The sequence below is a fragment of the Canis lupus genome, chromosome 27 (assembly GCF_003254725.2).
Source record: "Canis lupus dingo isolate Sandy chromosome 27, ASM325472v2, whole genome shotgun sequence".
Classification (NCBI taxonomy): Eukaryota; Metazoa; Chordata; class Mammalia; order Carnivora; family Canidae; genus Canis; species Canis lupus.
Window position 1 is genome coordinate 36,222,178 of NC_064269.1, and position 60,948 is coordinate 36,283,125.

At 37.1% G+C, this 60,948-nt stretch overlaps 2 protein-coding genes across 4 annotated transcripts; one reads left to right on the top strand and one right to left on the bottom strand.

Annotated features, from left to right (window-relative positions):
- Positions 1–29,458: 29,458 nt before the first annotated feature.
- Positions 29,459–40,173, bottom strand: CLEC12A (C-type lectin domain family 12 member A). Its single transcript, XM_025455043.3, has 6 exons — positions 39,913–40,173; positions 34,968–35,060; positions 34,496–34,684; positions 33,412–33,563; positions 31,776–31,879; positions 29,459–29,726 (listed from the first exon to the last, which is right to left on the bottom strand). Exons 1-6 carry the CDS (start codon positions 40,001–40,003, stop codon positions 29,549–29,551), a joined length of 807 nt encoding a protein of 268 aa, XP_025310828.3. The 5' UTR covers positions 40,004–40,173; the 3' UTR covers positions 29,459–29,548.
- Positions 40,174–48,678: 8,505 nt separating this feature from the next.
- LOC112665372 (C-type lectin domain family 2 member F-like) lies at positions 48,679–57,044 on the top strand. Of its 3 annotated transcripts, none has more exons than XM_025455039.3 (5): positions 48,679–48,839; positions 49,351–49,443; positions 53,647–53,834; positions 54,658–54,764; positions 56,890–57,044. In XM_025455039.3, exons 1-5 carry the CDS (start codon positions 48,773–48,775, stop codon positions 57,002–57,004), a joined length of 570 nt encoding a protein of 189 aa, XP_025310824.1. In that variant the 5' UTR covers positions 48,679–48,772; the 3' UTR covers positions 57,005–57,044. The 3 variants fall into 3 exon arrangements, with proteins under 3 accessions (XP_025310824.1, XP_025310826.1, XP_025310825.1); XM_025455040.3 differs by lacking the exon at positions 48,679–48,839 and adding an exon at positions 49,137–49,271; XM_025455041.3 differs by lacking the exon at positions 49,351–49,443 and having other exon boundaries at positions 48,681–48,839.
- The last annotated feature ends 3,904 nt before the right edge of the window (positions 57,045–60,948 follow it).

Consider the following 60,948-nt stretch of genomic DNA (forward strand, 5'->3'; position numbering starts at 1 on the left):
TTTAATAGAAATTGCATTAAATATGTAGATTACTTTGGGTAATATAGGTATTTTGATGATATTAATTTTTCAAGTCCATGAACATGGAATATTCTTCCGTTTATGTAATCTTCAATTTCTTTCAATATTCTATAGTTTTCAGAGTACAGTCTTTCCCCTATTTGGTTAAGTTTATTCCTAGGTATTTTATTCTTTTTAGTGTGATTATAAATAGAGTTGCTTTCTTTTTAAAATTTCTCCTTCTGTAATTTTCTTGTTAACATATAGAAATGCTACCAATTTCTGGGTATTAATGTTGTATCCTGCCACTTCCCTGAATTCATTTATTATGTATATTAATTTTTTGTGGAATCTTTAGGATTTTCTATGTATAGTATCATGTCATTTGCAAATAGTGATAGTTTAACTTCTTTACTTCTCATTTCTGTTTCTTGTCTGGTTGCTGAGTCTAGGACTTCAGTACTATGTTGAATAAAAGTGGCGAGAGTTGTCTTGTTCCTGACCTTAGAAGGAAAGCTCTGTTTTCCACCATTGAGGATGGTTAGCTGTGGGTTTTTCATTTATGGCCTTTATTATGTTCCCTTTAAATCTAGTTTGCTGAGAGTTTTTATGATTAATGGATGTCGAATCTTGTGAAAGTTTTCTGCATCTGTTAGATGGTCATATAATTTTTATCCTTTGTTTTATTGATGTGGTATATGACATTGACTGATTTGTGAAAATTGAATCATCCCCTGCATCCTGAAAATAAATCCCACCTGATTGTGGTGAATGACCTTTTAAATGTAATGTTGTATGCAGTTTGCTAATATTGTATTGATGATTTTTGCATTTATGTTTATCAGGGATATTGATCCATAGATTTTTGTTTTTGTTTTTGCTTTTGTGGTGTCTTTGTTTGGTTTTGGTTATCAGAGTAATGCTGGCCTTGGAGAATATAGTTGAAAGGTTTCCTTCCTCTTCTTCTTTATGGAATAGCTTGAGGAGAATGGGTATTAATTCTTCTTTACATGTCTGGTTGATGGGGTGCCTTCTGTGGCTCAGTGGACTGAGCATCTGACTCTTGCTTTTGGTTCAGGTTGTGATCTCAGAGTCATGAGATCAAACCCCATATTGGACTCTGAGCTCAGCAGGGAGCCTGCTGGAGATTCTCTCTCTTTCTCTCTGTCACTATCCCCTACTCATGCTCTAACTAAATGCAAAAATAAAATTGTAAAAAAATGTCTGGTGGAATTCACTTGTGGATCCATCATGTCATAGACTTTTATTTTTTGGTAGGTTTTTGATTACCAATTCAATTTTGTTATTTGTAATTAATCTGTTCAGATTTTCTCTTTCTGGTTCAATTTTGGAAGATCATATGTTTCTAGAAATAACCCATTTCCTCTAGGTTGTCCACTTTGTTGGCTTTAATTTTTCATAGTACTCTCTTATAATCTCTTGTATTTATGTAGTGCCAGTTGTTACTTCTCTCTTGTTTCTGAATTTATTTGAGTCCTTTCTCTTTTTCTGGATGACTCTGGCTAAGTGTTTGTCAATTTCATTTATATTTTCATAGAACCAGCTCATGGTTTCATTGATTTTTTCTTTTTCTTTTTTTTTCCAGTTTCTACATCATTTATTTCTGCTCTGATTTTTATTATTTTTTTTCTTTTATTCATCTTGGGCTTTGTTCTTTTTCTTGTTCCTTTAAGAGTAGGTTAGATTGTTTATTTGAATTTTTCTCTTGTTTCTTGAAGTAGGCCTGTATATACTTCCTTCCCAGAATGTTCACTGTGTCCTAGAGATTTTGGACTATTGTGTTTTCATTTTCACTTGTCTCTATATGCATTTTTTACTTCTTTGATTGCTTCATTGACCCAATAGTTGGTTAGTACCATGTTGTTTAGTCTGCAAGTGTTGTATTTTTTTCCAGTTTTGTTCTTGTGATTTATTTCTAGTTCCATACTGTTGTAGTCAGAAACAATCTATAGTATGATTTAAATCTTCCTAAATTTACTGTGGCTTATTTTATAGCCTAATATGTGATATATGGAGAATGTTCCATGTACACTAGAGAAAAATGTGTATTCTGTTATTTTTGGATGGAATATTCTGTCTATCTCTGTTATGTTCATCTAGTTCAATGGGTCATTCAAAGACATTATTTCCTTACTGATTTTCAGTCTGGATGATCTATCCATTGATATAAGTTGAGTGTTAAAATCCTCTACTATTTTGTATTACTATCAATTTATCTCTTTATGCCTGTTAATATTTGCTTTATGTTTTCACATTTCCAATGTTGGGTGCATCAATATTTGCAATTAGTATATCTTCTGGCTGGGTTGATTCATCTATCATTATGTAATGCTCTTCTTTGTCTCTTCTTACAGGCTTTGTTTTTAAGTCTATTGTGTCCGACAAAAGTATTGCTATTCTGACTTTCTGGTTCTTTTCCATTTGCAGGGTGAATGCTTTTCCATCCCATCATTTTCAATTCACATGCATATTAGGTCTGAGGTGAGTCTCCTGCAGACCGCATATAAATGGGTCTAACTTTTTAGCCATTCTGCCACTCTATGTCTTTTTACTGGAGCATTTAGGCCCTTACATTTAATGTAATTATTGACGGTTATATATTTATTGCCATTAAAAATTTTTGTTTTCAGGTTATTTTTGTTTTTCTTTGTTCCTTTCTTTTTCTCTTGCTCTTTCTTTGTGACCAATGAGTCTCTACCGTGTTTTTTTTTTTTTTTTTAAGATTTTATTTATTTATTCATGAGAGAGAGAGAGAGGCAGAGACACAGGCAGAGGGAGAAGCAGGCTCCATGCAGGGAGGCTGACATGAGACCTAACCCCAGGTCTCCAGGATCAGGCCCTGGGCCAAAGGCAGGCATTAAATAGCTGAGCCACCCAGGGATCCCCTCTATAGTGTTTTGTTTGTTTTTATTTCTCTCTCTTTTGGGGGGGATCTGTCATAAATTTTAGGTTTGTGGTTACCATGAGGTTCATATATAACATACTAAGTAAATAACAGTATCTATTAATTTGATAGTCATTTAACAGCAAATACATTCTTTAAAAAAAGACAAAAACAAACAAAAAAAATGAAAAATCTTTCTTTTTCTTTTTGCCCTTCTCTTTTTTCCTTTCTCCAAATTTTAGCTATTTTTTGTCATATTTTACATCTTTTTGTTCATAGTTTTTCTTTTTTGAAAGATTTTATGTATTTATTTGACAGAGGGATCCCAATGTGGGGCTCAATCCCAGGACTCCAGCATCTTAACCGACTGAGCCACCCAGGCATCCCTCATATTTTTCTTATGTCTAATTATGGCTGTGTCTTTTCCACTTAAAGAAGTCTCTTTAACATTGCCTATAAGTCCTGTTTAGTGTTGATAAACTCCTTTATCTTTTATTTGTCTGGGAAGTCCTTCAAACCTGAATCACAATCTTCCCAAGTAGAGTATTCTTGTGTAGGTTTTCTTTCCTTTCAGCATTTTAAATAAATCATGACACTCTTTTCTGACTTGGAAAGTTTCTGCTGAAAAATCAGCCTCATAAGATTTTCCTTGTAGGCAATTTTTTGTTTTTCTCTTGCTGTTTTTAATATTTTCTCTTTAGCTTTAATCTTTGACATTTTAATTATTATGTGTTGTGTTGTGAACATCCTGGGTTTTATCCTCTTTAGGATTCTCTGTACTTCTTGAACTAGGATGTCTATTTCCCTTCCTAGGAAGAGATATTTTCAGTCATTATTTCTTTAAACAATTTTTTTCTACACCTTTCGTTCTCTTCTTTTTCTAGGACCCCTATAATGCAAATGTTTGTATGCTTGATGTTGTCCAAGTATTCTCTTAATCTACCCCTTTTTTGAAATTCTTTTCTCTCTTTGCTGTTCAGCTTGTGTGCTTTCCATTACCTTGTCTTCCAGGTCACTAATACAGTCTTCTGCATCCTTTTAACTATTGCTTATTCCCTCTAGTGTGTTTTTTATTTCAGTTATTGTATTCTTCAGCTCTGATTGGTTCTCTTTAGCATTTTCTATCTCTTTATTGAATGTCTCACTGAGATTTTCCACTCTTTTCTCTCAGTATCATTATAATCATTATTTTTTATATTTTTTTTAGAATTTAATTTTTTTAAATTTATTTATGATAGTCACAGAGAGAGAGAGAGAGAGGCAGAGACACAGGCAGAGGGAGAAGCAGGCTCCATGCACCGGGAGCCCGACGTGGGATTCGATCCCTGGTCTCCAGGATTGCGCCCTGGGCCAAAGGCAGGCGCTAAACTGCTGCGCCACCCAGGGTTCCCATAATCATTACTTTAAATTCTTTATTAGACATATTGCTTATCTTTGTTTCATTTTGCTCTTTCTGAGGTTTTTCTTACTCTTTCTTTTGGAGCATATTCCTCTGTTTCCCCATTTTGCTTGACTTTCTGTGCTTATTTCTATGCATTAGGTGAAATGGCTACTTCTCCTAAGTTGAAGGAATGGTTTTTTAAATGGTATCCCCTGTGCAGACTACATGTGCTTGGTAACTTTTGCTGTATATACTAGTTACTCTTTTAAATTGTGGCTTTTTTACAGAAAGAATAAAGAAAAATAATAGTAAAGTAGAAAAGAAAAAAGAAAAGATATAAATTAAAAAGAAAAGAAAAAAGAAACAAGAAAGAAAAGGACAAATTCAAAATGAAAAAAAATTAAAAAACTAAAGCAAAACAAGAAAAATTTCAAAAATTAAGAAAAAATTAAAACACATGCTCACATGCATACTAAAACCATGCTTTGTTTTCCATGCCCTAGCACCACAGAATAACTGATATGGACTTGTGGATGCTAGGTTCTCTGAGGTCACACACTCTCTATGAGCTGGACCCTGCTCTAGTCTGTGCTTTTAAGTAGAAAGAGGAGAGAATGTTCTTTCAGTTCCTGGACCCTTCTAAGCTCGGTTTTAAAGTGTCCCAGTGAGCCTAGGGCTGGTATGGTCTTGGGACCCTGGGTTTGCTGAGGTCATAAGTTTCTAAGCCCATCTGACACATGAGTTATGGCATCAGGACCCAACCCATGCCTTATAATGTCCAGGCCATGCTTTACTCTGGGCTTTTAAGGTAGAGGAGAGAGCTTTCCTACAGCTCCTTGGCCCTTTTAAGCCCCAACTTCTTTTTCTGTGCCTCAGCACAACCAGGGCTTGTGGACCATGAGTCCACTGATATAACTGGACCTGCCCATTATGGTGTCCAGGTCCTGCTCTGGTCTAGGTTTTTAAGGTGGAGTGAGAACACAAACTGTGTGTTTTCTGGTCCCTCATACCTGGAGAGTATTCCTTCAGTTACTCCACAGCTTGGCAGAATTCTATTGTTGTCTCTTTTATTTTATTTTATTTTATTTAAAGATTTTATTTATTCATGAGAGATACAGAGAGAGAGAGAGAGAGAGGCAGAGACACAGGCAGAGGGAGAAGCAGGCTCCATGCAGGGAGCCCGATGTGGGACTCGATCCCCGGTCTCCAGGATCATGCCCTGGGCCAAAGGCAGATGCTCAACCGCTGAGCCACCCAGGCGTCCCATGTTGTCTCTTTTATACTCTCTTTTGAACAGCAGCTTTTTTTCCTCCTGTGCCCAAGGACAGAGGGATCTGTTCCCAAATCCTCAGTACTGTCCCTCACCACTGCATTAGCAGCCTCCGGGGCGGGGGGCGGGGGGCGGGGGGGGGGGTTCCGTTTGATACTGTGTCTCCATCTCATTTGCTGCGCTATTGCTATTCTCTCTTTGCTCATTCAGTAGCTGTTCAGTCAGCCCTTGGTTCTTCTTCAAGAGGAACTGTTCTATTAATGGGTATATTTTTGTGTGTTCTGTGGAGGAGGTGATTTCAGAGGGTTCCCGTGTCACTGTCTTGAACTGAAACCCTCTCATAATAAAGTTTTTAAAAATTAACTGTATCAAGTCTTGATAAAAATGTGGTGTATAAATGGAATTTTTCCCCAGTTTTTTGAGATATAATTGACATATAGCACTAAGTTTAAGATGTATAGTATAATAATTTGACTTATGTATGTTGTGATTACCTCAATAGGTTTAGTTAACATCCACCATGTCATATAGATACAAAAATAGAAAGAATAAAAAGAAAGATAATGTGTTTTCATTGTGATGAGAACTCAAGATTTACTTTTTAAATAACTTATAAATATATCATACAGCCATTTAACTTCAGTCATTATGCTGCACATTAGATCTCTAATATTTATTTATCTAATAGTTACAAGCTTGTGCCTTTTAGCCACTTCATCCAATTTCTCCTTCCCCAACCCTCTGTCTCTGGTAACCACAAATCTGATCTCATTTCCCATGGGTTTTTGTGTGTATGTGTTTTCTTTAAGATTCCACATGTAAGTGAGATACATTGTTTATCTTGTCTTTCTCCCTCTGACTTATTTCACATAGTCTATTGCCCTGACATTTATCCATGTTGTCACAGATGGCAGAATTTCCTACTTTTTTATTGTTGAATAACACTTCATTCTACACACACACACACACACACACACTTTCTTTATCCATTCCACTATCAGTGAACACTTGGCTTATTTCCATATTTGGGCTCTTGTAAATAATGCTGCAAGGAACATGGGGGGATGTATATCTTTTTGACATAGCATTTACATTTCCTTCTAATATATTCTTAGAAGTAGAATTGCTGGATTATATGTTAGTTCTATTTTTAATTTTTTGAGGAATCTCCAAAATGTTTTCCACAGAGGCTCACCAATTTTCAATCCTACAAACAGTGCACAAGTGTTTCTTTTTCTCCACATTCTTGTCAGTATTTCTTATCTGTCATCTTTTTTATTATTATTTTTATTATTTTTATTCATGAGAGACACAGAGAGTGAGAGAGGCAGAGACACAGGCAAAGGGAGGAGCAGGCCCCATGCAGGGAGCACGACGCGAGACTCGATCCCAGGTCTCCAGGATCAGGCCCAGGGCAGAAGGCAGGCCCCAAACCGCTGAGCCACCCAGGTGTCCCCCCAGTCCTATGTCTAAAGGGCAATGCTGGTCTCTGGGGTCTGACGGCTGCAGGGTGAGAACGGGGGCGGGGAGGTGAGCGGGGGGGGGGGGGGTGCAGCCCAGAGCCCAGGCCAGAGACACCGGTGGTTGGGCCCGAGGGGTCGGGGTGCAGGGGCCGAGCAGCTGGCAGATCCGGGGTGTATTCTGAGGACAGCGGGGAAGACGTGCTGACGGCTGTGGAAAGAACAAGCAGAATGGAGGATGACTTCAACTTCTGGCCTCCAAAGCGGACGGAGCAAGGTGTTGAGTAGGCAAGGGCCTGGTGATGAAACGCCTCTCGGGCAGAACTCAAGACCTTGGGTTTGGACACGTTAGGTGGTGATGACGTCGAGGAGGCCGCCAGGTAAACCGGCCTGCCTGCAGCTGGGGCGCAATGGAGGCTGGAGGCAAGCAGGGGAGCCAGCAGCAGCGGGGTGGAATGTGGGCCGTGGGACAGAGTAGAGCACCCAGTGCGAAGAAAGGAGGGCGAGGGACTGGGCCCCGGGGCAGTCCAAAAGCTAGGTGTCGGGGGCAGGAGAAGTGTAGTCTGCAGAGTAGAGGGGAAAAGCAGGGGAGGCTAATATCCCAAATCGAAATGAAGAGAAAAGCTTTCCAGTAGAGAGTGGTCCACGGAATCAAAAGCTTCTTTAGAAACCATTACTCAGGCGCTTAGTGGCTCCTTCCTCCCAAGCTCCAGCTCCTTAAGGGGATGAACCCTATCTTGCACGTGGGGTTTTGTACGGGCTTCAGTGCCAGAAACATGGGCTCATGGCTCATTAGTGCCACTCATGAGCTGTATGACCTTAGGTAGTTACTTCACTTCTCCGGGCCTTGATAGACATCCCCTCCCTGCTCATCACTACACCCCGGCGAACTACTCCTCCAGTAGCCCCTACGCACCTCTTACTCTGTCACTTTTGTGTTTTGGCTTCCTTACACCTCTATGTTGGGACTCTCTTGACTCATTAACGGGACTGTTTGAGTCTGTCCCATACTATGTCCGATCTAAATAACCAGAGGCCTCTTGCTTCATCTTTGGGCAGACGTCTCTGCTTTCCAGAACAGGGATACTCTGTGCCTCATAGATGGTTGGTTATGTGAGAATTAAATCAGATAATGGGTATGCTTGGTAGAAGGAAAGCTCATAAAGCAGTATTTATCATCTTTGTTTCTACAACACCAATACTCTCGATGCCTATGGACGGACAGATAACTCGACAAGGTCAGGACACAGCAAACCCTCCTTCCATTCAGCTAGGATGGAGAAAGAGTGAGATCATCAGCTGCTACTCACATCTGGGGAACCTGGACATGGCTCATTATTCTGGGGAATAGCAGGGATGCCTTCCCCTTCCATATTTCGTTGAGTAGATCCCCACCATCCACATCAGCATTCCAGCCAGAAATTCAAGCATTATCTGAGAGTCTGTCTTCTCACTCATCCCCCACCATCTTATTAGTTAATAAGATGTAATCTACTGTAGCTTCAAAATGCCATTCTTCATCAAATCCAACATGCCAGCCATTGTAAGACACATAAGACACGCCATCATGTTATGTTGTTCTAAGAAAGAAGAAAATGATGCCACTTAAACTATGGCATGCCATTGATTTTTAGAAGCACCCAAGTTTCACAGATAAAATGTGGGGGAAGAAGAGTGCATCTTACAAGTGATGAAATTGTACCTCTCATTCCATCACTGCTACCTTAGTTCAGATCACTTGTCTAGACTAGGGATGCAAATGCAAGTTCCTAATGCTCTTCCCTCCACTCATCCTCTGACGCCCAAAGAGGTTTATAAAAGGCCAGTATTAGCAACACCCTACCCCCAAATCTTTCCATTAGCCCTTCTCTCATAGCCCCTGGCCCGCATCCTTCACTTTAAATTGGCTGCAATTCCCCAGATGTCATATTGTATCTAGTCTGGAATTCCTTTTCCCCTCATTCTTCACCTACTTACCTCCTAGCTATTAGAAGTAAGAGTCACTCCAGCCCTCCTACCTGCCAGGACTAGTTTGGTTAATACGGCTTGTTTAAAGGATATCCCTTTCTTCACTCACAAATTAACTCCAACCAAAAATGAACCCTACTCCAAACTCCAAAGACAATCCTCCTATAGAGGACAGTTGGAGTCTCCAAACAAGCCCTAACTCTTGTCTGTTTGGCAACACCTAGGTAGTTGTCTGCTCTTCCAAGAAGTCTTCCCAAATTCTCCAAGCTGAGTTAGACACCCTTCCATGGTACCTAACTTCCGTATCCCATGCCTACGACTCTCATGGCCTTTTATATGCTACAGTGTAATTGTCGACTTGGTTTCTCCCCCACTAGACTGTGAGCTCTTTGGACACAGGTGCCTGTTTTGCTCAGCTGTGTGTTTCTCCAGAACCTGGAACCTACAAGGCACTTACTGCTTATCGAATGGTTGACTGAGTAAGTGGATGGGTGAATGGAAAATGGTGACTGTATATAACCAGTGGGTGCTAGTTCCCCACCCTGAGATGCTACCTCCAAAATCACTTCGCATTGCCACTGACTCTCCCTAAGCTTGGTAACGGGCTGACACAGCAAAGAGCAATGGCACTACCTGGTGGTCGGCGCCGGGAGCACACCTTATTGCACAGAAGGAATTTTTTTTGAATCACTGGTTTTTGTTGTTGTTTTTTGGGTTTGTTTGTTTGATTTTTTTTCTTTTTGCTATGGTAGTTTGGAAATGTCAAGAGTAATGGGGATTTATTTTTATTTTATTTTATTTTTATTTTTTCCACTTTATTTATTTATTTATTTATTTATTTATTTATTTATTTATTTATTTTAGGTCCCAGTGTCTTTTTTTTTTTTTTTTTTGAGTTCAATTTGCCAACATATAGCATAGCACCCAGTGCTTATGCCATCAAGTGCCCTCCTCAGTGCCTGTCACCCGGTCACCCCCACCCCCCTACCTCCCTTTCTACCACCCCTTGTTCGTTTCCCAGAGTTAGGAGTCTCTCATGTTCTGTCTCCCTCTCTGATATTTCCCACTAATTTTCTTTCCTTTCCCCTTTATTCCCTTTCACTATTTTTTATATTCCCCAAATGAATGAGACTATATAATGTTTGTCCTTCTCTGACTGACTTATTTCACTGAGCATAATACCCTCCAATTCCATCCACGTCGAAACAAAAGGTGGGTATTTGTCATTTCTGATGGCTGAGTAATATTCCATTGTATACATAGACCACATCTTCTTTATCCACTCATCTTTCGATGGACACCGAGGCTCCTTCCACAGTTTGGCTCTTGTGGACATTGCTGCTAGAAACATCGGGGTGCAGTTGTCCCGGTGTTTCACTGCATCTGTATCTTTGGGGTAAATCCCCAGCAGTGCAATTGCTGGGTCATAGGGCAGATCTATTTTGAACTCTTTGAGGAACCTCCACACAGTTTTCCAAAGTGGCTGTACCAGTTCACATTCCCACCAACAGTGCAAAAGTGTTCCCCTTTCTCTACATCCTCTCCAAAATTTGTGGTTTCCTGCCTTGTAATTTTCCCCATTCTTACTGGTGTGAGGTGGTATCTCATTGTGGTTTTGATTAGTATTTCCCTGATGCAAGTGATGTGAAGCATTTTCTCATGGGCTTGTTGGCCACGTCTATGTCTTCCTCTGTGAGATTTCTGTTCATGTCTTTTGCCCATTTCATGATTAGATTATTTGTTTCTTTGCTGCTAAATTTAATACGTTTTTTATAGATCTTGGATACTAGCCCTTTATCTGATAGGTCATTTGCAAATATCTTCTCCCATTCTGTAGGTTGTCTTTGAGTTTTGTTTACTTTTTTTTTGCTGTCCAGAACGTTTATCTTGATGAAGTCCCAATAGTTCATTTTTGCTATTGTTTCCCTTGCCTTCATAGATGTATTTTGCAAGAAGCTGCTGTGGCCAAGTTCAAAAAGGGTGTTGTCTGTGTTCTCCTATAGGATTTTGATGGAATCTTGTCTCACATTTAGATCTTTCATCCATTTTGAGTTTATCTTTGTGTATGGTGAAAGAGAGTGGTCTAGTTTCATTCTTCTGCATGTGGATGTCCAATTTTCCCAGCACCATTTATTGAAGAGACTGTCTTTTTTCCAGTGGATAGTCTTTCATCCTTTATCGAATATTAGTTGACCATAAACTTGAGGGTCCACTTCTGGGTTCTCTATTCTGTTCCATTGATCTATGTGTCTGTTTTTGTGCCAGTACCACCCTGTCTTAATGACCACAGCTTTGTAGTACAACCTGAAATCTGGCAATGTGATGCCCACTGCTATGCTTTTCTTTTTTTTAATATTCCCCTGGCTATTTGGGGTCTTTTCTGATTCCACACAGATCTAAAGATGATTTTTTCCAAGTCTCTGAAGAAAGTCCATGGTATTTTGATAGGGATTGCATTGAATGTGTAAATTGCCCTGGGGAGCATTGACATTTTTACAATATTAATTCTTCCAATCCATGAGCATGGAATATTTTTCCATCTCTTTTTGTCTTCCTCAATTTCTTTCAGAAGTGTTCTGTAGTTTTTAGGGTATAGATCCTTTACCTCTTTGGTTAGGTTTATTCCTAGGTATCTTATGCTTTTGGGTGCAATTGTAAATGGGATTGACTCCTTACTTTCTCCTTCTTCAGTCTCATTGTTAGTGTATAGAAATGCCACTAACTTCTGGGCATTGATTTTGTATCCTGCCACAAGACCAAATTGCTGTATGAGTTCTAGCAATCTTGGGGTGGAGTCTTTGGGGTTTTCTACGTACAGTATTATGTCATCAGCGAAGAGGGAGAGTTTGACTTCTTCTTTGCCAATTTGGATGCCTTTTATTTCTTTTTGTTGCCTGATCGCTGAGGCTAGGACTTCCAGTACTATGTTGAATAGCAGTGGTGAGAGTGGACATCCCTGACTTGTTCCTGATCTTAGGGGAAAGGCTCCCAGTGTTTCCCCATTGAGAATGATATTTGCTGTGGGCTTTTCGTCGGTGGCTTTTAAGATACTGAGGAATGTTCCCTCTATCCCTACACTCTGAAGAGTTTTGATCAGGAATGGAAGTTGTATTTTGTCAAATGCTTTCTCTGCATCTAATGAGAGGATCATATGGTTCTTGTTTTTTCTCTTGCTGATATGATGAATCACATTGATTGTTTTACGAGTGTTGAACCAGCCTTGCATCCCAGGGATCTTGGCTAGTATCTTGTTGAGAATTTTTGCATCCATGTTCATCAGGGATATTGGTCTATAATTCTCCTTTTTGGCGGGGTCTTTGGTTTTGGACTTAAGGTGATGCTGGCCTCATAGAATGAGTTTGGAAGTATTCCATCTCTTTCTATCTTTCCAAACAACTTAAGTAGACTAAGTATGGTTTCTTCTTTAAACATTTGATAGAATTCCCCTGGGAAGCCATCTGGCCCTGGACTTTTGTGTCTTGGAAGGTTTTGGATGACTGCTTCAATTTCCTCCCTGGTTATTGGCCTGTTCAGGTTTTTTCTTTTTTCCTGTTACAATTTTGGTAGTTTGTGGTTTTCCAGAGATGCATCCATTTCTTCTAGATTGCCTAATTTATTGGCATAAAGCTGCTCATAATAAGTTTTTAAGATTGTTTGTATTTTCTTGGTATTGGTGTGATCTCTCCTTTCTCATTCATGATTTTATTAATTTGAGTCTTTTCTCTCTTCTTTTTAATAAGGCTGGCTAATGGTTTGTCTATCTTATTAATTCTTTCAAAGAACCAACTCCTTGTTTTGTTAATCTGCTCCACAGTTCTTCTGGTCTCTATTTCATTGAGTTCTGTTCGAATCGTTAACTCTCTTCTTCTGCTGTGTGTAGATCTATTTGCTGTTTTTTCTCCAGCTCCTTTAGGTGCAGGATTAGCTTTTGTATTTGAGTTATTTCCAGTTTTTGGATGAATGCTTGTATTGCGATGTATTTCCCCCTCAGGACTGCTTTTTTGTATCCCAAAGATTTTGAACGGTTGTATCTTCATTCTCATTAGTTTCCATGAATCTTTTTAATTCTTCTCTAATTTCCTGATTGACCCTTTCATCTTTTAGCAGGATGGTCTTTAACCTCCACGTGTTTGAAATTCTTCCAAACTTCTTCTTGTCATTTAGTTCTAGTTTCAAAGCATTATGGTCTGAAAGTATGCAGGGGACAATCCCAATCTTTTGGTATTGGTTAAGACCTGATTTGTGACCCAGTATGTGGTCTATTCTGGAGAAAGTTCCATGTACACTTGAGTTTGGATGTAAAGTTCTGTAAATATCTGTGAAATCCATCTGGTCCAGTGTATCATTTAAAGCTCTTGTTTCTTTGGAGATGTTGAGCTTAGAATATCTCTCAATTGTAGAAAAAGCTACATTCAAGTCACCAAGTATAAGTGTATTATTATCTAGGTATGTCTTACCTTTGGTTATTAATTGATTGATATACTTGGCAGCTCCCACATTAGAGGCATAAATATTCATGATTATTAGGTCCTCTTGTTGGATAGATCCTTTAAGTATGATATAGTGTCCCTCTTCATTTCTTACCACAGTCTTTTGGATAAACTTTAATTTGTCTGATATGAGGATTGCTACCCCTGCTTTCTTTTGAGGACCATTTGAATGGTAAATGGTTCTCCAACCTTTTATTTTCAGGCCGTAGGTGTCCTTACCTCTAAAATGAGTCTCTTGTAGACAGCAAATAGATGGGTCTTGCTTTTTTATCCAGTCTGAAACCCTGTGCCTTTTGATGGGGTCATCAAGCCCGTTCACATTCAGAGTTACTATTGAAAGATATGAATTTAGTGTCATCATGATACCTATTCAGTCCCTGTATTTGTGGATTGTTCCCTTGGACTTCCTCTTTCTATTACACAGTCCCCCTTAGTATTTCTTGCAGAGCCGGCTTGGTGGTCAGATATTCTTTCAGTTTCTGCTTATCTTGGAAGCTCTTTATCTCTCCTTCTATTCTGAATGAGAGCCTTGCTGGATAAAGTATTTTTGGCTGCATGTTCTTCTCATTTAGGGCCCTAAATATATCCTGCCATCCCTTTTTGGCCTGCCAGGTCTCTGTGGAGAGGTCTGCTGTTAATCTAATATTTCTTCCCATAAAAGTTAGAGATTTCTTGTTTCTTGCTGCTTTAAGGATCTCTCTATCTTTGGAATTTGCAAGTTTCACTATTAAAAGTCGAGGTGTTGAGCAGTTTTTATTGATTTTAGGGGGGGGGGGATCCCTCTATCTCCTGGATCTGAATGCCTGTTCCCCTTCCCACGTTAGGAAAGTTCTCAGCTATGATTTGTTCAAATATATATTCTGTACATCTGTCCCTTTTGGCACCCTCGGGAACCCCAATTAAATGTAGATTTTTCCTCTGAGGCTGTCATTTATTTCCCTTAACCTCATGAACTTTTAATTGTTTTTCTCTTTTTTCCTCAGTTTCCCTCCTTGCCATCAACTTGTCTTCTATGTCACTCACTCGTTCTTCTACCTCGTTAACCCTCGTCGTTAGGACCTCTAGTTTGGATTGCATCTCATTTAGTTGGTATTTAATTTCTGCCTGATTAGATCTAAATTCTGCAGTCATGAAGTCTCTTGAGTCCTTTATGCTATTTTCTAGAGCCACCAGTAGCTTTATAATAGTGTTTCTGAATTGGCTTTCTGACATTGAATTGTAATCCAAATTTTGTAACTCTGTGGGAGAGAGGACTGTTTCTGATTGTTTCTTTTTTTTTCTTTTTTTCTTTTTTTCTGATTGTTTCTTTTGAGGTGAGTTTTTCCTTCTAGTCATTTTGCTCAGTGCAGAGTGGCCAAAAACAAGGTGTACTAGAAAAAGGAGAAAAAGAGAGAAGAGAAGAAGAAGAAGAAGAAGAAGAAGAAGAAGAAGAAGAAGAAGAAGAAGAAGAAGAAGAAGAAAGAAAGAAAGAAAAAAAGAAAAAAAGAAAAAAGGGGGGAGCAAACAAAACAAAAAACAAAGGGGAGTATCCTCTTATTCTGTATACTGTAAATCCCTCGACTTCCCCTGGAACTTTCCAGTGCTGCTTGGTCAATAACTTGTTTTTCCCCTGTCTTTCTAGCTGGTCTTCTGGGGGAGGGGCCTGCTGTGCTGATTCTCAGGTGTGTGCACCTGGGGGAGCTGCTCAGCCCCCTGCCTGGTGCCTGGCTCAGTTTGAGTTGTGTATCCTGTTTATCCGGTGAGGCCACTGTGAGGCTCAGTGGGAGTTGTTTATCCTGTGAGGCCACAGGAGGAACACCAACAGTGGCGGCGGCCAGCTCTCCAGCCCTAGAGTCAGCTCCTGCAGTAACTACTGCAGCTCCCAGTCCGCAGGGGCCTGGATGCTCCGGGGCTGGGGAGCTCCGATCTGCACAGCTTGGGCTGCCGGGTGGCAGGAGCGTCCTTGCTGTCCTGTGCCCTCCCGGCATCTTCTTGTCCCAGGGGAGCATTGGATCTGGGGCTGTGTCCTCCGGCGCACTGGGCTCCTGGGCCTGCGCCACTGGAACTGCGCTTCCTGCCTGCGCAGCTTCCTCTGCCGGGAGCCGCCTCTGAGCTGCTCCCGGCCGCCAGGCCCATGCTCCAGCCATTTAGGGAGCTTGGCCAGTGTGTGGCCAATCTCCCTGGGGCGCAGGTGCTCTGTTACTGCCCCTGGGAGCCTGAGGGCATCCTCGCCCCTCCTGGGATCCTGCCAGAACTCCCTGCCAGCGCCTTTCTGTCCGGGAAGATTGGTGAAGCTTCTGCTCCTCCGTTCCTGGGCTTTCCTGTCCTGGGGGCACTCGCCCGGGCCTTAGCCCGGCTCCTCGTGGTGGGGTGAGGGGGGGCCTCCCCCTTGGACGCTTTTTTATTTCTTTATTTTTTTTCCATCTTCCTACCTTGATAGAAGTGCAAACTCTTCTCACTATAGAATTCCAGCTGTTCTCTCTTTAAATCTCAGACCGAATTTGTAGGTTTTCTGGATGATTTGAAAGTTATCAGGTGACTTGGGGACCCTACTCTTCTGCCATCTTGCCCCCTCCTCTTATCTGTCATCTTTTTGATGATAGACACTCTCACAGTGATCTGTCACTGTGGTTTTTATTTCCATTTCTCTAATAATTATGGATATGCAAATGAAACTCTTATACGCTGATAATGAGAATGTCAAATTATACAATAACTTCAAAAAAGTATTTCGTAATTTCTTAAATTGTTAAGCCTACACTTACCATCTGATCAGTTACTGCACTCCTGGATATTCATCAAAGATAAATTAAAATATGCCCAGAGAAAGACTTATGTACAAATGACCTAGTAGTGTTCGTTGTTATAACAGAAATAACCTGGGTGATCATCAGCAAATGAATGTATAAATATATACAAACAATGGGAGAGTACTCAGTAATAAAAGGAATGAACTGTTGATATAAACAGCAACTTACAATAATCACAAAGTAATTATTCTGATGAAAAGAAGTCCAACAAAAAAGTGCACATAGTCTATAATTCCATTACTCAAAATTTTGGAAAATACAAAGTAATCTATAGTGGCAGAAAAGATGTTGGTGATTACAAGGAGATAGTGTGGCAGAGAAGGTTGAGAAGGAAAGAATTCACCCAGGCAAGAATTCACCCAGGCACAAGCAAACTTTTGAGGGTGTGGATAAGTACCAAATTATAAATGTAATGATTTCATGAGTTTATACCTATGTCAAATCTTAATGAATTGTTAAATTTAAATATGTTCAATCTATTCCATATGAATTATCACTCAATAAAGCTATTATTGCAAGGACTTTTGCAGAATATTAAATAAGTTTAATGAGCATTATTTAAAAGTCTTAAAGAAAAAGATATATCATGTTCCTGGGTTAGAATACAAAATATGTAAAGTGGTCAATTCTGGATTTTACTTAAAATTTGATATAATAGGCATCAAAGTCATGCTAAGTAGCTTACATAGTTATTGATAAGGTGCTGCTAAAGTTCACTAGAAATCTTGATAGGTTTTCATTTTCAGTTATAGGGAGTAGGTTATATTACATCGGATATCTTAACCAAAGCAACTCTAAGGATAGATAAAATACCAAAATAGCTATTAGGAGACACTGAATATAAACCATATCACCCAGACTTAAGGGTATCAACGTAGTGCATCTAAGGGAACACTTTATGGTAACTGTGATATTCATATTTCTGCATAACTTGCATTTTTGCTTAGGGCTAAATACCAAGCAGAAACAAACAGCTCAAAATTTGAGATAGTCTCATTGGGCATAGAGAGATGAAATGAGTCCAGCAAAAGACAAGATAATCAGGACTCAAGGAGACAAAGTAACAGAAAGAAAAAGAACTACAGAGAAGTGTCTGATATTCTGAGACGCTTTTCTCCTCAGAGTGTTTCTCTTTAAACCCATCATGTTTAGGGCATCAGGTCAAGAAGCCAAGGAAAACAATAGAAAAGAACCTTAGACAATACCTAGAGCTTATTAGTTTCAGAGTGTGAAAGTAACAACAAAGACAGAATCTTGAAGCTAAGACCCATAAAACTGACACTTTAGAAAACGTATCTTTTGAAGTAAAAATCAGAAAGATATAGCTCTTTACAATGACTGAACTACAACCTTACACATTTCAATTCTTGATTGGGCAAAGTGATTCACCCCCATGAAAAAGCTCTGTCAGAATTAAATACATTCTGAGGAAAGATAGCATCATCTATAGCTTCTACAGATTTTCATTCTGTAGGACAGCAACTGAGTGAAAAGTATCCAGGCTTCAAGTCAAACTGACAGAACATAAGAAAAAAAGACAACAGAAAGAGACCCAGGGGAGAAATAGATATTAGGGTTATTAGGCATAGATTTTAAATTTCTTTTCTTATTGCAATATGCAACAATATTGGTTTTAAGATGGAGAATACTACTAAGGAAATGAGATCTCTATAAAAGGATCAAATAGAAATTCTAAAACTAAGAAGTATAAAAACAAATTAAAAACTCAAAGGGTGCAAAAGATAGAATGTTTCTATTAGATAAGCCAATGAAAATTATTCAGGTGGATACAAGGAGAACAAAAAATATTTTAAAAATTTAGAATAATAAAAAAAATTTAGAAGAATATAAGAAATCTACAGAATAGAGTAATAAGTTTTAATAGATATTTAATGGAATCTTATAAGAAGTAGAGTAAGACTGGTAGAAGCATTATTAGAAGAGAAACTGTCTAAGAATTTTCTGAAAGCATTTTAAAAATTCAATTTCAAGAAACTTTGTAAATCTTAATCAAGGAACAAACAACAAAAGCAGGAAAGTCTTATAAGGTGTCCGCAGAAGAGGGAGATATATTATCTTTAAACATAACATCAGTAACACTGACAGCTAGGCTTTAAAAGAAATAATGTGTTTAGTATTTTTTTCTGTATAACAATCTCAATATTTTAATATTTCAGTGTCTTAGGATCACACTTCTTTCTTACTCGTGGCTGTGGGTTGTGTATGCCTCTGGATGGTTCTGCTGACCTCTACTAGCTTTGATTATGTCTTTGTATTTTAGGATCCAGACTAAAGGATCACTCCCTTCTACATGACTTAGGGAGAAGCAAGAAAGTGAAGCAAAATTTACAAGGATATTTAAATTTTCTGATTGACATAGCATATACTAGATCTGTTTATAATTCATTAACTAAATCAAGTCACCAGGCTAAGAGTGACAATGGACTGGGAAAGTGTACTCCTACTAAGTACAGCAAAAGTGAGGACATATAATATCCATTGGGAACAATATAATATCAAATAGGATAGAAGCTCTCAAATGATGTGATTAGATTTTGGGCCTACCTGGATAATCCAGGATAATCCCCATGCCAATATCCTTACCTGTATCTCATCTGCATTGATCTTTTTTCCTTATAAATTAATATGTGTGAGTTCTAGGGATTAGGGCCTAATATCTTTGGTTTGCTGTTTTTCAGTTTACCACAATCTAGAAGGGGTAAAATTCCAAATGGTTATGTTCATCTGGACTCCACAATGGAACTATAAGAAGGGAGTTTTAGGAGAAGGCTATGGAATATACACTTTTGTGGAAGCCGCTGCCTAGAGGAGAAACTTGTCTGTGAGGAAGAAGTTGTCTCTGTGGAATATGGTTTCTCCACAATGGCCACTGTCTCTCGGGAATCACTGTTTCTGTGGAAGCTGCAGCTTTGTGGGACTGTAGCCACACACCTGTGGGTAGACCTAGAGGTACTATGGGTTGGCAAATTAAGAAGTCAGAAAGATGAAATAACTAGGTGTGAAGAAGGAGGAGATAGATGATGTGGGATCCACTGGGTACTTAAGCATCCACTTGTCATTCTGTTTGACTTTAGCATCCTTTTGAGAGTAATGATCTCTGCTTCAGTTTTATCTTCGATTTATTCCGTGAGTTCCCCTCATTCCCCAGTTCCGACAAGGACATAAGCAGGGAAAGGGACTCTGGGAAACGTATTTCCCAGACAGGAATTTTGGTGCTAGTTTGACCACAGAAAATCCAGCATATTCCAGATTTCTGCTGACTTTTCGCATTGCCAGCCTTTAATTTTAGTCATTTTGGTAGGTGTACTGGTACCTCAACATATTTTTATTTTCAGTATTTTTATGGTGAATAATGATGTTTATAGCACCTTTTATATGCTTTTATGGTCATTTGAATATCTTCTTTCATGAAGTGCCATTTCAAGTCTATTGCCCTCTTTTAAAAATTTTATTTATTTGAGAGAGATTGAGAGAGAGAGAGAAAGAGAGAGAGAGAGAACAAGCAGAGGGAGAAGCAGACTCCTCGCTGAGCTGGGAGTGCAACATGGGGCTCCACTCAGGACCTGGAGATCACAACCTGAGTGGAAGGCAGATGCTTAACCGACTGAGCCACCCTGGCTCAGTGGCCTGCCCACTTCCCATTTTTTAACTAGAGTTCTTGATTATTGATTTGTAGGAGTTAATCATATTCCAATTACAAGTCCTATGTAAATTTGGATTTGTATGTATTATACTAATTCAAACTGAACACATGTATTTCCAAGGCTTTAACTCTCATCTTCTCTCTCTTAGCACTTATTATTTTGAATGAAGTCTAATTTCTCTAACTTTTTTATTGTGTTTATTTCATCCTGTTTAAGAAATCTTTGTCTACCATAAAGCCATAAAGATATTGTTATATTTTAACTAGTAGCTTTATATATTTTTTAAAAGATTTCTTTATTTGCGAGGAGAGCGAGCATGCACAAATAGGCGTAGGGCAGATGGGGAAAGAGAATCCCAAATGGATTCCCTGCTGAGCTTGGAGCCCCACTTGGAACTCCATGGGGCACTACATGGGACTTGTCAGGGGGCTGGATCCCATGACCCTGAGATCATGACCTGAGCTGAAATCACCCTTGGACACTTAACTCACTGAGCCACCCAGGCACCTCTAACTAGAAGCTTTATATTTTGAACTTTCATATTTAGTTCTATTATTCATTTAAAAATAATATTTTTGTATGACACAAGGTAGATATGACGTTTTACTTATTTCCATGCAGATATCCAATTGAATCAGCTCCCTTTATTGAAAAGACCCTCACTTTCTACCTCTAATGTCAGTAACAACTTTCTTATTTACATAAATAGACAATTGTATGTATGAGTCTTTCTTTGCTTTGCTTTTTTTTTTTGGCTCCATCTGGTTCTGTGGATGTATATCTATCCAGGTATGAAATGAAATTATTTTTATTATTATGGCTTTAAAGTAAGTCTTGATATTCAGTACCATAATTTCTCCAAACATTCTTATTTCCAGTGGTCCCTTGGCTATTCTAAATCCTATGCATGTCTGTGTTAATTTCATAATTAGCATGTCACTTTTCAAAAAAAAAAAAAACTCAATCTATATATTCAGAAATTGTATTCACTCTATAGGTAGATTTGGGAGACTTTACATCCCAAGAATATAGAGTATTCCAAACCAAGTACAGGATTATCTCTCCACGTCAAGGTTTTCTTTAATTTTGTTAGTTAACACTTAAGACTTGGTTACGCAGGAAGCAGATTCTGCAATCAAGAATACGGTGCTGGGGGGCAGACAGGGTGGCTCAGCGGTTTAGCGCCACCTTCAGTCCAGGGCCTGATCCTGGAGACCGGGGATCGAGTCCCACGTCAGGCTCCCTGATTGGAGCCTGCTTCTCCCTCTGCCTGTGTCTTTGCCTCTCCCTCTCCCTCTCTGTGTCTCTCATGAATAAATAAAATCTTAAAAAAAAAGAATAGGGTGATGGGGGTTTATTAGGGAGCACTCTTCCTGCTACCATCTGTGCAAGGGAGGGGAAGAAAGCAGAATTTGGCAGAAAGTTTTTTGCATTTTATTACCTTTATTACTATTTTATTTTTGGATGGTCTTAGTATTGCTTTTTAAATTTTATTTTCCATTGTTTACTGCTAACCTTCAGAAATATAATTGATGTTACACATTAAGAATATATTTTGAGACTTTATCCAATATTATTTTTTTCATTTTTAAAATTTTTTTAATTTTTTGTATATTTTTATTGGAGTTCGATTTGCCAACATATAGTATAACATCCAGTGCTCATCTCATCAAGTGCCTCCCTCAATGCCCATCACCCAGTCAACGCATCTCCCTGCCCACCTCCCCTTCCACTACCCCTTGTTCGTTTCTCACAGTTAGGAGTCTCTCATGTTCTGTCATCCTCACTGATATTTCCCACTCATTTTCTCTCCTTTCCCTTATAATCCTTTTCACTATTTTTTATATTCTCCCCCGTATGAGTGAAACCATATGATGTTTGTCCTTTTCTGATTGACTTCACTCAGCATAATGCCCTCCAGTTCCACCCACGTGGAAGCAAATGGTGGGTATTTGTCTTTTCTGATGGCTGAGTAATATTCCATTGCATATATAGACCACATCTTTATCCATTCATCTTTCAATGGACACCAAGTCTCCTTCCACAGTTTGGCTATTGTGGACATTGCTGCTATAAACATTGGGGTGCAGGTTCTCGGGCTTTTACTGCATCTGTATCTTTAGGGTAAATCCCCGGCAGTGCAATTGCTGGGTCATAGGGTATCTCTATTTTTAATTTTGAGAAACCTCCACACAATTTTCCAGAGTGGCTGCACCAGTTCATATTCCCACCAACAGTGCAAAAGGGTTCCCCTTTCTCCACATCCTTTCCAACATCTGTTGTTTGCTGTCTTGTTAATTTTCCCCATTCTCACTGGTGTGAGGTGGTATCTCATTGTGGTTTTGATTTGTATTTCCCTAATGGCAAGTGATGCAGAGCATTTTCTAATGTGCTTGTTGGCCACGTCTATGTCTTCCTCTGTGAGATTTCTGTTCATGTCTTTTGTCCATTTCATGATTGGATTGTTTGTTTCTTTGCTGTTGAGTTTAATAAGCTCTTTATAAATCTTGGATACTAGCCCTTTATCTGAGAGGTCATTTGCAAATATCTTCTCCCATTCTGTAGGTTGTCTTTTAGTTTTGTTGACTTATTTATTTATTTATTTATTTTGCTGTCCAGAACTTTTATCTTGATGAAGTCTCAATAGTTCATTTTTGCTATTGTTTCCCTTGCCTTCATAGATGTATCTTGCAAGAAGCTGCTGTGGCCAAGTTCAAAAAAGGTGTTGTCTGTGTTCTCCTCTAGGATTTTGATGGATTCTTGTCTCACATTTAGATCTTTCACCCATTTTGAGTTTATCTTTGTGTATGGTGTAAGAAAGTGGTCTAGTTTCATTCTTCTGCATGTGGATGTCCAATTTTCCCACACCATTTATTGAAGAGACTGTCTTTTTTTTCCAGTGGATATTCTATCCTGCTTTGTCAAATATTAGTTGACCATAGAGTTGAGGGCCTATTAATAAATTATTCTCTATTCTGTTCCATTGATCTATGTGTTTGTTTTTGTGCCAGTACCACCCTGTCTTGGTGACCACAGCTTTGTAGTACAACCTGAAATCTGGCAATGTGATGCCCACAGCTATGGTTTTATTTTTTAATATTCCCCTGGCTATGCAGGGTCTTTTCTGCTTCCACACAGATCTAAAGATGATTTTTTCCAACTCTCTGAAGAAAGTCCATGGTATTTTGATAGGGATTGCACTAAACGTGTAAATTGCCCTGGGTAGCATTGACATTTTCACAATATTAATTCTGCCAATACATGAGCATGGAATATTTTTCCATCTCTTTGTGTCTTCCTCAATTTCTTTCAGAAGTGTCCTGTAATTTTTACGGCATAGATCCTTTATGTTTTTGGTGAGGTTTATTCCTAGGTATCTTATGCTTTTGGGTGCAATTGTAAATGGGATAGACTCCTTCATTTCTCTTTCTTCAGTCTCATTGTTAGTGTATAGAAATTCCACTGACTTTTGGGCATTGTATCCTACCCATTGCTGAATTACTGTATGAGTTCTAGCAATCTTAGGGTGGAGTCTTTGGGGTTTTCTATGTACAGCATCATGTCATCTGCAAAGAGGGAGAGTTTGACTTCTTTGCCAATTTGGATGTCTTTTATTTCTTTTTGTTGTCTGATTGCTGAGGCTAGGACTTCCAGTACTATGTTGAATAGCAGTGGTGAGAGTGGACACCCCTATCTTGTTCCTGATCTTAGGGGAAAGGCTCTCAGTTTTTCCCCATTGTAATGATATTTGCTGTGGGATTTTCATAGATGGATTTTTTAAAGATTTATTTATTTATTTATTTATTTATTTATTTATTTATTTATTTATTTATTCATGATAGACATACAGAGAGAGAGAGAGAGAGAGAGAGGCAGAGAAACAGGCAGAAGGAGAAGCAGGCTCCATGCTGGGAGCCCGATGTGGGACTCGATCCTGGGACTCCAGAATCATGCCCTGGGCCAAAGGCAGGCACTAAACTGCTGAGCCACCCAGAGATCCTCTCATAGATGGCTTTTAAGATGCTGAGGAATGTTCCCTCTCTCCCTCCACTCTGAAGAGTTTTGATCAGGAATGGATCCTGTATTTTGTCAAATGCTTTCTCTGCATCTATTGAGAGGATAATATGGTTCTTGTTTTTTCTCTTGTTAATATGATCTATCACATTGATTGCTTTGTGGGTCTTGTTGATATGATCTATCACATTGATTTGTGGATCTCCAGAAATGCATCCATTTCTTCTAGATTCCCCAATTCATTGGCGTATAGCTGCTCACAATATTTTTTTTTAAATTCCTTGGTGTATTTCCTTGGATTTGGTTGTGATCTCTCCTCTTACATTCATGATTTTATTATTTTGAGTTTTTTTTCTCTTTTCTTTTTAATAAGGCTGGCTAATGGTTTATCTATCTTATTAATTCTTCAAAGAACCAACTCCTGCTTTTGTTGATCTGTTCTTCTCTATTTCATTGAGTTCTGCTCAGATCTTTATTAACTTTCTTTTTCTGGTGTAGATTTTACTCGCTGTTCTTTCTCCAGTTCCTTTAAGTATGAGGTTAGCTTGTGTTTTTTATTTTTTTCCAATTTTTTGAGGGATGCTTGTATTGTGATGTATTTCCCTCTCAGGACTACTTTTGCTATATCCCAAATATTTTGAATGGTTGTATCTTCATTTTCATTAGTTTCCATGAATCTTTTTAATTCTTCTCTAATTTCCTGATTGACCCACTCATCTTTTAGCAGGATGCTCTTTAACCTCCACATGTTTGAGTTCTTCCAAATTTTCTTGTGATTGAATTCTAGTTTCAAAGCATTGTGGCCTGAAAATATGCAGGGGACAATCCCAATCATTTGGTATTGGCTGAGACCTGATTTGTGACCCAGTATGTGGATCTATTCTGGAGAAATTTCCATGTCCATTGAGAAGAATGTGCATTCAGTTGCGTTTGGATGCAAACTTCTGTATATGTCTGTGAAATCCATCTGGTCCAGTATATCATTTAAAGCTCTTGTTTCTTTGGTGATGTTGTGCTTAGAAAATATGTCATTTGCAGAAAGTGCCATGTTGAAGCCTTCTACTATTACTGTATTATTATCTATGTCTTACCTTTGGTTATTAATTGATTGATATACTTGGCAGCTCCCACATTACGGGCATAAATATTCATGAATGTTAGGTCTTCTTGTTGGATAGACCCTTTAAGTATGATATAGTGTCCCTCTTCATCTCTTACTATAGTTTGGGATAAACTTTAATTTATCTGATATGAGGATTGCTACCCCTGCTTTCTTTTGAGGACCATTTGAATGGTAAATGGTTCTCCAACCTTTCATTTTCAGACTGGACATGGCCTTAGGTCTAAAATGAGTCTCTTGTAGACAGAAAATGGATGTGTTCCTGCGCCTTTGATGGGATCATTAAGCCCAATCACATTCAGAGTAACTATTGAAATAAATGAATTGAGTGTCATTGTAATACCTATTCAGTCCCTGTTTTTGTGGATTATTTCTTTGGGCTTCCTCTTTCTTTTATGGGGTCCCCCTTAATATTTTTTTTGCAGAGCTGGTTTGGTGTCATATTCTTTCAGTTTCTGCCTATTTTGGAAGCTCTTTATCTCTCTTTCTATTTTGAATGAGAGCCTTGCTGGATGAGTATTCTTGGCTGCATGTTCTTCTCATTTAGGACCCTGAATATATCCTGCCAGCCCTTTCTGGCCTGCCAGGTCTCTGTGGAGAGGTCTGCTCTTAATCTAATATTTTTCCTCATATAAGTTAGGGATCTCTTGTCTCTTGCTGCTTTAAGGAACTTCTCTTTATCTTTTGAATTTGCAAGTTTCACTATTAAATGTTGAGGTGTTGAACGGTTTTTATTGATTGGGGGGGGATCTATCTCCTGGATATGAATGCCTGTTTCCCTCCCCAAATTAGCAAAGTGCTCAGCTATGATTTGTTCAAATATGCTTTCTGGCCCTCTGTCCCTTTCAGTGCTCTCTGGTACGCCAATTATACATAAATTTTTCCTTCTGAGGCTATCATTTATTTCCCTTAACCTTTCCTCATGGTCTTTTAATTGTTTTTCTCTTTTTTCCTGCTTCTGTCCTTGCCATCAACTTGTCTTCTATGTTGCTCACTCTTTCTTCCACCTCGGACCTCCAGTTTGGATTGCATCTCATTTAATTGATTTTTAATTTCGGCCTGATTAGCTCTAAATTCTCCCTCATGAAATATCTTGAATCCTTTATGCTTTTTTCCAGAGCCACCAGTAGCTTTATAATTGTGCTTCTGAATTGGATGTCTGACACGAATTGTAATTCAAATTCTGTAACTCTGTGGGAGAGAGTACAGATTCTTTCTTTTGTGGTGAGTTCTTCCTTCTAGTTGTTTTGTTCAGTGAAGAGTATGAATGGGCTGAGTCAAGAATATCAACCACGACCTAAGTAAATTTCACCCTAGATGATTCTGAAAAGGTCAGAGACCAGAAATTGACAAGAAAGATCGGGATGAAATTTAAAAAAAGGACCACTAAAATGAAAAACAAATTTTAAAACAAGTTAGTAAAAAAAATAAAAGGCCAAGAATCCCAAAGAAGATGAAAAAAAGAAAAGAAAAAAAAGAGAAAAAAGCAAAAGGAAAAAGGAAAAAGGAAAAAAAAAGGAGAAGAAAAAAAGGAGGGGTACTGGGAGATGATGGTGGTGATGAAGTTGTAGTAGAGGGAGAATGTAGTCTACCAGAGGGGGTCCTTGAGGGTGACCCTCTTTGTTCTGAGTATATTAAGTTCTGTATGTTAGAAGATGCTCAGTCCCAAATTTATATAAACCAAAAATACTTGTAGAGAGCCCCAGCATTGACCATCAAAACATAAATGAGATAAAAGAGGGGGAAGGAATGGGAATGAAGAGAGAATATAATCTCACAGAATGAACCAGCACAGCATTCCACTTGGTTCTGTGTGATGCTGGTCATGTTTTAGAAAGTAATAACTTCCACCATTGCAGGATGAAATGAGGCAGAGAAAACAAAAAACACAAGGCAAAAAAACATATTTTGTATATCTCCCCAAAATTAGTTGAGTATGTTAAAGGGAATCTAGAAGTGGAAAATATATCTAAGACCTGTAATTATAGAAATATGAAAGTCAAAAAGGAAGAAACTTAAAAATGAAGAGGTGGTAAAATATTGTAGTTAAGGTGGGGAAAAGAGAAAAAAATATTGGAAATTTATAGTCTGATATAAAAATGAGTTGTATTGGAAAAAGGAAAAAAAAGAGGGGTACCCTTTAGTTCCATGTACTGTAAATCCCTCGACTTCCCCTGAAGCTTTCCAGCACTGCTTGGTCCAGAACTTGCTCTTCCCCTGTCCTTCCAGCTGGTCCTCAGGGGGAGGGGCTGCTGTGCTGATTCTCAGGAGTGTGTACCTGGGGGAGCTGCCTCTCCCACGCCGGGTGCCAGGCTCAGTGGCAGCTATTTATCCCCTGAGGCCCGTGTTCCCTGGTGGCCCAGCCCTGTCTCAGGCACAGGGTGACACAAGGAGCAACACCACTGGTGGCAGCCAGCTCTCTAGCCCTGGAGTCAGCTCCTGCAGTAAATACCACAGCTCCCAGTCCACACTGAGCTCCAGGAGTGTGGGGTGCTCACCTGCGCAGCTTGGGGGCGCCTGGTGGCAGGAGAGTCCTTGCCATCCTGGGCTCTCCCCACCTCCGCCTGTTCCGGGGGATAGGGCGGGATGGTGGGCTGTGTCCCCCGTCACCCTGGGCCCCGGGGCCTGCGCTGCTGGAATCATGCTCCCGGGGCCTTGGCTCCCGAAGGCAGCAGGGTGCAGCCCCCATCCTCCCGGAGCTGCTGCCTGACCCACCGGCTTCTGCCGAGGCCCCGCCAGGTATGCCCTCCAGCCCTTTACCGCGCTTGGCCTGCAGTGTGTGGTGGCTCTCCCCCGGGCGCCCTTCCTCTATTAGGGACCCCGGGAACCTGAGGCTCCACTGTCCCTCCTGGGATCCTCCCCGAGTTCCCTGCTAAGCGCCTTTCGGGCCGGGAAGAATCCGGTGCAGATTTTTAAAGTTCCTGCTTCTCCGGGGCTGGGCTTTCCTGTCCCAGAGGCTCTGCCCCCGGCCTTAGCCTGGCTCCTGGTGGGGGCGGGGGTGCACTCCCCTACTTGATTCTTTTTTTTTTTTCTGCCTTTCTACCTTGTTAGAAGCGAAAACCCTTCTTTCTGTAGCATTCCAACTGTTCTCTACTTATTTATCTATTTATTTATTTAAAGATCTTATTTATTTATTCATGATAGACATAGAGAGAGAGAGAGGCAGAGACACAGGAGGAGGGAGAAGCAGACTCCATGCAGGGAGCCTGAGGCGGGACTCAATCCCGGGACTCGAGGATCGTGCTCTGGGCCAAAGGCAGGCGCTAAACCACTGAGCCACCCAGGGATCCCCTGTTCTCTATATCTCAGGTCAAATTCGTAGGTTTTCAGGATGATTTGAAAGTTATCTAGGGGGATCCCTGGGTGGCGCAGCAGTTTAGCGCCTGCCTTTGGCCCAGGGCGTGATCCTGGAGACCCGAGATCGAATCCCACGAGGGGCTCCCGGTGCATGGAGTCTGCTTCTCTCTCTGCTTGTGTCTCTGCCTCTTTCTCTCTCTCCGTGACTATCATAAATAAATAAGTAAAAATTAAAAAAAAAAAAGAAAGTTATCTAGGTAAGTTGGTGGATATAGGTGGGTTGGAGAACCTACTCCTCCACCAGCTTGCTGCCTCCTTATCCAATATTCTTGATAAAATATTTATCATAATAGTTTCTGTTAGTTTCTGTTATACACACACACACACACACACACACAATTACACTAGCTACAAATTAAAATGTCTTATTTCTTCCTTTCTTATTTTTTATATTTTTAAATTTATTTTTCTTGACTTATTTTGCTTCTAGGACCTCCTATAAACAATAGAGGCTACTGAATAAAATAATTGATAAAGGCCATTCTGATCTTGTTCCAGAGTTCAAAAGAAAAACTTCACTTTTAACCACAAGTATGATGTTAGGTTTAAAGTTTGTTGTGGTTGTTAATTTTTTGTTTGGTTTGTTGTTTTCTCTAATGTCAATGTTCTTTATCAGATTAGGGAAACCTGCTTCTAGTTTTCTGAGAGATGAGGTATTAAATTTTATAAAATGCTTTTCTACATCTATTATAATAATAACAGATTTTTTGTCTCTATTTTTTTCTAAAATGTAAATCAACCTATATTAATTACTAAAATAAATTCCAATCAGTCATGATGTATATCCTTTCTATATATTCCTAGATTTCATTTTCCCTGGTGTTGTATAAGGTTGGTATTCACCTTGTTTATTCCTGGAAAAGCAGGAAAAGTGAGTTTGAGTTTTCTGTATGTTCACACAACACACTCTATTTATGCTCAACTGTATCTGGTCTGTATCTAGATGATAAGATAAGACTTTGGGTTCCTTTCAATCAGCAAATGAGGTGAAAGAAAGAAGAAAGTTTAAAACTGTATGTTATTAGGAGACACGCAAAGATTTAATCTCATAGCATCTTTATTCCCTTTGCATGGTCCACAAGGTGTATGCTCCCAAAAGTTGCTTTAATGACAGGATAATAGTGAAATGCTAACTATATTTTTCATTTGGTATTTCATTCATTAGCATGCTCTCAATCTTAACTGGATCAGCCAGCTTCTTACATATGACACGCTGCCTGGAAGTGCATTTTATATAGTAAACAAATGGTATGTCCACATATCCACAATACATCAAACCATTTACATCATTTGTGTTTCTCATAAACCTGAAAGAGAAAATAAAGAATTACACTTGGCAAGTCAAACATTTGAAACACATCCATAGGAAAAAAGATTTACCAATATATCATTGCTCCTGGGTCTATATTATCTAAAATACATTTTAATTATTATTTGGAATATCAAGAGTGCCCAAGTTACTTATATTTATCAACAAATATGCAGTATCAAACACTGCCTTACTTAATCTGCCTTTTCCATTTTTTTTTTTACATCTGGACTACTTGCTGTCCTTTACTTCCAGATGTACCATCTCCCTTCCTCAATACTTAATATGATTTAGAATAATACAATTCTATTAAATCCCCCAGTCTAGCTTCTCTGGTAAATCTTCAACACTGTCTCTTCAAATATTTTTCATAATCACCCAAGTCAGGAATTAACTTAACATATGATATCTTCAGTTCAACATCATCTCCAAGTAACATTTCCCCCTAACCATTTTTCAGGGATTTTATTCTGAAGTTCTTGAATAATTACGAGCTCCTAATACAAGATTACTGAGCAGGGACTATGCATCAGAGACAAACTTGTAAATTGAAAATATCCTTTGGGAAAAATATAGTTTATTAAATACTTTGGTCAATAAATAATGATCATTAATAAAAAATGGTTATCAATTAATTTATCAAAAGCGAAATTTCCTATTTGAAGTGACATGATACAGATGTCATTGATAATAGCCCCTTTTTGAGAAACACATCCCAAAATACATTAAGAAAAAAAACAAAAGGAAATACATTGCCTACACATATATAACTATATATTATACACCTATCTAATGTATTATATATACATATATATTATTATGTACTTTTTATTTAGGTATTATTTCTTAACAATTTGAAATATATGATGTCTTCTATTCCACTATAGATTACCTCCCCATTAGCAATAATTACAAATAAGCACATGGAAATTCTATTTTTTCAAAACAAGATTCCATCTGTACTCTCCTCTGATGCACACACTACCTTCATCTCTAGTCCCTTTACTCCAAATGAGATCTTTAAAATATATTTTCTTCTGTCCTCCATTTGTACACATATATTGTCCCCTGCTCTGTCCCATCATTGTAAACTGCCAAAGACAGAACTGCCTTGTCTTTCTGACCCATATTCTCGAGTCTACTATTTGTCTGAAGGAAAATGCAAACAAAACAATCAAAACTTGTATTTGCTTCTCACCCACTGTGGGGAGTGTCCAGGAATCTCAGGGTTTAGATTTAGCGTGGCTGGACCCCAACGCAACTGCCCTGCGTTCAGTCCTGCTTAATGTGTCCTCAAAGAACAAATAAGTATGAATTCATGGGCATGTTGAGGCTCTGGTTTCTTTCTTTAGTCTGATCCTGTCTGCTTCTCAAATTTAAAGGCTTATAAAATGCAAATGGAATTTCAGCATGATTTTTATGTACTCCTTGACTGTCCCCTCTCCTCCTATTTCAAGTAGAACAAATATAGCATATGAATCTATTCATAATGATATATTTATAACCAGATTTCCTAATATATTACAAAACAAATTATTTTATACATACCATCTATGCAATATAACATGCCCATGTTCATTTTGTTCCCTTTACTAGAAATGTTCTAGTCTATTTATAAATTTTTCATTCAAAATGGCCATTTCAAGGGACACCTGGGTGGCTCAGCGGTTAAGCATCTGCCTTTGGACAAGGGTGTGATCCCAGGGTCTGGGATCGAGTCTCACATCCAGCTTCTTGCCGGGAAACTGCTTCTCCTTCTGCCTATGTCTTTATCTCTCTCTCTCTCTCTCTCTCTCTCTTTGTGTCTCTCATGAATACATAAATAAATCTTAAAAAAATAAATTCCTTAGTGACTTGTCAAGATAATGAGATATTTGTGGTAATTTTTTGCATTATTACACACTTTAAAGAAGGCTGAGTTAAGAGAAAAGAGTTATTTGAGGGTGCAATTTCAATTGAAGCTATTTTTAGTTCTAAGCTACAATGCTCCTGGTGAAAACACCATACTCAAACCAACTATAAAAATTCAAAAAGAACAAAAACTTACCAGTTGGAGGAGAAAATCGTTTCATCCAGTTTCTGGTAATCTCTGTCATACTTGGGAGATAATCCCAGCCAGTAATTATATAACCTGTTGGATTTTATAAATTCCTACAAGAAATAGAGATGTTTAAAAAAATAATTGTTTACCTCCCACAAAAATACTAATTGTCTCCCATTTCTGTACATTACCTCACAATATAATTTCTTACAAATTACTGTTTTAAAGTAACATTTTTGACATTACACTACTGCTTTTCTTTTACATTGTACTGCCATTAGAAAAAAAAATCTAGGGGATCCCTGAGTGGCTCAGCAGTTTAGCACCTGCCTTCGGCCCAGGGCGTGATCCTGGAGTCCCGGGATCGAGTCCCGCATTGGGCTTCCTGCATGAAGCCTGCTTTTCCCTCTGCCTGTGTCTCTGCCTCTCTCTCTCTCTCTCTGTGTGTCTCATGAATAAATACATAAAATCTTTAAAAAAAATCTAAACAAAGTGCTCCTTACTATAAGATTTCTTCTGACAGTTATTTATCAGTTACTGTTTCACAAGGGAAAGTATCTACCATTCTATGCATTACTTTAACTTGAGGTCAATGAAGGTCACAAACTTCAAGATTCACGTATCCAGTAGAAGTTAGTCCAGGAGCAAAAGATGTGGTTAATTAATATAAACACAAGTTAATAGAAACAGAAGAAGTAGGAGAAAAAACCTATCCAAGTCAAATGAGAAGTGGTTATAAAGTAGAATTTAGATCCAGTCCAGAATTTTAGAGCCAAAGTTCTTTTTTCCTCATATTCCAGACATTTTTGAGTGACTAAGATGGATCAGTTGAGAATGATTAGATGTGGATGATATCATGGTTTGATTTCCCCCACAGCTGTAAATGATGATAGAGCTTCTTACAGTAGGGAAGCTGACACTTTTGGGAAAATGAATTTTTTCCTTAAATAATATGTGAACACTATCTGAGAGATCAGAAGTGCTGAAGAATAAGTAAAATATGGAGATTCTATTTAGATACTAGAAAGAAGAAAATAAATACATAAGTACAGAAACAAATCTTCCAGAGAACTCACTCTTCCTGGGACCCAGAGAGTCAGTATAATATATCTGCTTAATACTTGCCTTTGACATCCCATCTTAATTCTACTTCTTTATACTATCTTCTTATTCTAGTATATGTTAGCTTTTTCTCTTAGTAAAAAAAAAAAAAAAAGACAAAATGGTAGCAACAGAGATTCTTCTCTTATCCAGATTTTACAGAATTTGTAACCCTCAGGAATGATCTCCTGATCAACTGTTTTTAGATAAATTCTCAGAAATTATGTTCTGAGAGTTGATCCTAACATTTCATTTTGGAAATGTTCACAGACCCAAAGACTGGGCACTCCATATCTCTCCATCTGTCTGGCCTCTGAGATTTTGCTGATGTTAACATCCTAAGCTAAGGTTTTAGATGACACGTTGGCTATCCTACCCTGTAATAAATGTACTAAGTCTCAGCCACTTCATACTCTAACTAAATTAAGCCAGAATCATGTCTGGATTAGCACAAATCTTCCCCAATATGTCTCATTCCTCTCTATTCTATGATGGGAAAAGTGGCTTCCTTCTTCACAGACAGAGATCCATGGGACCTTACCAATACGCTTTTATTCTTAATTGTCAACAGGCTGGCATTTTGAGCAGAACAGAACATGACACTCTCTTGCCATGTTTCATAACTGTTCTTTAGTATATAGCAGCTGTCCTCATGCCACATCCATGTCTTTGGACAAGGTTTACATTTGTGCTCTGGAAGAAGAACATGGTTTCATTTGGGTTGTGTTGATAATCTCCATTATTCTTATTATTCCCATTGTTCTCTATGTCAAATTAACCAAATTTACTTGTCTCTCTTCTTTTTTACATGAAAGATGAAGAAAATGCATCCTCAGTCCAAAAGATAAAGAACACATTCCAAATTAAATGTCCATTGAATTCCAGCATATTTTCTTACCTCAAGAGTCCTGAAAAATGATTGATTAACTTATGTTTCTTTTTCATTTTTTATAATACTACATGACAATGAAGGCTAATCACAAAAACATTGTGTAGTAAGAATCAACCCCACCAAAAAAAATCTTACAGCAGCCCTGCCTTCTCTAACTACAGCATTTCTTGCTGCCTGACATTGAATATTTGGGGGAGTTCTCAAGAGCACCAAGAACATGTTTTAGTTATAATAGCTATAGAAACTGTTAGATATACTTAAAAAACAATTCCTCCTAACTCTAAAGGCAAAGCCTAACTCTTTTCTATTGATTCTCATCAAACATTGACTGAAATTTAAGAATAAGATCACCTATAAAAAAGAAAAGACTCTTCTAATCCTTTAAAAAGGATATAAAGAGGTGACTTATGATCGCCTCCCTATCTTTTGTTGACCTCAGTGCCCAAATAACAGTAGTGAATGTCAGATTAGAGAAACTGTATACTGTCTGATATTTTATTAACTAACTCTCAGCCTCTGATAATTTGGGGGTCTACAGGTATTATTATTTTTCCTGTTTTTCTTCTTACTGCAAGGAAATATCAGTGAGTCCTTTGTCAATCACATTTAATTCCTTTCTCCAAATAATGGCATCCTAGGGAAAAGCTGTTACCTATTGATGAAATGATTTTCAAGTGACACCTAGGTTTTGTTCATTGTCTAATAAATAGCTTAGAGAGGAATGTAGGATTACCTGGTTCTCTTTTGTAGAGTTCATGACATAATTTGGTGGCTGTTACTTGCAGTGTGACAGATAAGTTCCTGATCATCTTGGAACTATTCATGTTACTCATTAGTTGTAGAGAAATATTCCTCTGAAGTTCTTCTTTGAAATTTTGTAGTTTATTCAATTTTCTCATTTCTATCTTCAAAGTTGTGTAAACTCCAGATTAAAAAAAAAAAGAAATGATAAAAAAAAAAAACCCTCAACAACCCATCATCCTTGCTGCTGAACTAATATTACAAAATTAAAGGTCTAGGGAAGTAGTCCCTTTATGGGAGTGAGGGAAACTGACTACCATGTTTAAGTATCTAGTTATCAATACCTTTTGGGGTTTTATCACCAATAATCATTTCTAAGCCTCAATTCAAAAATAAACTTTCTTGTAAAACTCATGTAATTCTAGGTGTTAGCCCTTTCAATCAAAACATAGGTTAATACATACATATGCTTCCTAAGACTCCTAGTCCAATCAGCAGCAGAAGGCATAGAAGAGCCAAGACTCTCTGACACCATCCATGGGAAGGAGCAGGTGGTGCTGTGAAAAGCAAAATTAGCAGACAGGCCTGGAAATGGTATACATCTTTATTCAAATCATTCATTCATTCATTCATTCATTCATTCATCTATCCATTCATTCATTTTACCTTTATTTCTTTCCTAACATGTCTCTGGTAAAGAAATGTGTTTTGCTAGAAACTCAAGGACATTTTAAAATTTCTAGAGAACACATAAAAAACATTTTATTCATGTTTTTGCATGCAAAAATGGTTCTCAATGGAGAAGCTGTTAATTGGTAGGCTGATTCAAGGAACACAGAGGAAAAAATGGGCTTTAAAAAGAGAATTGAGAAAACCAATCAATCTGGATACAATATACAAATTTGGGGAAAATGGGTAGCTGAGAGCTAATGGGTCATTCAGAGTATTCCTTCTGTGAGTGGAAAGTTGTGAATGACAAAGCAAATAATTTCAATTATGTATGTCCTTCTCCCCAGTGCTGAGAATTTGCTGTGAAACATAGATGATAGAGTGTCTTTTGTAATATCTCCACGTGTCCAGGATTTCTTCATAGTTTTAGCAACAAACTTCTGTTGGTATTTCTTTTTTTGCCAAACACTAAAGCCCCAAAACAGATCATTCCCCTTTTAAAAAAAAAGAGGAATCATATACTTTATATTATAAATTAATCATTATTAAATCACCACCTGATTTAAATTATCATCATTTGTGTATGTGAATACTAGATGTTTCAAAAAATATAATTCAAGAATAATGTGATAACCTTATTATACTTCTGGTCTGGTCTGTATCCTACATCTCTTAGTTGCTGAAGTAATAATATTGTGAAATATAGAAAAAATTGAAAGTGAAATGCAAAATGACATCTAGCAATAGTTAATGGTGAAAGAACTAGATAGTCAAGGTCTTATTGAAGGTTAGAAGTGTGGCTTCAAGTACTATCTTTTGTAAGAAGTATATTCTCATTTATTTATGTATACAATTAGACTAAAGTTATGGGTTCAATATCTTCTATATACTACACATTATTTTGGGTGCTCACAATACAGAAGTGAGCAAGACATATAAGTCCCTACTCTCATGAAGATACATTGTAATTGTGAGAGAAAATAAATAGATATATGATAATAGAGATGATAGATGATAGATAGATGATAGATAGATAGATAGATAGATAGATAGATAGATTAGATGGATAGATGGATGATAAATAGATTATAGGGATCTCACATTGTGCTATGGTATACACAGATTTAAAACAGTTATATTATGGAGAGCACGTAGTTTTGATCTTATGGCCAATGGGAATGTGCCTGCAAAATCAGTGGGAAGAACATTATAAGCAGCAAGAGTATCTAGTTTAAAAAAAACCTAATCTGGGAAAGATCCTTACCTATTTGAAAAATAGAAAAAAAAATCAATGGCTAAAAAACTGTGGCCAAGACAAGAAATGATGTTCGAGGAGGTAAAAAATGCAGGAGACAGATTACCTACAGGCTTTGTTAAACCAGAGGGGATTGGACTTCTTTTGGAAAACCAATGGAAGGCTTTAATGAAAACAGGAAAATAATTGAGGGGTTTTTTTTTTTAAGATTTTAGTTTATATGGACAATGAATTAATTATAGAGTAGCAGTGTTGGAAGCGGGGAAAATAGCAAGAAAACTACTGTAGCATGCCATGTGAGAGAGAATAGTAGTTTGTTTTACTAAGATTAGATAATATGACCACCCATGAATTGATTAAAAATACATTTTGAAGTTAGAATCTATAATACAAATTTATGAAATGTTTATGAGAGATCTTTTACTTGATAAAGGGGGTGGATAATAATATGCACACTTATAGGCAGTATAGCATAGTGATTTTTTTAAAAAGGCAAAATTATTCCTAGGGCTAATATGTCTGAGCTTGAATGCTGGATCTACTGCTTATCATGTCAGATATTGGACAAATCATTTGCATCTCTGTATCTTAGTTTTTGCATGCTAAAATAGAATGCCATAAAATATCAGAGATTAAGTGATTTAATATTGGTAATACAATTAGAACATTGCTGGCCTATAGAAAACACCTGGTGATTGTATTAAATATGAATTTATATTTATATCTAGTGAAATGAGCATGATTGGGGAAAGGAAACAGTTTTAGAGGAAAAAAATTTTAAATACAAAACTTTGGGGTATAATGTGGTTTTGAATGTTATATCTTCTAATATTTCTTTGTCTCTTTTCTTTCTTCAGGCCTCTATGTGTCTTTTCATTTAACTTAAACTCCAAAAGAAATAGGAGAAATTGGGGGGTAATATATACTTGACTTGGTAGAAATCAAATGACATTTTTTTAGAGGTCTCTCTGTCTCTCTTTTTGTCTCTCATCTCTGTTTCACACACATATACTTCATTTCTTTCTTTTCTTTTTTTTACTTTTCTTCTTCCTCCCTTCTTCCCTCCCTCTCTCTCTTTTCTCTCTTTCTTCCTTTCTTCTTTCTTCTTTCTTTCTTTCTTTCTTTCTTTCTTTCTTTCTTTCTTTCTCTCTTTCTTCTTTCTTTCTTTCTCTTTCTTCTTTCTTTCTTTCTTTCTTTCTTTCTTTCTTCTTTCTTTCTTTCTTTCTTTCTTTCTTTCTTTCTTTCTTTCTTTTCTTTCTTTCTTTCTTTCTTCTTTCTTTCTTCTTCTTTCCCCTATATCTAGGCTCAACATATGGGAATTTGGTGCATGTATGTATCTAAGTATTTTGTAACCTCCAATAAACATTATTTTTCCCATTTCTAAGTAATAAGTCAGATTCTGGAAATATTAATCCCATCATATGACTGCAAGAATCACTTTAAAATAAATTATCATGTTATTAAGTTCTTCTCAACAGTTTAACCAAAGCAGTCACTTCTTAAATACCATATTAAGATAAGCAAATTTAGTTCAAAATATATCTCATACCTAGGGAAACTGAATTAATTAAAGATTTATAAAAAAGAGCTATATTCCCATTCAACTATAATATTCCTTGAGCTATTTAGAATTTTCTAATTATTCAAAGCATGAATAGACCTAACAGCAAGCTAAGGAGAAGTGATATAATCTGATTTATGTAAGTAAATGAATAACATGTCTGGACACCTGGATAGCTCAGCTGTTCAGCAACTGCCTTCAGCTCAGGGCATGATCCCTGGGTCCGGGATTGAGTCCTGCATCAGGCTCTCTGCAAGGAGCCTGCTTCTGCCTCTCTCTCTATGTCTCTCATGAATAAATAGATAAAATCTTTAAAAACTCCTTTAAAAACTAACAATAAATAAATGAATAATATGTCTAACAGTGTAGTAACATGCTCATTCACAAAATTCCAATTTATAGCTCTGAATACTACTGTCTCACTCTTTTATCTCCAGTTATAGTTTAATGTTGAAATAAAATTCCTCGCTGTTTAGTTTTTTTATTTATTTTTATTTTTATTTATTTATGATAGTCACACACAGAGAGAGAGGCAGAGACACAGGCAGAGGGAGAAGCAGGCTCCATGCACTGGGAGCCCGACGTGGGATTCGGTCCCAAGTCTCCAGGATCGCGCCCTGGGCCTAAAACAGGCGCTAAACCGCTGCGCCACCCAGGGATTCCCTCACTGTTTAGTTTTAAGTTCAGATTCTTCCACTTAGTCATACATGGCTACAAAGGATCACTTAGTATTTTTTTATGAATAAAATTTGATTTGTTTGATGGTAGTGATCAAACTGGAGCAGCTTAAAAGTAACAGAACTTTAATTCCTTCTAATATTCCTTTCAGAAAAAAAATATTCTCAAACTTATTTAGTATTGTCATTCTTCTTGAGATTCCCTCATTTTCATTTGTGGTCCCCAGAACTGAAAAGTGTGGCCAATTTTAAATATTAGAGAAATATATAATGAGACTAAATGAATAAATAAAAAATGAGTAGTGAAATTCTGGCCGATAAAAAGACATTTTGTGAGTATATTTCTCATCTTTATCTATCTTTAATTTAAGCCTCATGAAATAATCATTAAACATGTTAGCCTTTTCAAAATGGCACATATAGCATACACTAAATTATGGCTGCAAGCTCATAATTAAATAGGCCTTGTTATCTCCATTTTATAGATGAGAATACAGACTTCAAAAGGTCAAATGATGGACTTAAATGTCCAATGGACATCCAATGGTTTCTAAAACCTCTCCTCCATAATTCTGATGGGTAAATAGAGAGTCTTTCCCAATCCACAGACATGCATGTGACACTCAAGCATACCATGTACTCCCTGAAGCCACTGTTGCTTTCCTGTAAAACAGAGATGCTCATTTCTACCTTATGAGGATAGGACAGTGCCTATCACATAGGAAGAAAGATGAGAGCCAGTTTTACCATTATATTTGTGACTAGCATTTTCTTTTCTTTTTTTTTTTAATTTATTTTTTATTGGTGTTCAATTTACTAACATACAGAATAACCCCCAGTGCCCGTCACCCATTCACTCCCACCCCCCGCCCTCCTCCCCTTCTACCACCCCTAGTTCGTTTCCCAGAGTTAGCAGTGACTAGCATTTTCTTATAAAAAAGAAGCACTTACAAAACCATGACTTTCCTGGACAACATAGGCCCTTGTTTTACAGGGGAAAAAAAATGTTTCATAATCCAATAAAATCAAGCCATTATCCTATCCTAATTATCTTGAGTATGGCATTACAGCATAGAAACATTGTAAAAGATTGAGTATTCAATGCACTAATTAGCACCTTTATTTTTTTTAATTACCACCTTTAGTAAAAAAAAAAAAATCAACCCTTTATAATTATTTTGTGCATTAGTAATTTTGGTAAAAATGGGAAGCTCAACCTACAACACATCCAAAGCTCAAAATCTTACCTTTTATCCCAACTGTGTCAAACTCATGGATATTTTCCCCTTTTCTGGAGTCCTGAAATTTTAGATCTGCATAAGTAACTTCTTCAGACATTGATGGCTATGAAAAGATAGCCCAAAAAACTATTAAAAAAAAAGATGAAGGTGAACCAACAAAGTTGAATGTTAAACAATAATTATGGTTTTAAACTTCTGTTTATAAACCAAAGCTTAAATTTATAAGCTTTAACTTCTCTTTTCATTGTCCCAATCCTGTGTGTATACAAAGGAGCTACAGCCTATCAGAGGCCTCAGACATAGTTGCAAGAGTGAAAGTTGTTCTTCCTCTTATACTGTTCCTTTTTCTCATTTCTCTATATCTGCCAACTACAGAAATAGTTTTAAAAATTGTCTTGTATATTACTAGTGCCATGTAAGGGGGCACAGATCACTAGAGACGTGCAGATATAACATAGAATTTATTGGAGAAAACCCTTCAAGCAGAGAAAGAACAGAAGAACACAGTCCTCAAACACTCAATGATTCTACAGCAATGGCCCGGTACAGATGTTTTGTATGTGTCACGGCAAAGGTTGTAACAGAGATGATTTGCTTTTGCTGGGAGACTTCATATACCCAGAGCACTCCCAGGCAGAGGCAGAGGACAAACTGCACTTCGTAACTCTCTTACTTAGGGATAAATTAGTCTAGGAGGAGTTAGGGAACACCTAGTTTTTCTAGTAACAAGAAATATACTAAAGGAGCTTGGGGCCCAGGAACCACACCATGCATACCGATGGCCAAAATGTATAAACCAAAGGCCCTAGGAATTTCTCTGTAGTCCAGGAAAGCTGAGATTAGTCTTACTGTCTCTCTGCAGACTGCCTCAATCTTTTTTAGCCAGCTCCCAACTAAAGTATACCAAAAGGGGGAAGCAAATACGGCTCCAGAGTCCTGCAAAGTCAGGATCTTTTAGAGTCAACTCAGCATTCTTAGGAGGCAGGGGTCCATTCATTTACTGATCAAATGTACAAACTGGAGGTGAGGGCTTGGGAATGATTGTTTTTGAGTAAGTTCCTTCCTAATTCTTATTAGTAAATCTTATATTTTCAGTCACATAATTGAGTTGAAAGACCACAGTGATAGTGACATACTAGGTTCAAAAAAAAATCCACAATCAGGATCAAAAGAGAAAAAACAAGCATATGCATTAAAAGAGCAGTTTGAAAAGGATAAAATAAAGGGCCAATTTGTAAGATGTGCATAGACTTAAAGGAATAAATATAGGGGATATGTATATTATCATTATTGTTATCATTATCATCATCATTATTATTAGAATTGGCTTGCATGATTATGGAGGCCAAGAAGTCCCAGGATCTGTCATTTGAAAATTGAAGAACCAGGAGATCTGATGGTGTCATTGTCTGAGTCCTAAGACCTGAAGATTGAAGGTTGGAGGGGAGTAGAGGATAGGGAGGCCAATGATAGAAGTCTCTGTCTGAGTCAAAGCCTGAGAACCAACACCTCCAATGTTCAAGTGTAGGTAAACATGGATATTTCAGCTCAAGCAGAGAGAAAGAAAGGGAGAATTTGCTACTGTCTCTCTTTCGATCTCTCTCTCTCTTTTGTTCTAAGCAGGCCCTTTATAAATTAGATCATCTAGATTGGTGAGGACAAGTTTCTTTACTGAGTCTACTGATTCAAATGCTAATATCCTTAGGACATACTCTCACAGACACACCCAGAAATAATGTTCTATCAGCTATTTGGGCACCTTAGTGCAGTCAAATTGTCACATAACATTCACCATCACAGAACCTATAATAGTAACTAGCACATATGCACTTCATATAAAGTAGCAAGTTGGGGTAGAAGGAAAGTGGAAAAATACAGTTACAAAAAGCCATCACTAAATATAGTCTCTCTACATTTAACGGAACATGTGATCTAAACTAGAATCATAGCTTTCTTTTCATACCATGTTCATATTTCCCTTCTTATTCCAGCATCTTCTTTACCATAATTTGACATCCCCCTGTAATTTTCTATCAAATGCCAGACATTGTATGTAAAAACAGTTAAGATTATGAATGATATCTTTCAATAAAAAGGTTGTTTTTGTTTTGTTTTTCTGTTTTCCTGGCAGGCAGGTACAATAGAAGCAGTAAATCTCAATCAGTTGGAATCTCTCAAGTTTTGTCTTGTTGGGTTCTTTATTTTTTTTTTTATTTTGTTCAACATTTATACTGATTTTGTTGTAGGAGACTTCATGTGATAGTAGCCACAGTTCTATGACCAGAACTAAAGATGTCCCAGCTGCTCATCATATGAACCCCCCTGAGCATATGTACAAAAGCTAATGGTCAGACAATACATCTATACCAGTTTTTCTGAAACAACATGTGTGAGAGACAGTATCATAGATGCAGAAGGAATAACAGTTACTAAACTTCCCTCTCAGCCTTCACACTATGGAGTAATGCACAGAAATTGGGAGTTTGAGTATCAAACTCTAGGTAGGAGAATTTTTTAAAAGATTTTATTAAAAAAAAAGATTTTATTTATTTATTTGAGAGAGAGATAGAAAGAGAACAAGCAGAGGGAGAGAGAGAATCCCAAGCAGACCCCCCACTGAGCAGGGAGCCAGACTGAGGGCTTGAGGCCAGCTCCAGGTGGGGCTCCGTCTTAGAACCCTGAGATCATGACCTGAGCAAAAGTCAGACACTTAACCAACTGAGAGACCCAGTCTCCCCTCCAGGTAAGAAATTCTGGGTGTTTTAGACACATGGCTAGGGAATAAGCAGCTTCTTTGCTGGCTTTATGAAGGGCTATATTTTAAGAATTTTGGTCATGATGTTATAACACAGGGAAATCTTGCTTCTTCCCTATGCTGCTGCCTGGGTATTTTCACCACAGAAACCACCAGCCCACCCCTTATGTCTGTAACCATAAGCTGTGTCAGAACCTGTCATGTGAGTCCTCACTCAGGTACACCCTCCAAATTGAATGTCTTAAGAGCTTTCCTGTAGCTAGTTACTTCGGAGACTTACAGGGGCTAAACCTGAAGCAAATCAATATTGGATGAGTTAATCTTCTCATCTCATTCTTGTCTTGATTCTAAAGTGTGGCTGATATTTATTCCATTGCAGTTGAGCGAACACTTCAACCTATGAAGGTTATAAGGCTGAATCACTGGGACAACAGCCACTGCAGGGAGAGACTCCATTACCTTCAGCATGTAGAAAATGAGAAAGTATGTCACTCTTGCTTTTACAACAGAATAAACCTGGATAATCTGCAAATTCATAACTTCTCTTAAACTCCTCAGAGGTCTGAGGTCATGGGGCAGCCAACTAAGCTAACACTTAAGGAAAGAGACAGGGCTTGCCTACTTGGGGTAAAAAAGCAACTCATATAAACTATTATAAAAAAAATAGGGTAAAGCTTTTAACCAGTTGCTAAAGGCAGAGTGTGGGTTTATATGAGAGCATAGAACCCCTAATTGCTGCAGACACAGCGTGCAACACATCCACTTACAGACACTTTACAGACCTCACCCAATGCTGAATGTTTGAGAATGATGAAGGATTGGAGAGATGAACAGTAGTCACTGTACAAAAGACATGAAGTCCCACCTGGAAATGCCTCCCTATGGAATAAAATTCTTCCTCTCAGGCCACTAGTGGATTCATTAAGTTGGAAATGAAACAGAAACATTTTTATATTACTGAGGAAAAGACTGAAAAGTATCCTGATAGTATTTACACTGCCTATCAGATGTGCTTTGCTAAACGGAACTCCGGTTATTCACAGTGGGTGCTTGCTTGACACACATCCTGTTTCACATCTCCATGTTTCTTCACTGTTTCTGTTACCCTTCAAATAAACAGCCTGCACTCAATTCTTCGGGTCCTATGTTGTCTTTTCCCACTTTTCCCATTTTCCCTTTCACGAGTCCTTTCTGCCCTTGAAAGGGTAGCAATCCATCTTTCCTTTGCTGCATAGTCCTCTCCTACCCTCTGTCCCTAAGGGCTCTCTGATAGACAAAAGCAGAGGGCTGAGAAAAACCCCAAACCAAGCCCCTGGAGCTCTTATCAACTTAAAAGATAAGACAAAATCTTGTGACCTAAGTAGGAATGTCAGATAAAATGCAATACCTCTAGTTAATTTTGAAACTCTGATTAAAAGTGTTTTTTTTTTTCAAAGTAAGTATGCCTCATGCAACATTTTCATTTGTTGCATTTGCAATATTTGTTATTGATCTGAAATTCAAATTTGACTGGGAATTCTATATTTTAATTTGCTAAATCTGGTTGGTCACCCTATACATAAACCTAAGGGGAGGTTGACTAGAAAAACAGGAACAAATATATATATATATATATATATATATATATATAGGCTGCAAAAACTCTTCAGTGAGAAGGAAGGTTTATCCTGACCACCCACCCTGACATATGTTCTCCCTACGCCTCTGCACACATATCAGTTGACCCCTACATTACTTCATTTCATGTTTTTTCTTCATATTTATCAAGTATTTAGGTGCCCAGTTAATATTTTCCAGGTGACTGAAAGGCGTCAGGAAATTCATTGTGTTTACAGAATGGCTTGCTGCTAATACTTTGGACTCTGGCCTTCATAAGTCACAGAAAGCTGACTGAATGAAGCAAGTGCATAGCCACTGATATGTTTTCCAGGTCAGTTTGTTAGGAAAAGAAACCTCATGGCACAAACTTCTAAATCCAGGCTGTCACAGCAAGTGAAGTAAAATAGTACAAAACTGAAGCATGTGTATTTATACACTGGAATGCTTTTCCCATCTTAACTATTTTGAAGTGTACAGTTTAGGAGTGTTAAGTACAGTTACATTGTTGAGCAACCAGTCTCAAAAACTCTTTTCATGTTGCAAAACTGAACTTTATACTCCTTGAGAAACAACTATCCCCCCCCCCCGTACCTGGCTATCATCCTACTGTTGTCTCTTTGAATTGGACTAGTCTAGTACCCTCATATAAGTGGAGTCATAAAGTGTTTGTTTTTTCATTACTGGCTTATTTCACTTAGCATTATGTCCTCAAGACTCATCCATGTTGTCAGAATTTTCTGCCTTTTTAAAGATGAAGAATATTCCACTGTATGTGTAAGTCACATTTTATTAATTCACTCATCAACAGATCCTTGGGATACTTTCACCTTTTGGCTATTGTGAATAGTGCTGTTATGAGGTTTGCAAATATCTCTTAAAAATCCTGTTTTTAATTCTTTGAGAATATATACCCAGGAATAGAATTACTGGATCATGCAGTAATGCAATGCTTAATTTTTGAAGGACTACCATACTGTTTTCCATAGCATTTGCACCATTTTACATTCCCACTAATATTTAGCAGGGGGTCTACATTGTAGTAATAAATCCTTAATGCCCTAATCACCAGATTGAGTAGACAAAAATAAACATGGGTGGGAGATACACACACGTACACTCTATTATGGAAGCTCCTCCCCCCATTATCTCATTTAAATCCAATTACCAGGATGTGTGGATGGCTCAGCTGTGATCCCAGAGTTCCAGGATCGAATCCTGCATCGTGCTCCCTGCATGGAGCCTGCTTCTCCTTCTGCCTGTGTCTCTGTGTGTCTCTCATGAATAAATAAATAAAATATTTTTAAAAAATCCAATTGCCTATCAAAAATTTCATTTCCTAATACCATCACATTAGGAAGGTAGGGTTTCAACATATGAATTTTGTAAGTACACAGTCCATAATATATGTGTAAAGTATATATGTACATGATGTATGTTTATGTATATATGTGTATATATTTTTATTTTTATAAGTACCTTTGCAAAAGAATGTCTGTATGTATTAGGGGTGATTGTGTATTACTTTTTATGGTCTGATTGCACAAATTTCAGATGTCCTGATTTAATTAAATGACACCAACTCAAATTTTAGTTTTATAGTATACTTATGCATATTTATATTTACAGTGTATTTACTCTAATTGTATAAAGTAAAAGCTTCACTGCTAGTTTTTCAGCCTACAAGTCACGATGTGTGAAACAGATACGCATTGTGAACAATGACCAGTCATGTCATGTCCTTGTAAGTCTGTCAATGATTGATTAGTGTGCATCTGTCTTTAGTTAAGTATAAACTTATGTTACCTCTTCATCTCACAGTGATAAATTATTTGATATTTTACAAAATTTAAGCAAAAGAGGGAACTAGCTAGTCAATTATGAAAATGCAGCAAAGCAACAAAAAGCAGTATGCTGAAAGTCAAAGTCAAATAGAAAATAGAAAGACAAGTAGAAAGAAATAGATTGTCATGAACATGTTACTTCTACTTTTGGACAGATTGTAGATATGTAGTCAGAGGAATTTTGAAAGCAATATTCTACATAAACAAGGGACATGGTTGTGATGAAAAAGATGGAGATGTCCCAGAGAAATTATATCCATAAAAATTTTATATAAAAGGGATTCTCAGAGATATTTCATGACATTCCAAATGCAAAAAAATAAAATGTTGAAAGCCCATTCAAACTTAGAAGTATGAAAGTTTAAGAAAGCATAGAAAAGATACTGGCTCCATATTACACAGCAAGAAGCAAGGCTGTTCAAAGTACTCCATTTTTTTTAATTAAAAAAATGTATTGAAGTATAGTTGATATACAATATTATACTAGTTTCAGGTGTACAATATAGTAATTTGACAATTCTACGCATTACCCAATGCTCACCATAGTAAGTGTAATTACCATGTGTCACCATACCAAGTTATTTTAATATTACTGACCATATTCTCTATGCTTTACTTTTCATCCCTGTGACTTATTGGTTTTACAAGTAGAAGTTTGTAAACTTCACCATTAGTATTCTCCATCCGCCTTTACCCTGGAACCTCAGTTTATTATTTATATTTATGAGTCTGTTTTTGTTTTAGATTCCACATATAAGTGAAATCATATGGTATTTATCTTTGTCATTCTTATTTCATTCAGAATAATACCTTCTAGGTCCATTCATGTTGTCACGAATGGCAAGATTTCATCATTTTTATGGCTAAGTAATTTTCTATTGTGTATATGCTATATCTTCATTATCCATTCATCTATCAATGGACATTTAAGTTGCTTCCATATCTTGGCTATTATAAATAAAACTGCAGTGAACATAGCTGTGCACATAACTTTTCAAATTAGTATTTTCATTCTTTGCATAAATACCCAACAATGGAATTACTGGATTGTATATTTCTATTTTTAATTTTTTGAGGATCTTCCAAACTGTTTTCCACAGTAGTTACACCAATTTACATTCCCACCAACAGTTCATGAAAGTTCCTTTTTCTCTACATTCTTATCAACATTTGTTATTTCTTGTCTGTTCAATACTAGCCATTCTGACAGGTGTAAGCTGATATCTCATTATGGTTTTGATTTGCATTTTCCTGATGATTAGTGACATTGGGCCTCTTTTCATGTATCTCTTGGACATCTGTGTGTCTTCTTTGGCAATATCTATTCAGATTCTTTGCCCATTTAAAAATATGATTATTTAAGCTTTTTTGGTGTTAAGTTGTATGAATTCTTCATATATTTTGGTTATTAATCCTTTATCAGATATAACATTTGCAACTATCTTCTCCCATTCAGTAGGTTGTCTTTTCATTTTGTTGATGGATTCCTTTGCTGTGCAAAAGCTTTTTAGTTTGATGTAGCAAATAGTTTATATTTGCTTTGCTTCCCTTGCCTGAGAAGGCATATCTGGAAAAACGTTGGTAAGACTAATGTCCATCAAATTCTATCTATGCTTTTTTTTTTTTAAGATTTATTTATTTATTCATGATAGATGTAGAGAGAGAAAGAGAGAGGCATGAGATACAGGAGGACGGAGAAGCAGGCTCCACGCCAGGAGCCCGACGTGGGACTCGATCCCGGGATTCCAGGATCGCTCCCTGGGCCAAAGGCAGGCGCCAAACCGCTGAGCCATGCAGGGGATCCCCCGGGGATCCCCCTCTATCTTCGCTTTCTTTTAGGAGTTTTATGGTTTTGTGTTTTACATTTAGGTCCTTAATCCATTTGAGTATATTTTTATATATGGTGTAAGACAGTGGTACAGTTTTATTTTTAAAGTACCTTTTGTAAGTTTTCAGGCTTTTTAAAAAAATAAAAGGATTTGAATTCTCAGTGTTTCTGATGTTTTAGGTACAATGTTCTTAAAAATAGTTTTATAGTATTTTTTATCCCCTGTATGTTTTTGAGGGAGATTAACAGGGTTTTGAATATTTTTTAAAAATTTTAAGTCCAGGAACAATAATAATTTTCCCCTCTGATTATTAAAATAGTATGGCATCATTTTAGCTTCTGTGTCATTTTTATCATCCTATTCCACTGTGCAAAGGGAGGACTACCTGTATATGAAACAAACTTTCATTCAAATACTATGAAAATATGTAAAAACATGTTTCTTTATATCAAATTTTCCTAAGCAGTCCACAGGTAAACTTAGAACTTAAAAATTAAGAAGAATAGAAAAAAAATGTATTTTAAAAAGTCGGGAGAAAAGTCACCTTGTGGTTCTGGCAAACATGCACAGGTTACAATATGTTGTAAAACTTTGTGATTTTTAGGGAGACTATATAAAGGCACCCCAAATGAGGAGTATGGGACTCTTCCTGTTCAGGAGAGTTAGCAGGTGGGAGGTAAGGAGCTAATCAGAGACTGAATTCTCAGAGTCCTCTCGGCGGTCCAGCCAATCCCAGGCTGTTGAGCCCACGCCCCCGGTAAAAGGGTAGCAGTTGGTGCTTGCCTGCAAGCCGTTACTGTTCCAGCCTCCTAGCCCAACAGCCTTTTCCATGAGCCTTGGAGATGGAAGGCGAAGCGATTGAAAATACGGATGGGGTGGAGGTTGTGGAGCAGGAGGTCAAGAGGCCAGGTAAGGGGGGCCACAGATCTTGCCCTCGGGTATAAGAACTGAGCCTCCCGTGATTATCCTAGCTTCTTTTCTTGATTCTCAGCTTGTGTTCTTTGATTGTTCATAATCTGGCCTTTAAATAAAAAGGGCCATCATTTCATTAATGAAAAAAAAGACTTCAAAGAAATGGTGGATCCACCCCTCTCCACCTGATTTTTCCCCCTTGGAAGAGGCAGCAATAAAAAATACCAGGATGAAGTTTGGTTTTCTGTTCTGGATCCAAGGCAAGAAGATTGAGTAAGTAAAGTAGTTATCAGAAATGGCTCTAAAAAGTGGAGCCAAAGCACTTTTGAGACTTGCTGCTGAGAAGTTAGCTCTGAAAACCCTTTCTCACTCTTCTGATATTAATTGCTGTATTGTGAAGAGTAGCACATATAGAAGATAGAGAAAAAGGTAAATTTTACTTGAGTTTTCTGTTTCCTTGCTTGTTGCTTTTCTATAGAATATAAACAATGACATGAATCTTCCTTAGGTATAATAACGAAGAAAATGCTAGTCATGTCAAGTATGATATGTGGAGGCATTGTTTTTCTTCTTTGGGCAATGTTAGGATTTCCTAGAAAATGTAAGTAAACAATTTCTGCTAAAAATATGTAAACTGTATTATCATTGCTTCAGTCTGATACCACTGACTAGCCTCTTCTTCCCTAACATTGAACAATTGGAATCAGAAAGCAATCTCCCAGCCAGAGCATCTAATTGCTTTTCTAACCTAGTCATCTGCTTTGCCTTCTATAAAGATTATTCTTTTCTTAAGCGTATTTATCTATTTATTAAAGTCATCTCTACACCCCAATGTGGGGCTCCAATTTCCAACCCTCAGATGAAGAGTCACATACTCTACCAGATGCCCTATAGAAAGATTACTCTGTTAATATCTATTGAACTTTAGGCATAGTACCAGGAAATGATGCCACCGAAATTTTAAAAAAAAAAATGAGGAGGGATTTTGGACTGAAAGGAATTAATCTTTGATGGAAGAAACAAGCATGTAAGCAAATACTAACAATAAAATAATTGCTAAATAGAAGAATGTTCAATATGAAGAAGAAGAGGAGATTATAAGTCTGCTTTTGGTAGTCAAGCAAGACTTTGGGAAGAAAAAGGTATTTGTCCTGAACCTTAAAGTCAAGCAGGCATTTATGAAAGAACGCCTTAGATGAGAGAAAGAACATGAGTGTCAGAATCCTATCAAGTGTAAATGTGATAGAGTTCAAAAGAAGTGGGTGAGGATTAGCAGTTGTATCACCTTTCCCTTACAGCATTAATTATCTTATGTCCATAGATAATTAGTTTATACTTTCTTCTTTTTTTCCAGACCTTTAATGGCTCTTTCTTCATCTTCACTCTCAAGTCTATATTTTTGCTTTTCTTTTTACCTCATAAATTATAATAATTATAGAAATCATAAGAAAACTTCCCAATTCTCTCATGACCATGACTACTTTCTTACCTTTATCCCTACCCATATACTCTGTCTAGAATCTTGGTACTGTAGAGTGAGCATTCATGTTCTACACTAGTTTCTATAGCTTCTCACCCAATCAGCTATATGACTATAATATTCCTCTCTCTCTCTCCTACATTATAGCTTTTTCACCCACACCTGCAACATCCCCATCAGCAATGGGGATATATTATGGTGACATCTCTCTCTCCTACCTTAAAAAAATTCATTAGTCTTCACTCTTTAGCTACCAATTTCTTTCTTTTTCCTTCGTTACAGCAACACCCTTGAAAAAAATTTTTGCTAAGTTGTTCTGTCTTCCCGTTTTCTGTTAAATTTACTCTGGTCAGGCTCCACTTCCTTTTTCTTCTGCTGAATTTGTCTTTCAAGCTCATTGGCAACTTCTGCATTGCTAAATACATTCGATTCTCAGTTTTCCTCTTATTTGACTTCTTTGCGGCATCCAGCAGTCTCTCCTCCTGGAAATAATTTATTCATTTGTCTTCCAAGACACCATTCTCCCATGGTTTGCTTTCTTCCTAACTTATTGCTTCTCCCAGTTTTCATTTGCTTATTCTTTCATTTATCCCTGACATCTTAATTTTGGGGTGCCCTGGGGCTCAGTCTCTGAACAGATCCCTTCTTTATCTACGCTTGCACCTTTGGCAATCTGAACCATACTATACTTACAACTTAGTCACATAAATTCTGATGACCTCCAAATACATATCTCCAATCTGGGTCTCTTCTCTGGATTCCAAATTTTTAAATCCACCGAGTGGACTGTCTAATAAACTTCTCACTTAACATTGTCCCAGCTAAAATCTTAGTCTGTCTCTCTCTCACACAACCCCTTCTATCTGTGATCTTCCTTATTTCAAAAAATAGCAACTTTGTCTTTCTAATTTTTAAACAAACCTTATAGTCGTATTTGACTCTTTTTTTTCCTCCCTCCCATATTCCCCCAAATAATCAGCAAATTCTTCCTGGTCTTTCAAAATATAATAGAATTTGTGTACTTTTCACTACTTCTGCTATCATCTTGTACCTAGCCAACATCTTCTTTTCTAAATGTTCTTCCTTCTTCTGCCCTTTACCTCTTATAGCAAAGTTGTCCCGTGAAAAAATGTGAGCCACAAATGTAATTTATATTTTAGAAGCTGCACTGAAAAAGTAAAACGCAAATGAAATAGTTTTCATTGCATTTTTCATTTAACCCAGTGTGAAAAGTAAAATAAAATGGAATCTTTTATGTCAAGGTGTTTTAAAATGTATCCAGGAGGTCATTAAGAAGGTGGGCCTTTACATATGTCCTCCTGAACTTTTGAGCTGGGCCTAACCCCAAATATTCCAAGGACTCTGCAAAAACTCCTGCAACTTGCTACAGTTACAGACTTCTGCTCATTGAAAGCTTTAGCCACCAATTATGCTTAGCCAAGAGTAGTTTTCTGCTACCAGCACCAATTAAAATTCTTTGTAAACAATATATACAAACATTCCTTTTTTTGTCTTTAAAATCCCCTGACTTTTGCTCCCTAGTCGGATGCTATTTGGATTGCTACTCAAATCTATATACCCTGAATCGCAATTCTTTGCTTTAAAAAAATGTTTTTGCTTAATTATTGCCTCCTGACAATTTTAGGTTAACATTTTACCATGTATCAATGATATTTTTAAAAATTTTGCACTTTTAAAAAAGTTTTTGATATTAAGTGTGTATTTTATACTTACAGGACATTTAGAGTTGGATTAGTCATATTTCAAATGATCAATGGCCGTGTGTTGCTAGTGGCTAAATTACTAGACAGTACACTTCTAGAATATGTTTTAAACAAATTTTCAAAACCAAATCAGACATGCTTAAAATACTGCAATAGTTTTTCATTCCTTGGCATAATGCCAAAATCTTGCCAGCGGTCCACAAGACTGTTGGATTCACTCACCCAATTACCTTTGTGATTTTATCCCCTATTACTTTTCCCTTCACTCAGTCTTCTTCAGTCATACAAGCATCCTCACAATTTTGAGAAAAGCCAGGCATTTCACCTTGGCCTTTGTACAGTTTCTTCTCTTTGCTGGGGATGATCTTCCCCTATACATGCATATCCCTCGTTAGCCTACCTCCTTCAAGTGTTTAGTAAAATTACTCTCTGGTTAAATCCTATCCTGACGACTGCATTAAAATTGCAATTCTTTCCACCAGTAATCCTAACCTCCTTTACTCTAATATATTTTATAGCAAACTATATAATTTAGTAGATATGTGAGTCCCATAAAAGCAAGGATTTTTTGTATGTTATGTACACTGTTGTATTCCTAGACATACAGAAATATCTGGTACATGATAGAAGCTCAACTGGTAGTTGATGAATGAATGAATTAGTGAATGAATGACAAAACTTGAGTTTTCTGGTAACCCAGGTTCTGAACCAAGCACTTGAGTTTTGTACTATATTAGCTATTTATTTAAACTTGAAACTTTAAAATTATTTTGAACTTACAGGTAATTTTGGTGACCCGATTTTTCCACTTGGCTTTAATACCAGGGCTCATATGAATTGTCCTACACCGCTGGCTTCTTGTCTTGTTTGAAAATTCTCTTATTCATAGGCTTGACTATGAAGCAGTAATTTATTTCAACTGTGAAGAGGTGTCCTTTTGGTGAGCCTTGTTTTTCTCAGGGCTATACCTTACCAAGTAACTTCATCTAACTAGTTGCATGCAATAAGTTGGAAAATAAAAAGTGGATAGTAGAAAGGTAGTAAAATTCCAAATATTTTTCCTTGCATTGTTTTGTGTTTAAAAACAAAGCAACAACCTTAACTTCTGAAGGAAAGCTATTCTTTTTTTGGGGGGCGGGGGGGGAAGCTGTTCTTGAAAGACAATCTAGTCTCAATTAAGCCAGCAATAGGAAGCCAGTCCTCTAATGTTACGTGTATAGACAATTGGTTTATGTACATTGAGACATGTCCCAGGCACTTCAGCAAATTATAGGAAAAGAAATAAATGAATAGAGAAAATCCCAGTATTATAAATAAATGGGCAGAAACTGGCTAGAGATGATTGAGTTTCTTTGTTTGTTTGTCCACTATTGCTATCTTAAATAATGCATACACCTGCATTCTTCAATGCTGATTTCTTTCATGCTATGTTCTTGATCTTTTCTTCTTCTGAGTTGACTTTTGAAGTTAAATAATTTAAATTGAATATCGAAGTAAAATATATTTCCTCAATCTGAAATATATCTTTTATTCTGAGGGTTAAGACTCATCCTTTCTCTTACACTTTCTTCATTTTTTTCCACCACTATGTTAATTTTAGTTAAAAATCCAAAGATATTTGAAGACAATACATGCTCTGAGGATGAAACTATATGTCCAAAAGGCTGGAACCAAATCCGCAATAATTGCTTCTTTCAATCTGAATATGAAAAAACTTGGATAGATGGCCAAGCAAACTGCATAGCCTATCGTGGATCTCTGGCCATATTCAACTCCAAGAATGAAGTGGTTAGATTTCTCCTTTGCAATATAAATCTCATTTAATTTATTAAGTAGCTATTCTATGACAGGTATACTTCAAGGGTGTGATCTATCAGTCAACAAAACAAAGATTTTGCCTTTATGAAGCTTGCATCCCAAAGGAAGAGACAGGGAATGAAAAATAATCATAATAAATGTATGTAAATTACATAGTACATGAGAAGTTAGTAAATTTTGATATATGTATATATGCATATTTATATACATAAATAAAATATATGTATGATATAGAGATACATAAGTGATATTGAGTCTCTAAGTGGGTAGGCTGCAAGCTAGATAATCTTTTCTCATTGAGATAATGATACTAAGCAAAACTGTAAAGTGGAAAAGAGAGTTAGTCTGAGGAATGAATATCTGGGGGATAAGCTTCCCAGGAAGAAGAAACATGTAGAAGATGGACCGTAAGGTAGGTATATGCCTGGAATATTTAAGGAATAGAAAAAATAAAAACCAGCCAATGTGCCTAGAGTGTGAGAGCAAGTGAGGGATGCAGATGGTTAGGGTTTTGGAGGCTATAGTAAATACTTTGGTTTTCCTTTAAGTAAAATAGGGAGATATTGCAGAACATAAAAGTGTAACATGATCTGAGATAAATTTTAAAGGAATCATTTTCTTTACTGTGATGAGTTAGTGAGTGGTAAATATGAAAGCAGAGTGCCATGGTAGAAGGCTGTTGCAATAACCCTAGCAAGAGAATAATGGGCCCAAAGAAGGGCCATAGCACTGGAGGTAGTGAGAATGAGAAAACTAGGAGACATCCACTATAGTACCCTGTGTTTCATAAAAGGAATCTTTGATGCCTTACCTGGGACCTTCTTCATATTGGATTGGACTAAAGAAGCTAAATGCAAGCACACCCTGGATGTGGGCAAATGAAGATGCATTCAACAATTGGTAAGCCTTAATAACATTTATTATTAAATGTGTTAAGCATGGTACAGATTCTAAGTCTATAATCAGCTACCTCTATAGTTTCCTCCACATTATCTCCCAAAAAGACTGTCAATATATAGATGCCCAAGAGAACCTTCAGACAAATATATAGCCCTTATGAGGGTTTGGCATCAAATATAAACATCTCCTTTTATATGGTATGTTGGACTGTATATACTACATGTGTACCACAGGTGTTCTTTTTATCCAAGACTAAACAAAAACTAGTTTGATCCTTGCCTCTTTCCACTTGAGGACTTGCTTCTGTTTGTTTGTTTGCTGTTGCTGTGGACTACCATTGATAGGGGAGTCCGAGAGAGTATATTCAAGCCTACACTTTCCACACTGAAAGTGTGTCCTGAAAATGGTGTCCTGAAATGGAAGAGGTTGAGTGTGAGAGACAAAACATATGCTCTAGATGACCTTCATTTAACATTTTCAAACTTTTCTATGTTCCTTAGCTTGGAGAACTTAATTATACTTCTTGCCTCCATTTTTGTTTTTAAAACATGTAACTTTTTCAACTTCAGAGAGAAGAAGGCAAAATAAAGAATATTGAGGTCCCATGGAGGGAACCTCTAGCTGCAATTTATTTAGCACCTACTATAAATAGGAACTGTACTAGTTTTGTGGCATTTTGTGCTACATACTATATGAAGCATATGACATGATAAATAGCAGGATTTTCTAATAATAGAGAAATTTCTGTTATCATTGTTTGAGGTGAAAATACACACACAATGATTTGAGGATAGCCAACTTTGAAAAATATAAGAAAAAGTATGACATAAATTGAACTTTCAGCCTACCAAACTTAATACTCATAGTATTTTCTAGAGAGAAAATATTGGCAGTTTAATATGATTATTATATATTGTATACAGTCCCACTTAAAAAAAGATGAGGAAGAAGTAAAAACTAGAAGTTGGGTAAAGATGGTATATTAGTTGTCGTGGCAACTGCAACAAATATTGTAGACTAGACAGTGTACACAAGAGTTCTAGAGACTAGAAATCCCAGATCAGGGTTTCAGGTGGGTTTATTTCTTCTGAGGCTTCTCTCCTTGTCTTGTAGATAGTCATCTTCTCCCTCTGTGCCTTCACATGGTCCTCCCTCTTTGTACATGCCTATTTCATCCAAATTTCTTTTTATGAGGACACCAGTAATGTTGGATTAGAGCTCTAGAGATCTCATTTTAACTTAATCACCTCCCTAAACACTTCATCTCTTAATATGATTGAGCTACTAGGGGTTAGGTCATATGAATTTGGAAAGGACATAATTAAGCCCATAAAAATTGGCACTAGGATATGCCTAGGCACAGAAATAGACATATATTTTGGAAATAAACAGGATAAAAGTTTGAAGGTACCCTAAAAGAAAAGTGTACACCAGTGAGTGATACAAAGTTCACCAGAAAATGAAGTTGCTAAAAGCATTTTAATTGCCATAGAACTAGAAATCCATCATAACTCAACGTTCTTTTTCTTTTCCTCATTTTGAATTTTCAATTGCATATGTTTCATATGACCTAAAATAGAAATTTAGAAAATATTTTCTAGATATTTTATGATTATTTACATTTTTCATAGTCCATCAAGTAAAGAAAACATATTTCAGTATTACTATGCTACTGGTTTCATAAAATGGATAATTGAACATCTACTTCAGCCTTAAGATAGATCAGTTTTTAAATATGTGCAGGAGGAGGAGGAGTCAATAAAAATATCAGTTATACTTTCCCTGTATATGATCTTTAAATGGCTAAATATATTTATTTTTATTCTTATGTACAAAAGGAAGAATCTAATCCTTCACAAAGTGATTTGCAATGTTTACTACATTGTAAAACCATATTAAGTTCCAGAATTCTTTGTTGTTATGGCAGCGAAGTTCCTTGGTGTTTGTTTCTTCCCCCACCATCTTCCTGAGGTGATGAAGAGGAGACAAGCAGTTCATTGCACTCTCTCTACTCTTTTTTCATTGCATATTTTGAAACATGATCACCAAAGTTACATATTTTAGGCTGTGCTTAGTTATGTTTCATGAGGTTCAGTAAATAATTAATCTTCTTATTTTGTTCCAGGTTCAAAATTGAAGGAAATGGAACGTGTGCCTTCATGTTTAAGAAGGGCATAAGCAGTACCAGCTGTGATGATGCAATAAAATATATATGCAGCAGAGAAGCCCTTTGTCTTTAGATAAAGGGTCCCCCATAATAAAATAATTAAAGAAAAATGATCTTTTATGCATTATAAATTCATATGGATATATTTTCCTTCCCATTAAACATATGTTTTAAGTTGCTTGATGAAATTTTAGATGACCTTTATCTTCATTGAAATAACTTAGATCTGAGAAGTCAAGAAGCTAAACTGAATTTTTACATGATATTGCTAAACCACATTAGTCGATGCGTCGAAGCCTAAGGGTGTAATGGTGGTCTTTGTTCATGACTGACTTAACAGCATGCTTCAGTGAAACAGATTGTAGGGTAAAGAGAAACGAGTGCAAGATTCCCCTACTTATCTGAAATTCAATTAAATATGCCTACAAAAGATAAGAGATAAGGCATGAAGTGAGCGCTGGGTGTTCCATTCAACCTTCAGTGGTATGTAGCTCATTTAGAACTCAGAAAGAAGGCCATGGGAGAAGTAATCAGAGATTAATTAGGATTTCTTACTTTGCATCACCGTCAGAGACCAAATCCCCTGAAAATAAATTTATACAATTTTTTACGGTTTCCTAGATTTTTATTCAAGCCACTGAGCTGAAGAATTGTATTACATGGATTTGTTCTTGCTGAAACCACTGAAGGAATTGGGTTTTGGGATATGTCATGGTGAGCAAAACATGAATATTTAGAGAGTAGAATGTGAGGAAAAAGCCCTGGAGACTTGAAGAAATCATGGAGATTTCTCTGGTCTTTCACAGATCAGGAATCTAAGGGACCAAAAGTGAAGATCGACATCTAGTTTTCATTAAAAATTTGTGCACATTTTAATATTTAAATGTATATTTTCTTTTACATTTGTAAGCATAACAGGTAATTATGTTTTGAGAATATTTCATATCAATTTTTCTTAAATACTAAGCAAATGAAAGATTATTTTAGGCTTTGCTAAACTACTTGATTGCCTCTGTCAGGCTTGGGAGGAAAGAGTAATTGCAATACAAAATGTGAGGTGCTTTAATATATGTGTATGCATAATTGTAAGAGAGCATGTAAGGGGAGAAAAGTTCAAGGTCACTGAATGCTTCCCAGCCCTTTCTGTGCCCAGCATACTTTGTCATTAATAGCCTTCCAAAGAAAATGAGGAATTTATGTGTTCCTACAAGACCAATAAAGAATATCCAATGAAGAGAGTTCATGTAATTTTCCAGAAGTCCAAGAAGCAAATTCTGGACCCAAGATTAGAATCAGGTCTTTCTGATTCCAAAAGTAGCTCTTTCCAAATGTCCACAAGGCATGGACGAACTATCCTAATATGTTTAAGTAAAACTTAGTGGATGTTCAGTAGTGTCTGTATATAAGCTTCTCAATTTTGCAGAAATAAACAGGGAGCTGACTCTGCACAGAACACTGAGACATGCACATGCACAGAATTTGATTGTCATAAATTTGTATAACAAATCCATAGAGAAATGCTGATTCTTACCATTAAGGTGGATCAGTAATCTAACCAATGAATGACTTAAAATGATTTAAAAATAACTGAAAATGATTTAAAAGCATAATACATCTTCATACACAGAATCTTCAAAGAATATACAGTTCTATTTTAGTTTGCATGTATGCTATAAAATCCATAAGTAGATTTTAAAGTGATAGATGTATCAGAATATGTGTGTATGTGTATGTGTGGGCGTGTGTGGGTGTGAGTGGGCAGATGGATCGATAGATAATAGAAGAGAGATAGATAGATAGATAATAGAAGATAGAGACTTGACATAAATGCCAGGTGTCATCATTCTAAGTATTCTCCATGTAGTACTTCATTCAATCATTGTAACATTCCTACGGGTAAGTATACTTTTGTTCTCAATTTTGTAGAAGAAAGAACTGAGCAACAGAGTTTAAGCAGCTTTCTCAAGGTCACATTAATAACGAACTTTGAACCTATATAGACTGAATAATGTGTGTGTGTAATTACTAGGAAATATTTGATTTTCTATAAAAATAAGGAATGAGATAAAGGAGTGCCATAATAAAATAAATATGATTTTCCATGTGTCTTACTAAATATGCTACATGGAATATTTTTATTTTTTGAGGACAAAAATATTTTGTCAATTTCATGATACTTTTATGTGTATACACTTAAGGATGAGTCAATTTTCCATTTTTATCTTAATGAGCCTGTTTACTTTTATCTCTCATCTGAACTGGTGTGACTGTTTACTCACACTGCTTCTCCTTGGATTAAATGAGTAAGTTGATTGCCAACTGTTTCACTATTGTTAGACATAGAAACTTTCTCGTGATAGATGTATACAAGTCACCTTCTAGTTCTCTCATGTTGATCTCGTCAATCACCACACTTGCTATGATCACTCCAGAGCGGCATGTTGCATGGCATGATAACTAGATATACAGGACAAGTAAGTTTCCTTGAGTGAGGGAGAATGAAGGGAAAAGAAAAAACCCAAGATACAGGACAGCCTAAAAATGCTGACCCCTTATAGAGGAAAACTACTAAAGTTTATGAGGCAGAGGAAGCATTTCTGTAAAGTAATGCAAAATTTGGGAGAACGTATGGAATTTTATCTCTCTGAGAGAAAGCTTGCAAATATGAAGATATCTGGGGTGAATTTTATAGTGTGTGTATTATATCACAATACAAAGGTTTTTTTAAATGTACTTTTACAACAAAGAGAAGTTACTTACCACAGTTTTGCCCAATCCTGTAAACAAGATTGCTTTCCCTGTCTCGGCCTGCACAGACCAAGGATAGACAGAAATAGCTAATGTCTTGCTACGATGAGTGAAGATGTTTCCAAATGTTTGTACTTGGGTCAGCTTGACTTTCAGAATCATTAGGTATCCTTTGTCTTTTGCTGATATTATAGGAAATCATCATCTTAATATTATAGAAAATAGAAAATCTGGAAAGTGGCTTGAAGATATGTAATGAGGCTGAAGAGGGCATTTGAAGAAGTGTAAAGATTAACTGAGTATAGCAGAAATTTCTATACCAGAATATTCTTAGTGATAATATCTCTGTTTTACAAGGCACTCCATTTTAATTTTGAGAAATTTTGATTAGAAAGATCTTTATTTAATAAATATATGTAATCCCACTGATTATTTACTTAAAAGTGGTTCAAATGCTAAATTATATTTTCTACCACAATAAAATAAATTCAGTCTTTCTTTTCAGCATAGCTTTTGAATACTCATCACATATGCTCAGGAGGGCTGAGTGGTTTTTTGGCTCTAGAACATGTAATAATTGTCCAAAGACCAGATGCAAGAAAGCAAAAACAAAAAGCAAAAACTGTCCCCAAATGCATTTTCTTTTTTGTATCCTTGCACTGCTTTATCTCCCAAATGCAAATCTTGAGCCTTACCACTCACCGTTTATGCACACTTATGCACACACACTCACACTTGCATGCACATAGAGTAGCCTTAGAACTCCAAAGGAGTTTCTAGCAGTCCTTTGCATTAATTTCTCAAATCTATGTGCTTTTTCCTCACTTCTGTACTTTTCTCTGGGGTTTTTGTTTTTAAGGGTGGAAGCAGATATCTGTGGAATGCTGTTTTCTCATACACCTAGACACTTGTTCAAGTATGAATTGTTATCTAATTTTTCATATCAGATAGAATTTGTATCCTCATGCCACTGAATAGGTCTCTTTGGTATCATTGAAAAATAACAAAACAATAAATTTGTGTTTAAAAAGTTCAGAACTGGGATCCCTGGGTGGCGCAGCGGTTTGGCGCCTGCCTTTGGCCCAGGGCGTGATCCTGGAGACCCAGGATCGAATCCCACATGGGGCTCCCGGTGCATGGAGCCTGCTTCTCCTTCTGCCTGTGTCTCTGCCTCTCTCTCTCTCTCTCTCTCTCTCTCTCTGTGACTATCATAAAAAAAAAAAAAAAAGTTCAGAACTATGGTATATAAAGGAGCCCCAGAAAGTGTAA

Coding starts and splice junctions, on each gene's coding strand:
- CLEC12A (XM_025455043.3), bottom strand. CDS start 40,003: ATGTCTGAAGAAGTTACTTATGCAGATCTAAAATTTCAGGACTCCAGA. Junction 35,061..39,912: donor TGACACAGTTGGGATAAAAG/GTAAGATTTTGA, acceptor TGCTTTTCACAG/CACCACCTGCTCCTTCCCAT. Junction 31,880..33,411: donor TTAAGAATAAAAGCGTATTG/GTAAGGTCCCAT, acceptor TATTTCTTGTAG/GAATTTATAAAATCCAACAG.
- LOC112665372 (XM_025455039.3), top strand. CDS start 48,773: ATGGAAGGCGAAGCGATTGAAAATACGGATGGGGTGGAGGTTGTGGAG. Junction 49,444..53,646: donor GTTAGGATTTCCTAGAAAAT/GTAAGTAAACAA, acceptor TGTTAATTTTAG/TTAAAAATCCAAAGATATTT. Junction 53,835..54,657: donor TCAACTCCAAGAATGAAGTG/GTTAGATTTCTC, acceptor GTTTCATAAAAG/GAATCTTTGATGCCTTACCT.